Source organism: Copadichromis virginalis, linkage group LG8 (genome assembly GCF_057382275.1).
Source record: "Copadichromis virginalis isolate Kocher_CV1m ecotype Utaka linkage group LG8, C_Virginalis_male_GT1.1, whole genome shotgun sequence".
Lineage (NCBI taxonomy): Eukaryota > Metazoa > Chordata > Actinopteri > Cichliformes > Cichlidae > Copadichromis > Copadichromis virginalis.
The window spans coordinates 15526362-15593820 of NC_140625.1; the positions used below are offsets into that span (position 1 = coordinate 15526362).

The 67459-nt window shown below is 40.9% G+C and overlaps 1 protein-coding gene, 1 long non-coding RNA gene and 1 pseudogene across 4 annotated transcripts; 2 read left to right on the forward strand and 1 right to left on the reverse strand.

Moving 5' to 3' along the window:
* The first annotated feature begins 23158 nt into the window (after positions 1-23158).
* LOC146703033 (integrin alpha-M-like) lies at positions 23159-46129 on the forward strand. 3 transcript variants are annotated; one of them, XM_085466141.1, is made up of 27 exons: positions 23159-24027; positions 30648-30750; positions 30927-31030; positions 32022-32092; positions 32321-32435; positions 33199-33326; positions 33443-33585; positions 33958-34108; positions 34708-34858; positions 35096-35169; positions 35336-35456; positions 35622-35761; positions 35891-36037; positions 36130-36342; positions 36436-36569; positions 37242-37384; positions 37487-37641; positions 37755-37880; positions 40429-40502; positions 40872-41013; positions 41103-41201; positions 41316-41395; positions 41480-41566; positions 41689-41749; positions 41843-41941; positions 42027-42079; positions 42176-42959. In XM_085466141.1, exons 1-27 carry the CDS (start codon positions 23994-23996, stop codon positions 42303-42305), a joined length of 3078 nt encoding a protein of 1025 aa, XP_085322267.1. In that variant the 5' UTR covers positions 23159-23993; the 3' UTR covers positions 42306-42959. The 3 variants fall into 3 exon arrangements, with proteins under 3 accessions (XP_085322267.1, XP_085322266.1, XP_085322265.1); XM_085466140.1 differs by lacking the exon at positions 23159-24027 and adding an exon at positions 45989-46129 and having other exon boundaries at positions 30157-30750; positions 42176-42251; XM_085466139.1 differs by lacking the exon at positions 23159-24027 and having other exon boundaries at positions 30157-30750.
* On the reverse strand, positions 25056-26027 carry LOC146703034 (uncharacterized; annotated as a pseudogene).
* Positions 46130-46808: 679 nt separating the features above from the next.
* Positions 46809-48783, forward strand: LOC146703035 (uncharacterized). The gene is made up of 3 exons (XR_014921941.1): positions 46809-46892; positions 47045-47097; positions 48319-48783. It is a non-coding gene; the product is annotated as an uncharacterized LOC146703035 (long non-coding RNA).
* The last annotated feature ends 18676 nt before the right edge of the window (positions 48784-67459 follow it).

Here is a 67459-nt window from a genome sequence, read left to right on the forward strand (position 1 = left end):
CTACCATAGGGTAAGTGCTCACCTCATGGATTGGATCAGGAGAAAAACTTTCTTCATCTTCACACTCTGGGGCTGAAACACCATGTGTTTTTTTGTGTTGTGTCAGGGATGGATATGTGGTTGTAACATTCGTGTTCACTTTCTTTCCTTTCTGTCTCCTCTCTTGCCTAGTCTGTCTTGGACTCAATGCTGCTCCTAATGCCTCTCCATATTCATCCTTTAATCTGTCCTCCACTTCTGCCTCTGCTCTCTCACGTTCATCTCTGGCTCTTCTTTCTGCTAACATTCTTGCTCTTTCTAATGCTTTTCTACGGTGTTGTTCTAAAGTAGTTGCAGTGGATTGAGCTGTAGTTTCATCCTCTGGTTTCACAACTACTGCTTGCAATATTGCTCTTTTAACATTCTGTGCTTCTCTCCTCCTCTGAGCCTGCTCCAGCCACAACTTAGCAACTGCTAACTGCAATTCCTTCCTCCGCTTCGCTTTCCCTGTTTTACCTGCTACACTTACAGCTATTCTTTCTACCAGCATTTTACACTGAACTTCCACTAATGTCCCTTCAAATCCATATTTCTTACGCCAACAACCTACATACTGCGTGCTGCCTGGTGAAAATTTCTCCATAAATTTTACATCCCCTTCTAAGGCAGACTTACACATTTTATTCCCCATTATGACAATTTTCTCAAGTTTGCGGTAGGCAACGCCTTACTCCAAAACCCAGGCTATGTGTACACAACAGGTCACAGAATTACGTTAACACCACTTTAGGTTTCCTTCTGTGTTGCTGCGTTCACTTTACTGGCACTCATACACACGTACGTTCATTCACACTGTTTATAGGCCTGTAACTTCTGTTGAAAGCTCTCAAACGCCCCAAATGGCGGAGAATTCAACCTTCGGACACTCTCCAACGCCCCAAATGGCGGAGATTCCGGACTCCGAACCTAGGTTCTCTCCACGCCCCCAAACGGCGGAGAACTCTCTACGCCCCAAACGGCGGAGAAGCCTGCGTCTCTCTCACGCGGCTAGCGCGCTCCCGGACTCACGTTTAACGCACAGCCCGTAGCCGCTCTCTATTGTTTTGGGTCACGTGCGCTCTCGTGACCAGCGCTCCCCCGGACTCAAACGTTTCACGCAGAATCACGGTGACGCGTATCTAGGATCCCACATTCATTCACACGGTTATAGAGACGCTCTCTGATTGCTTACCGTTGTGTTGCGTTTCGTTCACAGGAGAGTCCTAGAATCCCGTCAGTCGCCGTCCACGAGGGGAGTTCAGACGCTATTCCACCGGCCTGGTCGCGAATTTAACACTCCAGGGCTTTGTCAGGCGTCCTAACGGCCTGGTTGTCGACAGTCTGCGGCGTGTCCTCTCTCTCCTCAGTGTGCGGCGAAATTCTCGGAATCCGGCTCGAAGGACCAAAAAATGTTGGGTCTAAACTCAGACCCCGCTGTATCCAAGACTTATTCCCATGAAAGAAAAACAAGGCAACAGTGTTCGATCGATTTCTTGCGCAAGGGAGGCCCCCTCATCTGTGTCCAGCACGACAATGAACCCCGATGATGGCCTCCTCTCGCTGCCTTTTATTGACAAACTTCAAACAATAGTTTACAAAACACCTCCCCCTGCAACCCCCTTTGGTTACAAAGACAAGGCACTGTATGTAAGTGTGTGTGTGTGGGTGTTATGTGAGAATGTGTGTGTGTGTGTGTGTGTGTGTGTGTGTGTGTGTGTGTGTGTGTGTGTTGATCAAAGGGTCATAAAACCTAAAAGCAGGAACAACATCCTTGGTCATAAAGAGGGTAGTCTTCCCCCACACCCAATGTATGGTTTACCAAAGATAACACAGTGAAACCATACAAAGGGTAGGAAGCTCTACCAAACATCAAACAGATCTTCAAAAGGACGTTCCTGTGATAAAACACTTCAACCTCCCACCCAGAACCTCGAGAATCTGGGGATGGGAGGAAAGAAAGAATTCCTTTCACAGAGTTAAAAACAATGGACAAATGGTACATATAAAAATGACAAATGTTTAACTATTTAATCTAACATTTTCATCTGTAATAAAATGATCACCGCTGCTGCTCTATCAGGTGTAACAATTCAGTTTAACATCCAGGCATCCATGAAAACCAAATTTATGAAATTTAATGGCGTTAGAAGTTATCAGGGAGTTAGCTTGCTAGTTTCCATATATAATATGGTATGGTATGGTATATAATATACCATGTTCTGATTTGGGGATTTCCAAAACAAATTAAGACGTACAGCTCTGCTATCACTTCCAACATAAATGAAGACAGGAAAGCAAACAGCAGTGACATTTGTAGGGTCACTGAAGGTTGGCTAGCTGGTATATAATGATGTGCTACGTGATCGCTAGCGACACAACTATGTTAGCATAATATAAACAGTGAAGCTGGAAAATGAATGCTAACTTTTTTCCACTCTATAAAAGTTAACATGAGGGTTCCCAAACGTTAGGGACAAATGCAATCACATGGCAAAATGCTGTAAACGGACCAAACTTCAGTCAGGAGAACAAATGAGATAACCCATCCACAATACAAGGTTAGTCATTAATATACTGCCACATGGGCTGAGCTGTAGTTACATTGTAAGGTTTTAAAAACTGAGTTTTAAAATGATTAGCGGCAATAAAAACCCACAGAGGCCAACAGTGATCACTGACTGTTTTTAGGGGCTTGTTGAGATTAAATAGAACAAGATAAAAGCATTAAAACATGTTAAATACAAAACAGCCTTATTAAACGCAGAGTAGTTTGGGCCTGATAGCAGGATTCATCACGTCATCACTTAAAGACCGGATAGGTCCACTTCCTGCAATGTGTGTTGGAAAGACTAAAGCCAAAGGCTTTGGCAGACCAATCCCTGTATATCAAGGGTGGTGATTTGGACATGGACGTCATCTCTCTGGTAGGGAAGTACTTTGAGCTAGTGCAGGAGGTTTAGAGATACCAGCTAGATATAGTTGGGCTCATCTTAATGCGTGACTTTGGATCTGGAGCCAGTCTTCTGGAGAGGGCTTGAATTCTTTTTGAGTCTGGAGTTTCCCTTGATGAGAGGAGGTGGGCTGGGATGGCAATAATTGTATGCCTGCTGTCTATACTGTATGGTGGAGCTTGCACATGTTTATTTTTCCCTGCACCTTCAGGCCAGAGAACAGGTCCTTACTGTCCTGTGTACTTATGCCCCAAATGACAGTTCTGAGTACTCTTCTTGGTGTCACTCCGAGGGGTGTTTGAGGGAACTCTATCTTGTGACTCAGTCATTGTTGGAGTCAAATTGTTAAATGTCATTGTGTTACTTAAATTTGTAAGTCTTAGTTCAAGCAGCAGGATCAAAGACATTCCTTTGTCTCTGACCACCTCTCCAGCCAGTTTGTTGGTGGGGGAGGCTGAAGTGTTTTATTAGGCACATCCTATCTAAAGATTCTGTTTGTTGCTTAGTAAACTTCCTGCATTTATGATCCTTTTGTGGGCAGGAGGTCACACAAACGCACCCCCAAACACAAACACACATACTCACATACATACACACACACACACACACACATTCTTGCACATGCATACACATGCACATACGTGCTTACACGTGCACACACATACATACATAGTGCCTTGTCTTTTGTAACCATTGGAGGGGTTTTACAATGGGAGGTGCTTGTGTGTACTGTAACTGTTTTCAATAAAAGGTGACAAGCGGAGGCCTATGGTGGGGTCAGTCTGTGGTTGGATTCAGAGTGCTTTTCTGAGAAACCGACCGGGGCCTCCCTTGCTAGCAAGTAAAAGATGTTCGTCTTGTTTTTGTTGTTAACGAGAATAAGTTTCTAAACCAGCGGGGCCTGTGGAAGCCCAGACCCAACAGTCATCCTTCTGGTAGACTTCAGTGCTTATGTGGGTAATGACAGTCAGACCCTGAGGAGTATGACTGTGAGGCCTGCATGATTTGAACTCAAGTGTTCTGTTATTGGACTTCTGTGCAAATCACAGTCTATCCATAATGAACACCATGTTTGAACATATGGATGTCCATAAGAGCAAGTAGCACCAGAACACCCTAGGCTGCATGTCAATGATCGATTTTGCAATTGTATCATCAGATTTAAGGCTTTATGTTTTGGACACTCTGGTGAAGAGAGGAGCTGAGCTGTCAATAGATAACCACCTGTTTTGCTGAGGTGGCACAGGAGGATACTGGCAGAGACCCCTGTCTGTGAGATCTTCAACTCACACCTCAGCCACAACTTCAGCAGCATAACAAGACTTCTCACCTTCGCTGGAAACGCCTGGGTGTTCCCCTGTGATAATGAGAATCTTAAACAGCATTCCCTATATGCCTATATACAACACAGGCAATAAGAAGCATATGTTTAAAATAGCTCTATATATCATTAATATCACTTTGACTTTCAGATTAATCTATTGATCTTGAAGTAGAGGTCAGAGGTCAAACACGACATCATATTGTAAATCTTCTGTTATACCTCTCTGACCTGTCTTCCCCATGTGATGTTTTTGTGTAATGTATGTATGGTCGGAGGGTAAGATGGCGCCACCATTGCGTGCAATAGGTCGGCAGCCTTAACATGAAGTTTCCCCTTGTGGGACTAATAAAGGTATCTATCTAATAAAGGTATTTATCTTAATAGTACATTCTATGTGTTGACATTGCACACCACACTTGTAAGAATCCCATTTATAAGGCTTTTTGTCAGTTTTTGACAGATCAATCATTAAGTTGACCTTCAAGACCTTGATGAATGTAAGCCAAATTTTAATGGATCATTGGCATGACCCAACTTTACATCCCTGCAAAGTTTTATTGGAATTAATTTTAAAAGTTTTGAGCTATTTTGTTTACAGACAGAATGACGTGCATGCATGAACATGCACACATATGCTACAAAAAACATAACCTTCTTGGCACTAATTAAAATAGTCAATAGCCTATAAAACCTTTTGTCTAGCTTAAGTTCTTATATGCAGATGTGAAACAAAATTATTTGCTAAAATATTGTTATACTCAGAAAAAACATTTTCACTTGAACTTTTCACTTCAAATTGTAAAAAGGAAAAAAAGGCTTATTTTATATATAGTGTCAATTTGTTTTCATACTAATGGATTGACATTGTCAAAAACATTTAACCTCATTATGGACAGAAAGTGAAACCTCTGCGTAAAAAAGCAGAAAAATCTAAAAATACAGTGTGCATTTCTGCTTTTCGCCTGACTTCCTGTGAAATGTCTCAACTGTCTGAGACATTTGTGCCAGTTTTGTAAAAGGGAGTCAGCATGAGTTGGTTAAACGGGCCTGTATTTAATATGCACCTACTTCATGTCTATGTATGGCTGTTTATACAGTCAGGGAAAAATTATCATGTTTGGCCACTAACAAAGAAATGTTCAGTCTATAAGTTCAATGGTAGGTTTATTTGAATAGTGAGAGACTGAACAAAAACCAAAAAAATTTAAAAAAAAATCATTTAAAAAAGTTATTAATTAATTTTCATTTTCATGAGTGAAGTACTTTTTCGATCCCCTATCAATCAGCAAGATATCTGGTGTCTTTTATACAGGTAATGAGCTGACATTGGAAGCCTTCTCAACTTGTTACCTGTATAAAAGACATCTGTCCATAGACGCACTCAGTCTATCCATATTCCAAACTTTGCACCATGGCCAAGACCAAAGAGCTTTCCAGGACAAGATTGTGGACATACACAAGGCTGGAATGGGCTCCAAGACCATCGCGTTTAGCTGGGTGAAAAGGTGACAACAGTTGGCGTGATTATTCGCAAATAGATGAACCATAATATAACTGCCAATCTCCCTCAGCCTGGAGCACCACGCATAATCTCACCTCGTGGAGCTTCAATGATAATGAGAAAAGTGAGATCAGTGTGGAATGAGAACAGTGTGGAACACTGGCTTACATTACTCGGGAAGAATTTATCAATGATCTCAAAGCAGCTGTGACCATAGTCACCCGCAAGGTCCCCCTGCTCAAGAACATACATGTAAGGGCTCATTTGAAGTTTGCCACTGAACATCTCTATGATTCAGAGGAGGACAGAGCGTTCTCACTCCCGAGGCGTAACATGTCGACGTTTTGTCTCGTCCCGCGGCGTTCCTGAGGAACGCGAAAGGAGACCTTCGGCGTTCTTAGGGTACGCGGCGGGTTATGGCTGGAATCCAGTGCAATGACGCTCCCGCGGTAATAGACGTTCCAGCCCTGTATTCCAGCCCTAAACCTAACCTTATCCCTAGCCCTGACCATAACCTTATTCCTGACCTCAACCAGGACTTTAATGATGTTAAATAGCGTGTTTCTAAGCGATTTGAAGAAAAAGAGCGAACATGTGTAGGTTCAGTCCAGACGGTTCTCATATTTCGTCTTTTTCCGAGGTCGTCATTTAGGAACGTGGTGGGTAGCCGAAAACGTAATATGGTGACGATTTGTCACCTAGCGTAAAATGTTACGCTTTGGGAGTGAGAACGGGTTGGCCAGGGAATCTACATACACATTGGGGGTCTCAGTGGAGCTACCAAAAACCATCACCTCTGTCTTTTTATCATTGAATTTTAAAAAGTTAACAGACATCCAAGCCTTAATGTCATCGAGACACTGAAGTAATGGCTGTGTAAAGTATCTGCCTTTTTTCTTTAGAGGGACATAGATCTGACAGTCATCAGCATAAAAGTGGAAAGCAATGCCGTGCATGCTTTCTCAGTACAGAACCAAGAGGAAGCAGATATAAAGAGAAGAGGAGGGGGTCTAGAACTGAGCCCTGTAGGACACCACACAAGAGGGGAGCCGAGGACGACACAAAAAGTTCGCCCCGCCAAGTAGGACCTGAACCACTCCAGTGCTGTGCCCCTAATGCCCACCCAGTGCTCCAAACGAGAGAATAAAATGGCATGATCCACGGTATCAAATGCAGCTGTCAAATCTAAAAGCACAAGAACAACACAGTCCCCAGCATCAGTCGCTAAAAATATGTCATTAAAAACTTTTAAAAGGGCTGATTCAGTGCTATGAAAGGGTTTAAAACCAGATTGGAAAACCTCTAACACATTTTGCTTTTCCAGGAAGGCCATTATTTGGCTGTAAACTACCTTTTGAAGAATTTTGGAAATAAAAGGTAGTTTGGAGATAGGCCTGTAATTTGCAAGAACCGTAGGATCAAGAGCAGGTTTTTTAATCAGGGGTTTGACTACTGCATGTTTAAAATCTTTAGGGACAACACCTGACATCAGACTATGGTTTACCAGCTCAAGAACCAAAGGACCAACTGTAGGTAACACCTCTTTTAAAAGTCGAGGAGGGACAGCATTATTTGGAGACCCTGCAGGCTTAAGATGACCAACAGTCTCCTTTAAAAAGGACAGAGTCACAGGCTCAAACCTGTCAAAGACAGCAGAGCAGGAAACAGACTGAGAGGTCATGAGCACAAGGATAGATTTGAGCCCTTGTGGAGGAGACCTTCTCAATAAAAAAGTGTAAAAAATTTTCACAGTCTTCTGATGAGGGCTCGATACAGTCAGTATATGGTGCACTAAGAACAGAGTTAATAGTTTTAAATAAAACACGTGGGTTGTGGCAGTTTGACAAAATAATGTCAGATAAGTGTTTTCTTTTGGCATCTTTTACAGCATCTGGAATGACACTTGTAGTTTGTCCTTTTTCCACTTGCGCTCAGCTCGACGACAGTCGTGTCTGACAGCTCGAGTCATGTCGTTCAGCCAGGGCTCAGATTTACTTTTAGGCAGTCTGGTTTTTAATGGAGCCACAGTGTCCAAAGCAGTCCGACAGGTGGAATAAAACCATGAGCTCAGTTCCTCAGTCTGGCTGGATAAAAAATCCGGGATCTTACAGATCTGGTCAAAGACTCTTGAAAAGTGCTCAGCAGTGGAGGAGTTAAAAACACGACAGAGCTGAGCAGCAGCGCGAGGTTTAACTGAGGCACAGGCAAGAGGAACTTCAAACATCACAGGACTGTGGTCAGAAAACACAGCATCACAAATCTCTATGTTAAAAACAGAAAAGCCATGAGATAAAACAAGATCAAGTGTGTGTCCACGTTCATGTGTGGGACCTGTCACACATTGCACCAGATTAAACGAATCAATAAGGTTTAAAAAGCCCTTCGCCATGGGCATATCAGGACAACACACTTGAATATTAAAATCCCCAACAATAAGAACACGATCATATTTTGGCATGAATTCAGCCAAGAAGTCAGCAAAATCACTCACAAAATCCTTATTGCATTTTGGAGGCCGATAAACCACCGCACACAACACTGTGTGAGAGCAGCCCAGCTCAAACACAGACAGTTCAAAGCTGGTAAACGACGGGGTTGATAGCTGCTTACATTTAAAATGACATTTAAAGATCGTAGCTATTCCTCCTCCTCGGCCCAACATACATGGGGAATTAAAATAGCAGCAATCGCCAGGTAGAAGATCTGAGAAGATGGTACACTCACCGACGCTCAGCCACGTCTCGCACACACAGAGAAAATCCAGTCCTCGGGATGTGAAAAAATCCTTCAGGATAAACGTTTTGTTCGGTAGGGACCTAGCATTTACCAGGCCAATCCTGGCGGTAAGCGGCGGATTCCCGTCGCTAGCCGTCCTAGAAGCCCGACACAGAGGCCGCAGGTTCCGCAGATTCACACCACGCTGGCGGGGGCGAGGATAGCAGAGTTTTCGGGACTGGAACATCCCATCCGGGCCGATGACAGGTACCAGCCAGGTACCAACAGGTTCCAACGATTGCCGAGAGAAACAGAAGTTTGGCACCGCTCCTTGTTTTCTGGATAAGGGCTTAAGAGAATACCTTAAAGAAGCTTTCACCTTCACCAGGAAGCCAGCCCTTCGACCCCGGCGACGGCACTTATGCCGGAGTGGTGGATCTGGAACACGGCACAGGTGAGCCGGGATCTCCGATATTAGCGGGGGCAAAGTTTTATGTCCAGTTTGGTTCCACTTTGCCCAGCCTTTGGCCGAAGGTCCGAGATCGAGTAGGGTTAGGCGATCATACACCAAGAGAGAGTTGGCATTTATTACAATAGTCAATAAAATCAAAACAAACAAACATAACACTGGCAGTGATAGACGGCAAGCCACACGCACCGGCGCCATCTTCTCCACATGTCATGATCTAACATGCGATAAGTATGTCCCATTTGACCTCTTCAGCCTCAGCTGACTTCAGGTTTCCCAACCTTATAAATCGTACCTTTGCTCAATGACTGAAACTTAGCATCACTGGTGAACAATGGACAGGGAGGTCAGTTAAAAAACTTGCTAACCACACAGTAGTCTCAAATTGAGTCTCAATGGCATAAAAAGGTACCCCACAGTGTTTCTATGAATACTTTTTCTCATCTGAAACATATTGCTACCCTTTTGTATTGGATTACACAGAGCCAACGTCAAGAAAGCAATGACATTTAACACCACAAACCAGCACACAGGCTACTTACTCATAATGAGGTCTTTTTTAACTGTCTTAATTTTGGATGATGGTCAATCAAACACACTTAACAGCATGTTATTTATATTTCTGAAAATATACATTTATGGTTTTATCTTTGTGCCTTTTCTTATATTTCAAGAATATATAGCGCACAAGCAGATCTCGACTTTTTTAAAAATTAGTTTTTTTACACATTTACATACAAGCATTTGTTTTCTTTCCATTTATGTTAATTGCTGTCATTTTAGAACTTTTAAATGTTTTATGTTTAAATTTTAGTTTTTAAGCTGAACTTTTTGAATAAGACTGTGATGTGTCACTAAGATGCCGAAGCTGCTGCATTGAGCTGCGGCCGCAAGGTGGTTGGTGCTAGCAAACCGTCAGGCGTCTCAGGAGGGGACAGCGGTGCTCTACTTGCACTGTGTATAGTGCTGGCGGAGCGCTGCTGACTTTGACTGAGAAAATTGTCAGGCGGTGGAAGGAATACTTCGTCTTCTGAGGAGGAAGCAGAGTCTGGAGATGAGGGGAATAACCCGCCAATTTCCGCAGGCGAGGCCATTGAGTAAGTTAAACAACTCCTTGGTGGCAGAGCCCCTGCTGTTGATGAGGTCCGCCCCGAGTTCCTGAAGGCTCTGGACGTTGTGGGGCTGTCCTGGTTGACACGCCTCTACAATGTTACGTGGAGATCAGGGGCAGTACCCCTGGACTGGCAGACTGGGGTGGTGGTCCCCATCTTTAAGAAGGAGGACCAGAGGGTGTGTTCCAACTACAGGGGGGATCACAATCACAAGTGGCAGAGGGCTTTCACTTCAGTGGCCTCAGAATCTCATCTCTGCTTTTTGCACATGATGTGGTTCATCGGGTGAAGGCCTCCAGCGCCCACTGGAACGGTTCGCAGCCGAGTGTGAAGCAGCGGGAATGAGGATCAGCACCTTCAAATCTGAGGCCATGGTTCTCAGCCGGAAAAGGGTGGAGTGCCCACTCCGAGTCGGGGATGAGTTCCTGCCCCAAGTGGAGGAGTTCAAGTATCTCGGGGTCTTGTTCACGAGTGATGGGAGAAGGGAGTCGGAGATCGACAGACGGATTGGGGCTGCAGCTGCCGTGATGCAGACGCTGCACCGGTCCGTCTTGGTGAAGAGGGAGGTGAGTGTAAAAGCGAAGCTCTCAATTTACCGGTCGATCTACGTCCCTACCCTCACCTATGGCCAATAGCTCTGTGTAGTGACCAAAAGAACGATACAAGCAGCGGAAATGAGCTTCCTCCGGAGGGTGGCTGGCCTCTCCCTTAAAGATAGGGTGAGAGGTTCGGCCATCCGGGAGGGGCTCAGAGTAGAGCCGCTGCTCCTCCACATCGAAAGGAGCCAGCTGAGGTGTTTTGGGCATCTGACAAGGATGCACCCTGGGTGAGGTGTTCCGGATATGTCCCAGCAGGAGGAGGCCTCGGGGCAGAACCAGGACACACTGGAGAGATTATATCTCTCGGCTGGCCTGGGAATGCCTTGGTGTTCCCCCGGATAAGCTGGAGGAGGTGGCTGGGGAGATGGAGGTCTGGGCTTCTCTGCTTAGACTGCTGTCCCCGCGACCCGGCCCCAGATAAAGCGGATGAAGATGGATGGATGGATGTGTCACTAAGATGCTTAACTTTGCAGATGGTTTTAAACACTTAAGTCAGATAGACTTACTGTAAAATGACAATCTAAACTTCCTAAAATCTGTAAGAAATGCATCTCAGATGGAAACTTTTATAAGTGATGAGAAAAGATTAAAATATCCATGTTGAATGTATTTACCTTTGGTTTCAGTTATCTCAATACCATCAAATAGCTTTGTTACAAAAGCAGGAACAGCATCGTGAGAATGGTGCGTGTTGTTTGGCCTGATATTTCAACATTTCATTGATGATATAGCTCGTTAACCACTACACATTCGTACATTTGTAAGGTTAAAACGAGAGTGGGAAAAACAATGGCAGCTTCACAGCTTTTAAACCAACTGGGAATAAAACTGCACACTTTTTTCTGAAGGTACATGGTTTAAGCACTTTTTGTGAACTAGAACAGCAAGCTCTTAAAATATTAAACAACTTGGCCTGGTTAAGGAAACCAAATGCGGCTATGAAAGAGTCCAGCCAGCAATGTATCATTTTAAAATGGCCGAAACTTCCAAGAGGGAAAACTGCAGAAACAGTCACAAATAGTTTTCATTGTCATTTAATAAGATGAAGTCACAGTTTTCTTCATGTTCAAGCAATACAGGAAAGAATTAAGGAAATAAACAATGTGCATCAATAATAAATGAACTTCATTTTTTGTCATGTGCAGCGAAGGTTGGACCCCTTCCGACCATACATCCATGGCTCGTTGGGAGGACAGGTTGGAGAGAGGTAAAATGATAAGAATAACAATGAAATTAAACAACATCAGGGTCATGGGGAGAAAAGAGAACTATCCTCAGACTGAGCTCCTAACTGGGAGAGCAGCTTGAGGACGGTAAAAAAGCACTGCAGCACATAAAAAAAAATATGAATCTTCACATCTTACACCATGTCAAAAGGACGTCGTAACCACTATTGTTTTATAAAGCTTTAAGCCTAGTTATCACTGGTGTCACCAGTGTTTTCTATGAATGTCATCGTAAAGGTCTCAATATAGTTGCCAATTTCCATCAGGTTGTTAATATTCAGAATGCCATGAATACAAATAAAATTTCTGAGATTATACAACATCTCAGAAACAAAGCTCATGAATGAATACACATGTGATTCCTGCTTGCAGGAAATGGTGGGCACAAAGATGCACACAGCAAAGGCAGCTACTACAAATCACTTCATGTGAAACGAGTGAAAAGCCAAATTGTTTATAACAATAATATTGTTAATAATAATAATAATAATAATAACCATCATCATCATCAACTAAAATGAATTAATAATACACTAGTGTTTGAAATAGCTAATTTACTTAAAAATAAACTTTGAACATTAACTTGAATATTAAATAAAGCTAAACTTTTATTTGTTACAGTCAGCTTCCATTTTAGACTTTGACCTCATTCCATCCAGAGCAACATAGACTAGAATAAATCCTCATGAAGACTGGATGGATTAATGCCAAAAGTACAGTTTTATTTATGAGTGATGACACATAAGTAGACTTTCAGGAACTAAATTTACTGAAGTACTTAAAGCAGTTTAGGTGCTTTCGGTTTTGGAACTGCTTCTGTCAGTTGTGTCTAATGTTTTTGTGTGAGAATTTTCATTTTAATTATGTAAAATATGCAGTTAAGCAGAATGCTATGTGCAAAGTCACATGAAACAGGTTTCTGAGATGTCTGTGCTCCAGTTTCTCAGAAACTCTGTACTGTTTAAAGGACATATGGGCATTATTAGCAGGTATCTGTGCAATGTAGTCAGTACAATCTATGTACACACCTGCAGGCCTGATAGCATTTTTGTCCAAGTATAACTTTAGGAGTGGCTCTTTTGAAGTCAGAATAAATTAGCAGTTAGGTATATTTTTAACATAGCAAAGTTGCAAAGGCTTTACTGAAAAAATAATTTCACCTTTGATTTTCACTTCATGGTAAAGGTTGTTATCTGAAGATGAAGAAAAAAACAGACAAACAAACAAATGTTCTGATCATGTATTGGGCGTATTATGGCACATGCAATTGTATTCCATGTGATTAAAGCTAAAATAATTTCCACCTACTCTCAGCCTACTCTTTCTAATGGTGCCCATTTTGAAGGGGAAGATTAAAAATCTGTCACTCAGTAGTGTCAGATCTATGAATTAATCACACAACAAATTAAATCTTTTTTTAAAATATGCAAATTATCCAATAATATTAATCTGTCCAAATAAGATCTAAAAGATACAATTAACCATAGCTAGTAAGTTAATAGATAACTTGGAAGAATTTGGGTCAATTTGGACATAGGTTTTGTGTTAAAATAGTAAATTAAAACACCACTTAATATTAAGAGAAAACATTGCATTTCCTTTCATTGGCCTCCTCAATCCGCGCTTCCCAGGACACTGTGAGTTCCAGCATGATCTGCTGTTTTGAGGCCTCAGAAATAATGATCATGCCTGGCCGGAGGGATGTTTTTGCAATGTGCTGTGGGAACTTTAGCAGTTTAGCCAGGTCAGCCTGTAGCTTCCAATCCGAGGCTGTGTTAAGGAGGCCGGTTGTTAAATGTGGGCGCACCTGGGGTTTCTCTCCAGCCTTAACGAAAGAGATTGCCCTCCTCGGAGCATGATGGTGCTTGCTGGTGCTGATTGCTGAGTCAGTCTTTTCAGCAACTACTCTGAGCACCTTGTCATGCTGCCAACGATACCGACCATCGGCCAAGGCCTTTGGGCAGCTGCTAAGGAGGTGTTTTAGGGTCCCTCTTCCAGGGACAGAAGGGTCGCTCGCTCTTCCCCCACAGATGGAGGTTTGCTGGGCTTGGCAGAGTGTCATATACTGCCTGCACTAGGAAATGGATCCGGTGGAAGTCTGCCCGCATGATGTTTGCCCATGTGACCTTACGCTGCAAGGTGCTCTCCCACCTTGTCCATGCTCCCTGCCGCTTCACAGTAGTTATTGGAACTGTATAGACAAGCAGAGGCACAGGATTCGGGGCAGGATGGAATGCTGGTAGATCCAGGCTTTAAATCTTCCAGGCAGGCTGGACTTGTCCACCTTAGTGAGCCACGCTCCCAGCTCCTCATTTGCCTTCTGAATGGCAGCAGATTTTTTCAGGCTGGAGTCAGAGTTTCATGTCATAGCTGTTCTATTCAGAACATAAAATCATCAGTAAACATGAGCAGAACATACAGGGAGTGCAGAATTATTAGGCAAGTTGTATTTTTGAGGAATAATTTTATTATTGAACAACAACCATGTTCTCAATGAACCCAAAAAACTCATTAATATCAAAGCTGAATGTTTGTGGAAGTAGTTTTTAGTTTGTTTTTAGTTTTAGTTATTTTAGGGGGATATCTGTGTGTGCAGGTGACTATTACTGTGCATAATTATTAGGCAACTTAACAAAAGACAAATATATACCCATTTCAATTATTTATTTTTACCAGTGAAACCAATATAACATCTCCACATTCACAAATATACATTTCTGACATTCAAAAACAAAACAAAAACAAATCAGCAACCAATATAGCCACCTTTCTTTGCAAGGACACTCAAAAGCCTGCCATCCATGGATTCTGTCAGTGTCTTGATCTGTTCACCATCAACATTGCGTGCAGCAGCAACCACAGCCTCCCAGACACTGTTCAGAGAGGTGTACTGTTTTCCCTCCTTGTAAATCTCACATTTGATGATGGACCACAGGTTCTCAATGGGGTTCAGATCAGGTGAACAAGGTGGCCATGTCATTAGTTTTTCTTCTTTTATACCCTTTCTTGCCAGCCACGCTGTGGAGTACTTGGACACGTGTGATGGAGCATTGTCCTGCATGAAAATCATGTTTGTTTGTTTTGTTTTTTATGTTTTGTTTTTTGCCTGTCCCATTTGGTTCTTTAGCCATCAGAATTGTTGTCTGAAGACCAACAAGGATACCCAATGGATTTACTTTGCCAAATGGATCATCGTGGCATTGCCGTATTGGTCCATTTGATCGACCTTTGTTTTTATTATTTATTATATTTTATTTTCAGATGTTACAGACGGGACAGAAATGAGTGAGGGATAGGAAAGGGAGAAAGAAAGAGGAAGGAAAAGAAAAACAGAAGGGGAGAGGGACAGTGAGAAAGGGGGGGAGAAGAAAAAAAAATCTCCTGGATCACCTGTTGAGAGAAGAAGAATAGAAAACAGGCAAAGAAAAAAACCAAAGCAACATACTAAACACAACACCATCGCATTAATCTAGCTAAGTGTAGACAACAGTAAATACTAAATATTCAATGTTGTTGTGCAGCACGCAGGACAGACAGCGCACAATGTGCTTTGAAGTAGCAGCCAAGAAAGGTGTAATTTAAGTCTACGAGCAGTGAACACCCGTGTGCATACCTGTGTGGATCGGCGCGCTTGTATTTAAATGGTTTCCACATGTAATGGTCTGCAAGAGCATGTAGCGAGCCATAGCCCGTCCCCCAGGGCATGAAGCAGGCATGGAGGAGATCCAGGCCCCAGACATCCAGAGGCCTCAGAGTGCGACCACCGGAGGGGCATCCGTGCCACCCTAATGGGAAGGGCTGAGGATCCCCAGACGAGGCGTCACCCAGTAGCCACCGAGCAGAAGCTAGAGGGGGCTGCACCGGCATGCCCGCCGGCTCTGCCGGCAGCCAGCTGTGCCAGAGTGAACCGAGCCGGAGGCCCAGAGGCCGGAGGCCCGAGAGGCCCCCCGCACCCCGGAGAAGGCCTGACCGAGCAACAGGCGCCAGGCCCCGCCAGGTAGCCACCGGGAGTGAGCTGGTACATACCTGAGTGCCCAGCCCCGGACACCAAGAACCACCAATGCACCGACCCCTGAGGGCATCAGTCACCGGCAGGGAGTGTGGTGAGGGGAGATAGGTACTAGTAAAGCGCTGTATAAATACAGGCCATTTACCATTTTTTACCATATACAAACACTCAGCACTCATCCAACGTAAGGATTGACATAAATGGACATGTACACACAATCACACTCCCCAAAAATACTCTATACCCCCAGAGGGGGAAACAGAACCCAGACCCAAGAGATGTTACCCTTCCCCCCGGGGTGGAGGCAAGCAGACCGTCCCAGGCCCCGAAGCAGCAGGGAGGCCAATCGGACAGCCAACATCTCCTCCCAGCACCCCCGCCCCAATGGCTAGCAGAGAACGGGGGTGTGTGAAGACCCCATACCTCCCTCCTCCCGCTCATGTGTAGTGTTGCTGCGTGTTGTTCTAAAGTGCATTTAAAACAAGGGAGAGCATGGTGCTGCTGCCAGAGAGCAGCAGGTGTTAGCACGGCCCCTCCCGAGAACCCTCAATGTCTACATGGATTTAAAATTGAGAGGTGGGCACCAGCACCAGAGGTAGGTTTGAGTACACAGACCGTCCACTGGACGCTGTTAACGTGCCCACCCTCAAGGCCCTATATATATATGTATGTTATGAGAGTGTAAGTAATGTGGATGTCTAAGTTGTGAGATAAAATTGAGGCACAGGTGGCCAGAAGGGGACAGAGGGGGGGGGGGGGGGGGGGATGTCTCCCCTGCACCCTTGTGACACACCCGCACCCCAAGGCCCTACCTGTGTGCGTGAGTGTGGTGAAGCGGGAAGAGGGAGGGGAGGATGCCCCTCCCTAGGGCCAGCCCCCCCACTGACCCCAGTAGGCACCCCCGTCCTCTGGTACCCACCAAGGCAAGGGAGCCCAGGTCCATCCAAACCGGGGCCTACGGTAGCACTGCCAAGCCCCACAGGACCTGGGGCAGCCCACCCTACCCCACCGCAGAGGAAACTGTACCCACCCCAACATTCAATCGTCTCCCAGACTACACAAGACAACAGACACCCAGGTTAAGTTTATTCTCCACCTCTCCTATGTCTCTCCCCCACCTGCAGAGTGGACTCCTGCAAGGATGGAACAACCTCCCTGCCAGTTGAAGAGCCCCCCAGTTAGGCCGATGCACAAGAGGCCCCCTGCGCCAGGGCTGAGCCCCCGTGCACCCACCCGCTTACAACCTCGGTGACACACCGACGAGGACCGAAGCCCCCAAGGCCCAGCCAGAGCCCCAGCACTGAGGCGAGGCACCCCCGAACCCCAAACCTCCACGCCTGCCCCGGATCCACTCAGGGGCAGCCAGACCACCAGGCCAGTAACCTATGTCCACCAGTACAGACCATCCTCCAGCCCCGCTGCACGCAGCCACGAGGAGAACAACCTCTAAGAGCGACCAGAGCCACTAACCAGGTTACCTTAGAAAAATCAGTCTTGAGATATTTCATGGCCCAGTCTTGACATTTCAGCTTGTGTGTCTTGTTCAGTGGTGGTCGTCTTTCAGCCTTTCTTACCTTGGCCATGTCTCTGAGTATTGCACACCTTGTGCTTTTGGGCACTCCAGTGATGTTGCAGCTCTGAAATATGGCCAAACTGGTGGCAAGTGGCATCTTGGCAGCTGCACGCTTGACTTTTCTCAGTTCATGGGCAGTTATTTTGCGCCTTGGTTTTTCCACACACTTCTTGCGACCCTGTTGACTATTTTGAATGAAACGCTTGATTGTTCGATGATCACGCTTCAGAAGCTTTGCAATTTTGAGACTGCTGCATCCCTCTGCAAGATATCTCACTATTTTTTACTTTTCTGAGCCTGTCAAGTCCTTCTTTTGACCCATTTTGCCAAAGGAAAGGAAGTTGCCTAATAATTATGCACACCTGATATAGGGTGTTGATGTCATTAGACCACACCCCTTCTCATTACAGAGATGCACATCACCTAATATGCTTAATTGGTAGTAGGCTTTCGAGCCTATACAGCTTGGAGTAAGACAACATACATGAAGAGGATGATGTGGACAAAATACTCATTTGCCTAATAATTCTGCACTCCCTGTAAGCTGCCTCAGTTTTATAACTACATGTCAACTCTTGGCCATTTCTTTTTGCTCTCTCTACCCTCTCCGTATTCCTCTCGCAGTCATTGTACTGTAACAACAAAGGTAAATGAAACAGCAAAATCATTTATTACCTAATAAAAGCCTGATGTATACTGCTTTTTGACAATATTTTAACTGAATAAGGGCTGCTTCTAGGCACTGACAAGTAACATCCTTCTGACTTTCTCTCTGGAGCTCTGTTGTGTTGTAAATAAGCTCTGAAGCCCAGTTCAGCCAGAATAAAAAACTAATAAGCTACCTCAGCTCCTTGGCTGACAACTAGTGATAGCAGACTTATAGCATGCAACTTATTGAAGCTGGAGAATTGATTTATGCCACTGAATTTTCTCTTCTTCTTCTTTCAGCTGCAGCAACACAAGTCTAATTTATTAACACACCATGCTACTAAAGCATGCAAAGCCTCTGCGTAAGTGCACTGTAACATTATAACATCAAGAACATTGGACATTTAAACTTGTTTTCATTGCAGCATGCACTGTCTCCAATAGACAAAATTTGAAAAATATAACATTAGGGCTGCTTTGATTAAATTAGAGGTGCTTGTGGTCCATCCTCCTGTTCTTATAAAGGGGAACCACTACAGTCTGTCAGTCCAAAGACACTGTCCCTAATTCCATCTGATTCCTGTCTTGCAGAAAGATTTCAGCCAAGACAGTTCAATAATATTTGCTTATCTTATCCACCCCACCACCACAAGCTTATTAACAGTGCTATCACCCACTCATCAACTGCAAGGCATATTTCCAGATACATAAAACAAATCAGACATTTTGGATGTTTTTTCATAGCATCAGGTGTCATCTGCAGAAAAAGGTGTGAATTCCTGATGATTGCAGTCTGAAGAAATCAGCTTAGATGTGATAAAGAGAAGATGTACATGAGTAGAGTTAATGGGTTATTCATCTACCAGCCAGGTGAGATTGAAAATCTAGTAGTAAATCATTTAACAAAGTATTTTCGCATGCTATGTTTTGTTTGTTTGTTTGTTTGTTGTTGTTGTTGTTTGTATCTTGAACTGATAGATAAAGTGAATTCAATTAAAGTTGATTAAAATAAAAAAAACAAAAAAAAAACATATTGATTAATCTTAGCTTGCCCAAAAAGAAAGGCTTGCTTTGTGTAACAAAAATAAATGAAAAATAAATTTGCTATGCACAGTTACAGCAGTTTGAGATTTTCAAAGTAATCATATCAGAAAACATAACTTAAAAATGTCTGACTTTGCTGCCCTCTAGTGGTAATGAAAGCAACACTATAGTTTCATTATTTATTATTAGTCCTTTATTTATCCAGGTAAAAATTCCAAGACAGACCTGGAATCATGACAGCAAAAGACAAAAAAACAAAAAACAAAAACACATGCACAACATAACTCCTTAACAATTAACCCTCTCAGGCTCAAATTTAACTTTTTGTAGCTAATGCACAATCAAGTCCTGCAGTGGTACTTCTGACTAAAAAATAATCATAAAATATGTATGTGAGGTAATCAGGTTGTTAGTTTTTAACTGTTGCAAATCGGCAACGCCTGCCTTGGGAGAGTTAAAAAAGTAACAGACTGCATCCAATTTACAGTCCCCCCTTTTTTAAACTGCTATTATTCATTCTTCTTTGATTCTAAGTGAGAAATGCTGCACTTTGTTTCAATATTGATCATTACTACTGCTATTTATTTATCTCTTTATTTGAATAGTAGTGCCCTTTTCACTGTGTAATATTTTCTTTATTCAACGGTGCAACAGACTCACAATAGTTGAAATGTGCAATTCCCTGGTATTCCTATCCTACTTGTCGCTATTATATACTCTGTATTTATGTCTCTGAATTTATATATGTGTATATATGGTATAATTCTATTTCTGCTTACATTCTTTTGCCATTTCTATCGGTGCTGTGCTACTGGAAACAGAATTTCCCGGAGGAACCCACCCGAGGTAATAATAAAGTTTTATCCAATCTCTCTAATCTGTCTAATCAGAACTATCATCTCTATCATGCCCCACAGCAATAAGTAAACAAGAATAAAATACGTTTTAATAGAAAACATATGTAGTTTATTTAATGACAGTTTGCTCATCTTACATCATTGTCTGGATTTCTATTTTTTATTGTGCTGGTCAGCGCTCCACTTGAATAATATTAACAAAATGGAATAGGGAACTGTGATGGTTTGCAGTTTGGTAAATGCATGAAGGTCAGTGTGCCTCCTACCTACCATAAAATCAGCTGATGTTTTTGGTACATTAACTCAAGCATATTTAATGAAGCCATGCAAAATATTGTCTATAAACTTTGAAATAACCTTCAAAATAAATTTGACTGGGTCTGAATTTTTTTCTTTTTAATTCAGGTTTAACACATTTAAGCTGTGTTAAAGACTAACTAGTGTAGATATATTGACCACTTAAGTTATGGTGGCACAAAAATGCAAGGTTTTATCAAGGTAAAAATTTGCTTCTTTAAATGGGGCTAATTTTTCCTTTCTTTTTTTTTAATGAGCAGATTCTGAGGGATCATGTAGGATTCTTCACATTTTTGAGTGGATTTCTGCTCAAATTTCTTTTTCTTTCATGAATATTAAAATAGATGAAAGAAAGACACCTGAACACTAAAACATGATTTCAGTGTTCAGGTGTCTTTCTTCTCACAGTGGACTTTATTTACTACACTCTATTTGTGTCAAAGAGGTCCAGAGGCCTGTACATGATTGCGGACTCCAGTGCAGAACCAAACACGGAGACAGCAGAGAACTTAAAGTATAAATAAAGGGGAAAACTCAACAAGGGATTCGTGGCTTGGTGATTTAACTTGGCGAGGTAAAACAGAGGAGTGATCTTACTGATACGTAGAGGGGGTAGGTGAAGGTCTGGTCAGCAAGCTGAGTATACTGACGATGGGCTGGCCTGAGTTCCAAGGTTCCCGTGAAACCGGAGGCAAGAGGGCAGGCAGGTGGTGAAATCCTTCCAGGGAGACAGAGTGTGGAGCTGAATGACAGAAAATCAGAAATATGTCATACTGTAATGATCATAGCATATGAATGCATTTCTGTATGTTTCTTGCAGATGAGTGGACAAATGTCAGTGATGCTTTTGATACTTGATGATACTTATAAAGTTTGACTGGTGCACTGTGAGTTTCAGCGTCTATATAATGTATACAAAAACTCACCCTGCCCTCTACTTCCTGAAGTATGGACACAGTTTGAAAATGTGAGTTGGTAAGTCCTGTTGTCCCCTACAAAGGACACTAAAGAGACTTAAAGAAGGGGGACAGAGTGCATTCCATCAGGTTTATGGCGCAGAGCAATATTTCCCTCTGTCATGGCTAACTTACAATTAAGTTATAGTTACCAAAAATGATCATTTTCAGCCACATGTTCTCAATAAATATTCTTATTAGCTATAGTTCTTCTAGCTCCAGTGCTTAATTTAAACTGTGTGACAAAGCTCTGTGTCGTCATTGTCCACATGGGCGAGCGGGAACAACACAATGTGCGACATCCAGCAGCATCCAGCCTCCACACAGATAACATTTTCCATGGCCCTTTTGGACTTTGTCATTTGTCTGTGCCTGGAGAGTCCAATTTTTGTTTAGGGCTTTTGCAGCACCCTGTGCAGAAGGAAGACACTCACGCTTGCAGGTGTAAGCCAATTTGCAGAGGTCACACATTAGCTCTTCCAACAAAGAAGTTTGGTTATGTTTGTTTATAGTTTAATGATGGAACCACATGCTCTGCATCTTCAAAGTTTCTTTGTTATTATTCATACACAGTAATGTGATGTATAGTTGTCAAGAGATTTTTGTTTTTATATAATTTGATCAGCTTCATGAAATGTGTTTTTCTGTTGTTTAAGCAATCTAAATGTCTATGTGACTTTGAACCATTTCCTGTTTTTGAGAACAGATGTAGAAAAGGCAAATAACCGGTTGCTTTTAGTACACTCTGTACAAAGTGCACACAGGAAACTGCAGGTTTGCAGAGCATGTTTTTTATAGAAGTGAAACTATAATCTTAAGTGTGTGCTGATCCACTTGTCACCTACTGATCATTATGATTATGAAGATGACAGTGAGTGCAATTAAGACTGTAAACAGCCACGACCGTGACTGTTTTGATGCATGTTTGTGCATTTTGTCTATTTCTTTTGCAGCTGTTTATTACTAACAAAGTGAAACCAAATTCTGTAGTTTATATTCTGTATGCATTTTCATCTTTACCAGCCACAATCTAACTACAATTAAGAATCCAGCATTCAGAAACTGTTGCCTCAGTGGCTTTATAAAATATGTAAGTAGTTCAGGTAATTTAGCCAGCTTTTGAATTACCACAAACACTTACAATATTCTACCTGCACAGCATGTTTTTGTATGAGATAGAAAAAGTAAGGTAAAAAAAAGTCTTCCTCTTAGTAAGGTTGAAGTTATATAATTGATGGTAATTCAGTGAATATACTCGGGTGCTTCCCTTTGTTCCTTGGCACGTTGCTTTTCAGTGTCCTGTTTGTAATCACTGCCTGTTTTTCACTTTGTACAACTTCTGCGTGTCCTATTCCTGTAAAATCTTTTACTGATACATGTGTTTTAATGTTAATAACACATCTTTCCTGTCAACATCATGTATTCACAGCATATTTGAGAAAGGAGATTCAGTTTAGTATAGTAGTGATTTAATAGTTACAGTGTGCCACTACCATTTAGGAGATTAGAATGAAAAAAGTACACAAGGAATAAGGAGTCACTTGCAGTTGAAGAACGATTTACATTTTTTTTAAACCTAGAGTATTATTTGTTGTTGTTTGCACTTCATAACACAAGTTTCAGGCAGCCCCCCTCGCAGAGATCCACAAATGTAAGATGCATTCAAGTCCCAGTGTAAAAATGGGACATCTGTTTTTTCTTTTGTTTTGTTTTGTTTTGCCAAAACATGTAAACTCCTTTTTCTAAATAAATTGAACAACTCGCAACCTCTTTATCAGAAAGCTCGGAGTTACCAATTACAGACACTTAGCAGTAGCCTATAAATGTTTAGTGCACAGCTGCAAGTGGGTGGGGCCGTCACTGTGGATCATCCTTTGCAGTCATTTTTACACTGGGACAATGCAACTGAAATACCACCTCGATCTTCGCGTTCCAGACGATTCGTCCGCACGTATTAAATGGGTTGTTGGTGAGCGAGAGAGATGTTACGTGTTTTTCGACATTTGTACGCACAGGTTTTCGTAAGGTAAAATAATCGGATTCGTGGGGCTGAACCTAAAGTAAGCTGTGCGTTAATGGTCGGTATTTAATTTTGTAAAATAGTTTTACGTGTGGCCAGGTTGCTTCGTATTTGGGTGTGGATTAAAGCTTGTGAGTCCTCAAATCATTGTACACATTTGTACATCTTAGTTTACACGTGTGGATCATATCGTACGCATTTGTTAGACTTTTGAAGCAAAATTCTCTCCATTACTTTGGTTCAGGACCGAAATCCGTTGCGAAGTGGCTGTACTGTGTCTTTAAGGGAGAGTTGACGGGACACAATTGCTTTAAATGATACAAGAGGAACAATTTAACAGTGTGTTAGGGAGACGCGGAGAAAAGCAAACAGGGGAAAATAAACAGGCTGTTATTTCTATTTGAAGGACTGGTAGAAACATATAAAAGATTTGCAGAAAAGCAGTTACTTTCTGAATTTACAGATCAATTTACAAGTACTGCTAACACAAAATGTTGTGGGAAGCATTTCCAACCCATAAAAATTAATTTAATTGATAGAAAATAAATTCAGCCTTACAGTTTTTCTGATATTGTCTACATGAATTTGTAATCTGACTCAAAACTTCCAGTACTAGTAGTGCTCTTTAAAAAAAGAAAAGAAATCACACTTTATCTTTTGTCGGGAGCAACACCATGGACTTGATATTCAGTGCTACGTTATTGTCAGGTAAGACAATTTTGTACCTTCTGATTTTGTTTTTCATTTTCTATTTGTGAATTACAGCAACCTATGAAAAATGGACTGACCTGGGCCGGTTCTAGACAGGCATATATGAGGGGGCAGACAGAAATGTAGCAATGTGCATATTGTGGCAATGGAGCAGGGAAAGGGGTGGGGTGCTGTGGATAACTGTTTTTGTCATGTAATTGGATTGGCTGTCCCACCTAAAGGCTAAGCTTCTCCTGGTCTAGTTCTTAGGGTCACTGAGGCATGCAAACCCCCTGACCATGTTAAGGTGGCTATCCCTCAGGGGGAAAACTGAAAAATAAAACAGCAAAAAATAAAATATTTCTCATCAGATTATAAAAGCTAAAAACATGACAGTTACCTTAATTGGATGGCCTGTATCAAATATATTCGAACCCAACAATAACACTTCTCACTATTGCCAATATTAACAAAACTAAAAGGGTAGGAAAATAGAATAAAAAAATAAAGAACACCAAATATCCATCAGGATCTTTACAACCAACAACATAAAATTTATCTTAATTGGATGGCCTAAATCTCAAATTAATTGGCAAGATTAAGTAAGAATAAAATGAGACCTCTCAATATAGCCAATATTTACAAAACTAAAAAGAGTTTGCATAGTAATAAAACACACACACACAATTCACCATGTCTCTTCCTACAACACTCAAACTAATTTGTAGAACACAACGGATTTAGAACAGAACATATTAACTTTTTTTGTCTTTTTTTTTTTTTTTAATTACAACAAACAGAACTCTGTGTTTGCAACTAAACACTCTCCTTTCTCCTCAATCCACTCTACAATAACAGTCTCCTGTTTCCCTTTCCAAAAACTTTCATCCATATCCAAGTTATTCATTATGAACTTCTATTGGGCCAAGATCACCAAATTTCTCTTTCTTTTATGTAACATGGTGTGACGATAGGGGTTAAGACCTATGACAAAGTGGAGAAGGAACTCTCATACGATGCTGAAGACACACCAATTAGCAGGACTGTTACAAACAATTTTCAATATTCTTATGTGAAAATCTAGTTTCCATTCTTGAAAGTCCCTGTCAAGGATGTTGAGGAGGGATCTTTTCAGAGACTGATGGGGAGAATCATAGGGTCACCAGAGTCTGTATGGTCCAAAGTTGAGAGCGCAACACTTTGTTTGTTCATTGTTTTCCTTCTCTTTGTTGGATGTGACTCCTCCTCAGCAGGAGATGACACCCCCCAGCAGTCATCCTCACAGATGTTTTTTAAGGAGTCAAGTGCTGCACTAACAACCTCAGAAGCACTGCACAGATCAATTCACTGACACTATAGAATAGCATTTGCTGGTTTTAAGTGCACCCACAGTAGGAACTTTCCAATCTCAAAGAATTGATGCCTCTTAATTTGGCATAACAGGCCTGATGCCTCGGTGCACAGCATTATCATCCTCTGTCATCTCAGACAGGATACTAAGGATTTCTTCTTGATTTTCCACAGTGCACCTTGTCACCACATAGTGGCTTGACCATCTGATCTCAAGCAGCCTTTTTAGACAAGGCGCATCATGTTTATTGAGCACATAGTGGTGGTGAAAAAAGTTGTAGAGTGAACTAGAAAGATTAAAAAATCTTTTTGCACATGGCTCACTCTAATGGCATGCACAACCACTAAGTGCAGTTGGTTGTTGTAGCAGTGGATGTATGGGACATATTTGTCAATCCTCTCAAAGCGTGTACACCACATTTAATCCTACTCATTACAGAAGCCCCATCATAAAACTGGCAAAGTATACTGTCAGCATTGTAGCCAGCATCAGAAAGATGTAACAGTATCTCAGAGGTGATGTACTTTGCATTAAGTTGTTGCAAGTCAAGCAACCCAGTAAGATGCTTCTCTGGCATGGAATTCCCGATGAACCGTATTATCACAGACACATTTTCCACATTGCACCTATCCCTGGTCCCATCACTTTTGAGGCAAAAGCTTCTCATCCTTCTCTAAGGTATATTCCATCAGTTGTAGAAAAATACCTGAAGCAATGTCATCATCATTACCCGCTGCATCATGTCTCAAGGTTGGGTGGCTGTAGCTCAGGTGGCAGAGCAGGTCAGCCACTAATCAGAAGATCGGTGGTTCGATCCCAGGTTGCCTCCTGTCAAGTATCCTTGGGCAAGATACTAACCCAATGTCTGCCTACTGGTGGTGGTCAGAAGGCCCGGTGGCGCCAGTGTCCGGCAGCCTCGCCTCTGTCAGCGCGCCCCAGGGCAGCTGTGGCTACAACGTAGCTTGCCATTGCCAGTGTGTGAATGACTGAATGTAGTGTAAAGCGCTTTGGGGTCCTTAGGGACTGAGTAAAGCACCATACAAATGCAGGCCATTTACCATTCAGGAGGCCCCAACTCCTTTACACAGAGAAATATATAGCACTACCAATACTCTTGACATAGCAATGTTTTTTTTCACATTGTGTTTTACCAAACAACATTGAATCCACAGTCACCCCTGTGACCTCTCTGTTTCTATGCTCAGTCCAGATAGCTAGGTACAATTAATCGTGCAGCCCTATGTGAAACCATCTCATTTGTGCCTTTTCTAGTGGATTTTTCAGCTACTGTAGTAAATCTTGTCCATATTCATGTTTGTGGGTAATCTATTTTATTTCTTATTTTGTTATTTATTAAGTTTGATTTAAGGGGTAGGAAATTTGTTTAAGGGAGCATATAGCCAGCCACGGGACTGATTGGTACTTTCTGCAATAAAAACTGCAGACTTCCTTCTAAATACAGAAAGTGCAATAATCTTTTTAATTATGTTTTTCTTAATGTTGTGATATAATGTACATTCACAACTGTGTAAAAATAAATAAAAATGGTATATTCTTTAACCCTTTAAGACCTACCATAGAACCAAGTTCGCCAGAGCTTAAATTATATTTTTACACGCTGTAGTGCCATTTTTGGGAGCATTTCAAGTTGCTATACATCAATACAACCATTATAACTCAGATTTTAATAATATGTATGCATTAAGTGCATAGTAATTACATAAATTGCAAAAAAGTGCAATAAACTACAAAAAAATGTTTAAATCATTTTTGTTTTTTTAACATATATTTCTAGTTAGAGAAATTTAAGAGGCTTATCCCTCAAAACTGTAAATACAAAAAAGTTGCACAAAATAGTTTCCTACCACAGGAAATTTATTTTGAGTGTCTTCATAGTTTTATTTTTGAAATACACCAATTTTTTATATACTGCAGGAAAAACGAAAATAAATATTATAGTGCAAATTTGCAAAAAAGCACCATATGCATCAAAATAAACTATTTCCAGCAGTGCAATATGAGTCCTAAGCATCCCAGAAACGACACAGAAAGTCATAAAGTCAAAGATAACTTTTAAAAACACCAGTATAGGCTCATGAGGCCCTGATGGTATAAAACTACATTTCTGCGAAAACGACGTCACTTCCGGTTTCGGGCAGGTAATGGTGGACATGTGAAAGTTCGCGCTGACGTCTATTCCAACATAGGAAGTGTTATGAACAGCTGATCGGATCGGCAAAGCGTGTTTCTGGAATATTTTGTTTGTGTTGCTGCAAGCGCTTTTTATGCAGTTTTTGCAAAGCTATATGTGGAAGGAAACCGTGACCTAGGACAAGCTGATGACATAAGATGTAAGTACAACTCCTCCGGTTTCATATGCAAAAAACATTTTTGCGCTAGCTTACGTGGTTGCAGTGCTACGGGATTTAAAAATAGTTATGCAAAACAGAGCGTGCCCGCTCCGATCGGTTTTAAAGGGTTAAAAGCCACAACAACACAATTGCGGTTGTGTCGAGAAGAAAAAGAACATTTGCATTTCAATGTAGTTACAGAACATTTTGACATGAAAAAAATAGCATCGTTTGATATCATATTAACTTTTTTTTAGGAAGCTGTGTTATATCATGTCATAGCATGACTTGTGTGGCAGGCATCAAGTCTGTCAATTAAAGCTGGTCTTGGCCAACTAAATGCAATAGTTGGCCAACTAACTACAACTAATAACTGAATCATTCTTGAAATTATAAAGCTATCGGGGAAGCAGAACATATTTGCAATAAATATCGATTGAATCAGAATCAGAATACTTTATTAATCCCTAGGGAAATTATGTTATGTTATTATTGAAATAGTTAGTATTGGATTTACTAATGAGATATAAACATGTCCATTGGAATTTTTTGATTGCTTACATTTTTGGATAACTTGGCATGCCTCAAGTCAAATTGACCCAGGAACATCATTGCTGTGCTAACTAACATAACAGGAGGGTTAAGTACAAGTGGTAACTGCCTGAATTAACCATGAATGACAGTATAAAATAAATATTTATAAAACGTCAATGTCACTTGCAAACAATGAGCTCATATTCAATCATATATGTAAATCCACATCTAAATACTTGGTTATTCACTTATCTAGACTTTATAAAGATCTAAAGTTATCTTTATACTGAATATAAGATTATCAATCAAGAGCAAACATTTAATAAACAAATCTGTATTTACAAATTACATACTAAGCAGGATTAAAGCTTTATAAATGATGAATTTAGCACTTATTAATACATTACTAACTCTTTACAGTGTGGCATTATTATAAAGTGTTATTATGTAATATGGTACCATCACATAGCTTTATCAAACAAAAGGCTCTCAGAAACTGGGGAAAACTCTGACAGGAAGAGGTCTGGCAGACCCAAAGCCACAACTGAATCAGAGGACAAGTTTCTGAGAATTAACAGCTTGTGTGATAGGTGGCTCACAGGACAACAGCTTTAAGCACAGCTTAGTAGTGGGCGTAGTAAGCAAGTCCCAGTTTCAGCTGTGAAGAGAAGACTTTAAGCTGCAGGTTAGACAGGACGAGTTGCAGCAAGAAAGCCATTGCTACGATGCCACAATAAGACAAAGAGGCTTGTCTGGGCAATGAAACACCAGCCTTTGATTACTAAAGACTGGAAGAAGGTATTATGGACTGATAAATTGAAATTTGAAATCACGCAGGATTTTTGTATGCCTTGAAGTACTGTAGGTGAAAGGATGTTTCCACAGTGTGTGGCATCAACTATCAAACATGGAGGAGAAAGTGTGATGATCTGCAGCTGTTTTGCTGGATTCAGGGTCAGTGACTTGTACAGACTGAGAGGCACCCTGAACTAAAATGGCTACCACAGCATTCTGCTTACAATACCCTCTGGTATGTGCCTAGTTGGTCAGGGGTTCATCCTACAGCAGGATAATGACCCAAAACATAAGTCTAAGCTGTGCCAGAACTACCTTAGGAGGAAAGAACAAGATGGTAAGCTTGAAGACATGGAGTGGTCATTACAATCTCCAGACTTGAACCCCATCGAGCTGGTTTGGGATGAATTGGACAGAATAGTGAAAGCAAAGCAACCTACAGTGCCTACATTTATGACAACTTCAGCAACAGACATTGGAAAAACTTTCTGAAGAATACTTGATTTCTATTCTCTGTGCAGTGTTAAGGTTCACATAATTGAGGAAGGAGAGTACAAACAACCAGGTCCAGAAGATCTTGGTCAAACAATTGATTTTAATGAATACACGCGTGGGAAGACCACTGTACGCAGACAGGAATTAATCTTCGACTTAATCGAGCTGGGGCTCTGGCAGGGCCTTGGGGACTTGGGTCCTTTCACACTCTGGAAGACCTCTGGATGTCTGGGGGCTGGATCTCCTCCATGTCTGCTTCATGCCCTGGGGGACGGGGCTATGGCTCCCCACACCTTCTAGCAGATCATTACATGGAGAGACCTTTTGAAAACAAGTGTGTTCACGCACACAGTTGTCCACACAGGTGTTCAAAGACACAAACTACCCTTCCTTGGCTCTGGCCTCAAAGCATACTGCGCACTGTCAGTCTTACGTGCCCCTCAATACCATCCAGTATTTACTATTTATTGTTACACTACTCATCTAGGTTGTTGCTGTGGTCTCCCTACTGTGTTGTTGTCTTTTTGCTTGTTTTCTTTTTTCTTTTTTATTCCAACAGGTGATCCAGCTGATTTTTTTTTTTTTTTTTTTTTTTTGTGTCTTCTCTCAGTGTCCCTCTTCCCCTCTGTTTTTCTTTCCCTCCCATTCTTTCTTTTTCCCTTTCTTAGCCTCCATTCATCTCTGTCCAGTCTATAATAACTTAAAATAAAATAAATAAATAAATAATAATGTTAATAATAAAGATCAATCAAGTGGACCAATATGGCAAAGCCATACTGACCCACTTGGAAAAATAAATCCATTGACCTTCAGACAATAATTCTGATTGCTAAAGTACTGAACGGGACAGGCAAAAAAAAAAAGGAAAGCAAACAAACAAAATGGGCTCCACATTAAAGTTTTATAAGTGAAAAGTTACTACCTTTAAATTGTCTTACTCTAGTGCACTCTAGTGGTAATGAAAGAAACACTCTGGTACTTGAGAGGTAGAATGAAATTAGACTAACACAGCGTAAACAGTTTCCGAAATGTCATTATGATTAGTAGTGCTATAATAATAATGTTATCTTTTTTTACAGTGATTTTAAAGATTTGTATTCATTATTCCTCAGTGTTAAAAGCTGCACTTGGTTGCAATATTGATCCCGTGGCTTGGAAGACCCTGAGTAACTCTGCTGCTGGTTTTGGCTACCAGGTGGTGCAGAGACAATCAGAGTAAGTCCGGACATGCATTGTTATGTTGAAAGCGGGTTTACAGCTGCATGTTTAACATTACTGCTATTTCTATTTTATTTATTTACCGTCTCTGTTATGCTATATGGACATATGGAGTTTATTTAATTAGAGTTTGCTTTCTAGACTTACATGATTGACTGGATTTATTTTGTTAGTTTGCTCGTCAGTGCTCCACTGGAACAGCATTCACAAAATGGAAGAGGGAAAATATACAGCTGCACCACTTCTCCCCCAAACTGCCAAGATTTACAATTTCAAGGTAGGTAACCATTCATTTCTAAATGTGCTAAAACTCGGATAGTATTTTGCCATAAAAATAGATATCCATAGATCCTGTCGCATACATTTGTTTAAATCAAATCACAGTTACAGTAGATTTCCATATTAGATATCTTAGTATGTAACGTTCAGCCTTAAAAATGAAATAAACTTTCCAACTGATGATAAAAACAAGAAAACATTTCTTAAATTTTGACAATAGTGACGAAGAAAAGTAAAACTGAGTTTTGTTTTGCATTCCTTCATTTTGAAAATATACCAGATGAAAACTACTGTTTATCTCAGTTTCCAGTCTAGACGATACCACTTCTTATAGTTATCATGAATTGTGGCACTTTGTAGTTCTCAATTTGAATATTGTTTTCTTCCTTACACAAAGTGTATTTTTTTTCTTTCAAGGTTCTTTATTTGTCACATGCATAGTTATACAAGTATAACACACAGTGAAATGTAGCCTGACACGCTCCTTGACATGTGCAAAAATTGGGGGGGTGTAGAGGAAGAACATTATATATATATATATATATATATATATATATATATATATATATATATATATATATATATATATATATATATATATATATATATATATATATATATATATATATATATATATATATATATATATGTGTGTGTGTATGTGTGTGTGTGTATATATATGTATATACACACACACTGGGTGAATGTGCAGTAGTAGCAGCAAGCAGGTGAATTCTGTACATTAATATGAATAGACATCTGACTATTTTACAGGATAGACAATATAAACCTATTTAAAATTAAAGGAATTTGAAATGTACATTGTGCATTGGTTTAGTGTCTGGAAGAGTCCTGACTCAGTCAATTATAGATGATGTGAGAAGGCGGGTGTGTGTGTTTAGGGCACGGATGGCTTGGGGATAGAAGCTCCTCTTGAGTCTCTCTGTCCTTAGGAGTGTTTTAACACATTTGTAATGCTTTCAATACAGCACCAGAGTTTGCAGTCAACATGTCGCTTGGTTTGACAATGAAAAGTGATCCGACAGCACAAAACACTGTGGTGAGTTACTTAACTCTCTCTCTCTCTCTCTCTCTCTCTCTCTCTCTCTCTCTCTCTCTCTCTCTCTCTCCTTTAAACAGACTAAAAGTCAGCAGAGAGTTGTGTCGGAATTTCTCTCCCCCCCCCCCCCCCCGATTTGTTTGATTTTATATAGAATTAATAATTGTTTAAGTTACAAAAAATACTCAACCGGCTGAATTATGGCATCTTGGCTTTGTCTCCTCTCAGGTGTGTGGTCCAACCATCCCAAAGGACTGCAAAAGTATCACCATGTACAACGGTGTGTGCTTCCACATGGACCGTTCTAATATATTTGGACTACCCATACCTTCTTCTCTTCAAGGTAACAGTAAATAAAATTTGTGATGATATACCCATAATGCTTAGAGTCCTGGGGCCTCACTAATTAAAAAAAGAGCTTTTGGATTTTATACTTGAACGTAGAGTTCTAATGACTTATTTTGGTGCTTGTACAATCTCTAAATCTCAGATCAAACTATATTGAGACTTCTGTTTATACATGTCAGCAAAAAATAAGGTTTAGTCAAAACAGAAGTGGAGTAAATAAAAAAAAAGGGATTGATGCCAGGTTTTGTGTATGACTTGTATGATTTGGTGGTCTAAGATTACAGATGAGACCAAACCTCAAGATCTAAGCTTGGATGGATAGATGCATCCAAAACTGCCATACCACAAAATAACCAATAGGAAGTTGTCACCTTAAAAAAAAAACAAAAAAACAATAAAATTGTTTTAAGTTGTCAATTTACTTCTATTGGTAAGTAAGTTTTAACCTTAGGCTAAAATCCCACACACTGACACAAACCCCTATCCTAGTTAGGACACAGTCTCTTTTTTAGTGTGCTGATTGTGGCCAGAGGTAGATTCTTTTTACATGAACCTCTAAAATTAGTTTTAGATCAAACTAATTTAATCTTTTATTCTTAATGTTTTGTCTGTCAAATCAGATTACATTTAGTATTTACTATGTAAATGAACTCAAAGGGCCATTAACGAGAAGTTTATTTCAGCATGTGGTACTGTGTGGTACTGTTAACTTTAACCCTTTGAAATTAAATTCATTTTGAAATTAATCTCTTTGATAGCATGCCCGCCGCAAGTAGACATTGCTTTTCTGTTGGATGGTTCAGGCAGCATATCTACTACAGACTTTCAAACAATGAAGACATTTGTGAAAACGCTAATTCAGTCATTTCTCTCAAATGATGCACAGGTAAGGCCCTGCAGTCCCTCTGTAATTTAAATCATGGCACATAAAATTGTTTTATCTTTATTTCTATTTATTTTCATAAAGCATGACAATTTCTTTTTCTTTTCTTTTTTTTGCAGTTTTCTGTTTCCCAGTTCTCCACGGACCCTCAAATTCATTTTTATTTTAAGAAATTTACCTCATCTGGACCATGGAATGACATAGATGGAATTAGTCAGCTGAGGGCATGGACTTACACAGCTAAGGCCATCAGACATGTTGTGTCAGTGATGCAATAATATTACTAAAGCACTACAGTGAACTTATTGCCTAGACTTACTGTCCAGATTATTTTCTTCTGGTGCATCTCACCACACTAAGTACTGTGTGTTTGATGAAAACCTGTAAAAAGACAGACTTGGGTTTTGAAGAATTATTTCCCACAGATTTGATGAGATGAGCATAACCAAGGCTAAATTCAAATACTTGCATTAGCTGGATTTGCAAAGTGCAAAAATATCTGCAATACTAAAAGATAATACAGAAAATGATGCATATCGAGACAATAATAACACATGCAATTTAGTCATGACCATAAGATGCACTTTGAAAAGTTGTTTTGTGTTAAAAATAGATTTTTTTTTTCACTTGGCAGGAACTATGTTTTCACACCACAGACAGCTTCTAGACCAAATGTGAAGAAGGTCTTGATAGTAATTACTGATGGACAATCCCAAGATCGTTCTGATCTGGGAGGTGCAGCACAGCTGGCAGAGAGTAAAAACATTATTCGATTTGCTATTGGGGTAAGTACTTCCATTATTATTATTATTATTATTATTATTATTTTTATTACTCACGATGTGTTTCAGTCAACTATCAGACAAAACTCACAAAATATAACACTATATACACAACTATAACAGTAGATGATGGAGTACACAGGAGGCAAGAAATTTCACAAATTGACAGTACCACACTCAAATTCAGTGAGCTCTTTAGAACAACCCATTCTTTCATAAATGTTTGTAAAGAAGGCCTACACTGGTAGTTGTTTGTTTATTTATATCTGTGACAATGGGATGCAAAAAACACCTGAAGGCTAAGACTAACGTAGTGAAATCAAAGCCCATTTCACTGACCACATAAACTTAAAATAGAATTTCTTAAATTAATGAAAAGGCAGAATTTTTGATGGGAACATAAACTGTTCATAATCAAATTTATGTGAAAAAATATTTTGCAGAATTACGTAACTGTTATCATGAATGTGGGTCATATTCAGTGAGTGCACAATAACTGTCTATAAACTGGGTGAAAGTCCGTAAAGTTATGGACCATAATCTGTACTGAGCAAATCCTGCTGCATAGTATAACAACTCAAACATATATTTTATAACACCAGGTGGGGAGTGCATTTACTAACAGTGCAGCAAAACAAGAACTGGACACCATTGCATCTTCTCCCTCAGTCAAATATGTGTTTCAAGTGCAGAACTTCAACGCACTTGAATTAATAAGACAGAGTCTGCAGGACAAAATCTTCTCCATTGAAGGTACAAAGATAAATGTATTGTAATAGCTTTTTTACAATTAAAATGACATACATGGTATTACTTTTCATTTAGTTTTTAACAATCAATCTCATTTCAATCTCGCTTTTGTAATCAAGAGAAAAAAAAATTATTTGGAGCTACTACTTAACTTAGAATAATTAAAAAAAAAACAACTTCTTTTAAAGTGAAATTTGTTGTAGTGTGTCTTTTACCTTCTCATTTATTTTTCTGTTACAGGATCTCAAAGCAGTGGAGAGTCACTGACAATGGAAATGTCTCAAGAGGGATTCAGTGCAGTTTATGTGCCCGAGGTAATTAAAACTACCTGAAACTCACCAGACAGTCTAGTCATAGAAAGAGAGATTCACACATTTATAATAACCCAAAAGCAAGCAGACAGTTATCTAGTTAAACATACTCCAGGTTTGAAATGAAAAATAAATTGTATATAAAATGTATTTCCTGTCTGCACTGTAGGGAATTCAGATGTCTATTGTTGGTGCAAACCAGTGGAAGGGAGGCTACGTGCAATACACAACAGGAGGCCAGAAGCTGAAAACATATGAGGACGTGTCTTTGGAGCCTGACAGTTATCTTGGTAAGAATATTACAGCTTTAACAATCTAACTCATACACATGTAATCATGTATTACACAGCTCTGCTGTAATTCTTTCACCCAAACACACTAATGTGTTTGCAAAATGAACACATTTTAAAAGAAGGAATAAGGAATCTTCCTCTCTTTGAATACCTAACCTCTAGGTTACTCCATGGCAACTGCTAAAACCCGAAGTGGCTCACTAACAATTGTTGGTGCTCCAAGATACAAACACAGAGGAGTTGTGGTCGCTGTTAACAGACAAAGCTTTGAAAACCAAAAGATCGAGCCCTTTTCATCACAGGTATGAATTTACAGCAAGACAGATCTGAATGGAATTGTAAACTATATATGAATTATTTTCTTAAATAAAAGCTGTTGTTTTTTTCCCCTAAACATGAATCCTTTCATTACGAATTTGTTCCTTACACAGTATCAGACTGGTGCATATTTCGGGGCAGAGGTGTGTACCATGGACACAAATAATGATGACATCACTGATCTGATCTTCATATCAGCCCCAATGTACATGGAGCCTGATAGAGAGGGAAGAGTTTATGTTTGCACATTAACTGGTTTGGTAAATCACAGTTTTATCTACTGCAGTTAAATTATTCGGTTTATTTGTCAACTTTCTTAATGTTCATAAAATATTAACTCTCTTCCTTTCAGATTGTGGAGTGTAATTTTGATGATCCGTTAATACTAAGAGGACATGCAGCTGTCAAAGGAAGGTTCGGCTCTTCTCTTGCTGTGCTGCCTGATCTAAACTCAGATGGATTCATGGATTTGGCAGTTGGAGCACCTTTGGAGAATAATGGTGAAGGCAGCATCTACATATTTAATGGCGAAGGAGGAGGAAGAATCAGTCCTACTTACTCACAGGTACACAACATCAAAGTACTCACAAAGATGTCTAAACTCATCTATCAAGTAAAGTCAATATTTTATGAAATCTGATTAATTAAAATATTTCAGAGAATTACTGGCTCTGAGGTCCAGTCAGGACTGAAGTTCTTTGGCATGTCAATCAGTCAGTCGTCTTTTGACCAGAGTGGTGATGAACTGCCTGACTTAGCGGTGGGTTCAAAGGGTAGAGTTGTCTTACTGAGGTAAGTCCAGGTAATGGTCAAATATTTAGGTACATTCTAAAGTTCATTATTATAAGAATGGCACATTTACAAATATATTTTATTAAAAGCTTTAATGATTTATGTTAAATTATTACACAAATCATTAACAATAATTTACAGCATTTCTGTTTTTTGGGGTTTGGGGTATGATTTAGACCTTCAATTTTTATTAAGTTTTTAGTTTCTGACTTTCTAGTGCGCCCCAGTGTTTCCCTTTATTCTCATACTTACCTCTCTGAATTATTAGTTTATTATTTTCAGTTGTGTTTTGTTTCATTGTTTCCTATCTCCATCATTATCTGATGTTTTATACTGTCTGAGTCTCCCTCTGTTCCGTGTTGCATATTCCCTCTAAATAAGTCCTGTGATTTCTGGTTTGAATCCCTTGCTTTTTTTCTTTTCTTTTGTTTTGAAAGTATTCAGCATTAAAGCTGCCTTTTCAGTTTAGATATCATTTCTCAGGTCCATATTTTCTCTTCCACACAGCTTAACCCAGACAATTAGATAAAATCAAAAGTTCTCTTTCCCAAAGGAAATTCTCCCCTTTAACAGGAAGAAACCTCTGTCTGAACACGGCTCAGGCAGGGGCAGCCATCTGCCATGTCCTTCACACGTGTGTTTTTTTTTTTTTTTTTTTTTTTTACTTTCCAGATCAAGACCCATAGTAATGGTGAAAGCTGAGGTATCGTTTAGCCCAAACAAAATCCCTACACAGAATGTAGACTGCTCAAAACCGTCAGAGAATACAGCTGAAATCTGCTTTAATATGAGCAGAGTGTCTGCAGTCGGCACAGGTTAATCATCCTTCTCTCTTTTTCTCAATCACTGCACATCATTTTATTTTTAATGTATTTAAACTTGCAACATTAAAATCAAATTATATTTCTCTATTTTAGCTCGAGCAAGGATTGATTACACTATAACACTGGATGCCACTCGCAAGACTCCAAACAACCGAGCTTACACCAGTGGGAAACAACGAGAGCAGTCTGGATCAGTTACTGTTGACTTGGGAATAAAAAAATGTTCAACTGTAAAATTCCTCATTGAGGTAAGATCTAATAGTAATCTTAAAATCCTTCAAAGTCATTAAACTTAAGATTTTGTTTAATTAATTTTACTTTTAAGACTCCTCCAACATTGAATCTAAACCTCTTCTTGCAGGCTTGCCCCAAAGATGCTCTCAACCAACTTTCTAATGAGCTCAAATTCACGTTTAATGGTTTGCCCTCAAACACAAACCTCAGACCAAGTCTCGCCCCGCAGGCCCAAACAACAACCATTCATCCTGTAAGTAAACCTTTAAAAACCCTATTAGCTGACCAACTGAGGCTAGTCTTTATGAAGTTATGAGAAACTTTTAGGTTTGCCCTTAACTTTACTGAATCAATTTTATTGTAGGCATGCAACTGACTGATACTTCTTTGAGCGACTTCTGTGCAAGTACTTGAAGTAAATGAGTCACCATTAGTGCAGTGACGACATGTTTTAAGCTGAGCCCATGAAGGCCTTCTGCCTGTTCAGAAATAAATATCAAATAGAAAAAAAAATGTGTTTTTAAGTCACACATAAGATAAGAGATAAGATAAGATAGAACTTTATTAATCCCTCGGGTGGATTCCTCTGGGAAATTCGACTTCTTTATTTATTTATTTATTTATTTATTCATTTATTTATTTATTTATTTTTTTTAAGATAAGTATGACATATGACCTTCCTCTTAGTATTTATGTATGAATACAAAGCTGATAGCAAAAAGCAAATATGAAACCCTACAAAAAGAGACTTTCAAGCGATCGCCACAGTGATTCTACTTTAGAAACATGAACAGGTAGAAGCAGAGGCCGTATGTTGTCTGTGCAGCTGATTGCAAAGAGCTGAAGTTGTGTCAGCAGCATAATGCAGTTGTTTCTGTTCCTGATTCACTTTATACTTTACCATCATGCTCTCATTCTTTATGAATAAAAGTACTGTCCATATCCATGCTGTATACCACACTAGGGATGCACCGATACCGATATCTGGTATCGGCCTCGATACCACATTTTCTAAAGTACTCGTACTCGTTAAAAGTCCCCCAATACCGGGGACCGATACCACAGTCTGAGAAATGTCTATGTTTGAGCGGTGTGTAAGGGGTTAATCACAGGCGCCGAGTGCCCGCCCCCAGGCCCCGGCTGCAGCTCAGAGTGGGGGAGAAGGGGAGGCGAGACATGTCAGCCATGTGGAACTATTTCAAAGTGAACGAACATGACAAAACAAAGGCGGACTTCAAATTGTGCTCAGCGAAATTGTCCAGAGGAGGCTCAAAAGGTAGTGCATTTAACACAAGCAATTTAATCAAGCACCTAAAATCCCAACACGACAATGAGTACAAGGAGTTTACCCACGCTTCTAATCCAACACAACCCACGCTGCAGCAAACTCTTGCAAGACGAGAGAAAATGTCCAGAGACAATCTACATGCTGTGAAAATAACACAGGCAATTATCAAGTACATTGCATTGAGTGACCAGCCACTCTCGGAGGTAGAAAATGTTGGATTCCTGCGTCTCCTCCATGTTCTGGAGCCCAGATACGATGTCCCAAGCCGCCACTACATGACTGACACAGAGCTGCCTAAACTACACGAGTCCATGAAAAAACATATCCACAGCCTACTGCAAGCCTCCTCTGCGTTTAGTTTCACCACGGATATTTGGACAAGCAGGGTTAGCCCCGTGTGGCTGATTAGCCTAACCTCCCAGTGGATAGACGAGTTTCACGCCGCAACGAGCCATTACATGCCAAACAATTCCGCGGCTCGCACACCAGCCAGGCTATAGCGCATGTGTTTGAGGAAATGCTCCAGACATGGGGTATACCTAAGACATCAGTACATGTTGTGCCTTGTGACAATGCCAAAAACATGATTAAAGCCATGAATGACGCAGGGCTCCCAAGTCTGCCATATGTCGCGCACACGCTCCAACTGGTTGTTCACGAGGGCTTATTAGCACAGAGGAGCATAGCTGATGCTATAGCAGTGGGGCGGAAAATAGTTGGACATTTTAAACATTCCGCCTTAGCCTACTCCCGCCTCGAGGACATTCAGGGACAGCTCAACCAGCCAATAAAGAGACTGCAGCAGGACGTACTCCAGTCCCTCATTGAGCAAAAGCGAGTGCTGGGCGTGTATGTGTCCGAGCATGAACTCCCTGACTATCTCACCGCTAACCAATGGGCTCTTATGGAGACGACTGTTGCCATCCTCGCCCCTTTGAGGAACTAACTAAAAAAGTGAGCAGCTACGACGCACTAGCCTCTGATGTCATCCCAGCTGTGACTGTGCTAGTGTGACTTCTAAACAGAAAAACAGACGAACAAATTTAAAATTTTGTTTTTTTATAATTATTTATTCTGTAATATGTTGCAAACAACATGCTTTTCATTTTAAATAAATGTTCTTAATTCCAAACTAGTCCCTTGTTTGTTTGTTTGTTTTTTGTTAAATTACAGGACTAAAGCTGTTACCTGTAAATTTAAATCATGTTTTTATTAAGTACTCGGTATCGGCGAGTACTGAAATGCAAGTACTCGTACTCGTTTTCAAAAAAGTGGTATCGGTGCATCCCTAGACCACACCTTTATTTTCCTCCTCTATCAAACAACTGAAACCAGCTGATTGTTGTGTGAGTACAAGTGATCGTGGCTCAAGAGTTGGGAGTTCGCCTTGTAATCCGAAGGTTGCTGGTTCGAGCCCCAGCTTGGACAGTCTCGGTCGTTGTGTCCTTGGGCAAGACACTTCACCTTTAAATAATGTATAATATGTACTTTTCCATTATGCTCTCTTCCACAGTTAGGGTTTGAGATCAACTGTGGAACTGACAACAAATGCGTTGATAACCTGAAAGTGGATTTCAACTTCACCAGGTGAGGCACTGTTACAAAACTTAAGCTTTGCGTGTGAATCTTGTTTTCTTCAAATGTGTTGTTATTTGCAAGCTGAATTTAATGTCACTTAACTTGTCTTTACATGACCATCATTAATATTTTTGAAAGTGATGACACTCAGTTGTTTTGTTTGTGCTAACAACCAAATATTAGAATGTTAACTCAATAAAAAGGGATGAATTTAGCGCCAATATCTTAGCACAGCCATTTTTACCTTACTGTTTGAACTAAAAAAATAACATGGTTTATCAAAGCTCAAAGTACATCATATTTGATATACTCTGACATTGGTATGCCTGTAGTCTTGTCTTGTTTTGCCTTGTTCTCATCCTCCTTAATACTCCACAGATCCTCAGTGGTTAAACTGGGCATTGATGAGCTTTTAGATGTCACAGTCACAGTGGAGAACAGAGGAGAAAAATCCTACAACAGCCGTGTTATTCTCACGTACCCAGCTGGACTCTCCTACAGGAAGTTCACCATTCAGCAGGTAAAGCATCAGGATCAAGTCTGTATCAGTTCATCACTGATCTGCAGCTCTTCCAATGCATCCAGCAGTCATTTTGTTTTCTAATAAAGGGAAGAATTGAGTGCAACTCTGTGGACAGTGAAGATGACTTATCACGAGGAAGGACAGACTGCACTATTGACAAGCCAGTTTTCAAGAACAGAACTGAGGTTTGTGTTTTTGTTTTTTGTTTTTTTTTTTTTGACCAAATGATCCATTCTCCCTTCTGCACAGTTTAGTAAAAACAGGAGTCATTCCAATCTGTCTTCTTCATTTGAATTTAGGTTTCCTTCATTGTCTCCTATGGGATTGAAGCAGACAGTCGACTTGAGAGGAAGCTCTTTGTCACTGCAAATGCCACCAGGTACTGTTCATTTAGTCCAGGTGCACTTCATTTAGGCAATAACCTCACATATACGGTACAAATCATTTCACTTTTCCTTTTCAGTGGAAATCAGGAGCATGCCCCTACAAGTGAACTCTACAAAAAGAAATGGATTGATGTAAAATACAGCATTTCAATGACATTTGAAAGGTATGTGTTTTTCTGTTTTAACAAAAGCAAACCATTAAGAAATTAACAAATGATGATTTATTGATATTATTTATAATAATAGTTATTTAATGATTGAAATATTTTTGGTTAACTCCTCTCAGCTACAGAAGTTTCACTTTGGGGATAATTCATTTGCAAAAACCCATCCAACAATCAATCAAGGTACAAATCTGTATATATCAGTATTTTTTAAAGTTCATTGTATGATTTAGACCTAACTGCAATGATTGGTTGTCCTCTTCTTTTCTTGTTTAGGTTAAAAATGACATCAGATCGCTTAATTTCACTTTAGTGATCCGGGTTCCAGTGAAGCTTGGTGAAAAAGACATTTGGGTGGATTTGAGCAGCCTACAGGTAATTTATGTGCACTTCATCTATCAGATTGAGACAGTGGTGCAGGTGTATCCTAAACCAGATTTCATCAAACCAATTGTCATAGGATCCCTGGGAGGGTTGGCTTTTTTGGTTGTACTCACGGCTGGGCTGTATAAGGTGAAACACTCTTCTTACTTTTTTTTTGGTGGATTTCACAACTTCAAAAAGTTATAACAGTTATTGTACTGTTATTTCATTTTTTTTCACTGCTAGGCTGGATTTTTCAACAGTCATTATAAATGGACCCTCAATCAAGAAGAAGATGGCCCAGGTCCAGGAACTGATGAAGGTGCACCTACAACAAACACATATTTGTAGATGTGTATGCATCCTCCTGTTTTAGAAATGAACCTGCTAGATTCATATTAGAACAGACTGAATAAACAAAAAACAACCTAACATCACTTCCTCAGTCATTCATTCACTATCACCTCTAGCAGAGGTTCCCATCTGTTGTTCACGGTCCTGACAAAGGGGCACAAAGTGAACCTTACAACGTGAAAGTAAATTTCATTTTTGCAATAGACACACAAAAATTTCTTTTTCAGGACCCTAAAACTTTTCAAATCATACTGTGAGAGAAGGACAGCACAATTGTGTACAAACTGATTAAATCTCACGCTGGTACCTGATGACAAGGCATAAGGAGCAGACACTGTATGTTGAGGGACCACTGTAGAAAAAGTCAGGAATTACCATCCTACGATACAATACATTCAGTAATTTTGCTTCATTGTAAGACTTCTTGCATGTTATTCTGTTATTTGCGATTACCTGAGTGATTTTCTGGACACTCATCTCATGTATGAGCTTTAAGGTGTATTTTTAAAGTAACTATTATTACTATTAAGAATCAAACTGCTTGTCTACAGTTAGTTAAAAAGCTACTAAAGAATTGCTGTAATTGTGAAAACATTTACAATGTGAATGGATTTGTTAAGAAATGAATTATGAAATATGTAACATGTATAAAAATAAATTATATTATTCTTCTGTATTTATTATATGGAGGATGTGGGTAGAATTACATTTCATATGAAGTCTTATCATTCTATCATATTAATTAGAAAAATAACAGCAGACATACAGAGCAGATATATTATTTTATAATTAGTTTACAGAAGACTAGCATCATATTAGAAATTAATGCTTTATAACAGTGGTTCTCAAACTGTGGTACGAGTACTGCTGGTGATACTTAGGCTCCCTGTAGTGGTACACGGGAAATCTCCCCCCAAAAAATTTAAGATTAAATAATAAACCATTGTGGAGGTATGCAAAGACAACACAAGAGTTCCCAAGGCTCTTCTCGGAGCTGGAGTCAACCAGAAAACATCGTGAGTCCTCTATAAAGAGCAGCCTTTCCTTATCGCCAGCGGTCGCGGCCGCTACAGAGTGCTTTTTTCCACTAGATAAAAGTTAACATGAGGGTCCCCAATGAGTAGGGATAAATGTAACTTCATGGCAGGATGCTGTAAACCAGTGGTGTCCAAACTTTTTTCACTGAGGGCCACATACATAAAAATATAGGAGGGGCTGGACCACTTACTAGAAATTAGGTATATAACCTTAACTTTAGTGTATTAAAGTTAGAAAAATCACTTAAAAGTGGTCAAATATGTTATATTGTTGAATATAATTAAAGACAAAACTGCCTTCATCACAGCTTTCCATAAATGGATCTTTATTGATTTATTCAGAAAAAGCTTTGGTAGCTCATTCTCAGAACAGCAGCCTCAGATTTCTTCTTAGACGGAAGATTTACAGTACAGAGAAAAAAACAAAGGGGAAAATGGGACGGGTACATTTCAAGCTTGTTATTTAAGTTAATAGGTGTGTTGCTAAGCCTAATAACGTTCGTTTGAAACCGTTATCAACATTAACAGACTGAACTGGACTTAAAAACAGACTTAATAACTAATTTTAGTAAATTATTCTGGTGAGTATCAGCTGCGCCGGGTATGTAAATCGGGCCATCCAGCTGCGGTGCTGATCGTACGCCACTCGTGCCAAAAATCAGGACAAATGTCACTTGATCAAGGAGCAGATGTGCATCAGATGAGATCAGCTGATTTTGCGTGTGCCTGGGCTGTGCACAGTGGTGTGTACTCTGTGTGTTTACAAAATAAACGCATATAAGAAAGTGGTGCGCAAAAGCAGGGTAGTGACAGAATTGATGCGCATTATTGATATTTGAAGCATGTGTACCTGCACATTACTGTGGAATATATATACACTCAACAAAAATATAAACGCAACACCTTTGTTACTGCTCCCATTCCCCATGGGATGGACGTAGAGACCTAAAATTCATTCCAGATACACAATATAACCATCCCTCCCAAACAGTGGTCACAAATCAGTCCAAATGTGTGGTAGTGGGCACATCTGCTATATTGAGATAATCCATCCCACCTCACAGGTGTGCCACATCAGGATGCTGATCTGACATCATGAGTAGTGCACAGGTGTACCTCAGACTGCCCACAACAAAAGGCCACCCTGGAATGTGCAGTTTTTTGCGCTATTGGGGGTCTGGGGACCCAGAACCGGTCAGTATCTGGTGTGACCACCATTTGCCTCATGCAGTGCAACACATCGTCGCATGGAGTCTATCAGATTGCCAATTGTGGCCTGTGGAATGTTGGTCCACTCCACTTCAATGGCTGTGCGAGGTTGTTGGATATTCGTGGGAACTGGTACACGCTGTCAAGCACATCCCGAACATGCTCAATGGGTGACATGTCCGGTGAGTATGCTGGCCATGCAAGAACTGGGACATTCTCAGCTGCCATCTGCCCTGAACAATGTGAACCATGATTCATCCGTGAAGCGCACACCTCTCCAACGTGCCAGACGCCATCGAATGTGAGCATTTGCCCACACAAGTCTGTTACGGCGACGAGCTGGAGTCAGGTCAAGACCCCGATGAGGACGACGGGCATGCAGTTGAGCGTCCCTGAGACGGTTTCTGAAAGTTTGTGCAGAAATTGTTTGGTTGTGCAAACCAATTGTTCCAGCAACTGTCTGGGTGGCTGGTCTCAGACGATCTTGGAGGTGAACCTGCTGGATGTGGAGGTCCTGGGCTGGTGTGGTTACACGAGGTCTGTGGTTGTGAGGCCGGTTGGATGTGCTGCCATATTCTCTGAAACGCCTGTGGAGACGGCTTATGGTTGAGAAATGAACATTCAATGCACGGGTGACAGATCTGGTTGACATTCCTGCTGTCAGCATGCCAATTGCACGCTCCCTCATTGCTTGTGGCATCTGTGGCATTTTGCTGTGAGACAAAACTGCACATTCCAGGGTAGCCTTTTGTTGTGGGCAGTCTGAGGTACACCTGTGCACTACTCATGATGTCAGATCAGCATCCTGATGTGGCACACCTGTGAGGTGGGATGGATTATCTCAATATAGCAGATGTGCCCACTACCACACATTTGGACTGATTTGTGACCACTGTTTGGGAGGGATGGTTATATTGTGTATCTGGAATGAATTTTAGGTCTCTACGTTCATCCCATGGGGAATGGGAGCAGTAACAAAGGTGTTGCGTTTATATTTTTGTTGAGTATATATATATATACATATGGTCCAGGCAAGCTACAGTTGCAGCCACAGCTGCCCTGGGGCAGACTGACAGAACCGAGGCTGCCATATCGCGCCATCGGCCCCTCTGGCCAGCACCAGTAGGCAAGTAGGGTAAAGTGTCTTGCCCAAGGACACAACGACCAGGACAGAGAGCCCAGGGATCGAACCGGCGACCCTCCGGTTACAGATGCGATTCCCAAACCCCTGAGCCACGGTCGCCCCATATATATATATATATATATATATATATATATATATATGTGTGTGTGTGTGTGTGTGTGTGTGTGTGTGTGTGTGTGTATATAAGACTGTTAGTTTACCTCAGTTGTATTTACAGCAAGTTTCACAATTTAAAGAAAAATATAATGTCGCATGTACAGATCCAATATCTGATTTAAAAACACGAGAACTTACATGTGAGCTTTCCATTTCCAGTTTATCAAATACTACTGAGCACTCGTCTTCCTCGGACCCCCGTCTCTTACTCCGACTCGCACCTGCCTTCTCAGTTCCTCCATTCATGATGGTAAAGAACAACGCAGACGTGGCACCTTCGAAGGCCTCCATACTGATTGCTAAGTGTAAAGGAATGTCAAACAGGTGCTACAGTGATTTCATTCTGGTAGTTTTAAATAGTTAGGAATAGGTGATCCCTCAGCAACAGTCTGTGAGCAAAGGTTTTGTAACCCAAACTTTTCTAGTCTACTACTAACTTAGTAGTAAGTCTACTAACTTTTCTTAAATTAGTAGTCTTAATAGTTTTTGTTTGGTTTAAAATTATATTCAGATACAAGTCTTGTTGTGAAAGCCAAATTTATCACATCTATGAACCAGATTATGGGCCTGCTAAATGTTGAACATCTTGGTTGGTTTTAAAGATGGGGAAAAAAGTAATTATCTTGTGCTTCTAAATAAACAAGTTAAATTCTATATCCACAATCAGAATCAGAAACATTTTGGGGTAGTCTATGATAAACAATGCCACATGCTTTATCTGGTCAGTGCTTATTAGAAATTGTAATGCCAAATACAGAAATAAAAATGTCACAATACCACACATTTAGAAAACCATTTAGACATAGTGGTGGATTTTAAATCGCTAATTTTATTAACAAGTACTATATGTGTTAGTGTAATTTGGTTGTATGACAAGTATATTGACTTTCTGTGTTATAAGTTCAAATCAAAGGATCAAGTCAGCTAATAAACAATTTTCTGTTTTTTTTCTCCCTCTACTTGCTTTTTTAGTTTGTTTGATGCTCAGACCAGCACCCAAAATACATAAAACTCTTACATGTCTAGAAAAGGAGCTTTTGGAAAGAAAGACATCAACTAAGTGGTAAGTATTTTGATTTGCCAAAATATTAGTAATCTTCAGTGTCATTTATGTTAATCATGCTAAACTTTAATCATACTTTAGACCTTAACTTCTCGCTTTATTTGTGTGCTGGCTTTACTGATCTTTCCCTTTCTTCTGTTTTTGGACTTGAGATATGACTGCTCTATGCTGTTGCTGCTCCAGTACATTCTGCGAGACATGCTGTGTAAGTAAATACAAACAACAACAGTTTGGTCTGAAGTTTTTGAAAGATCATATCCCATATCCGCTGTTTTTGAACAGCAAAATTATTTTTTGTGCCCAAATTATTCAGCAGATCACCAGAAATAAAATTTAGTGGCGATTTTTGCGTAGCCCTTTTTAAAAATAAGCTTTCACGACATTAATGTGTGTTGGATGGTGGTCAGGGTTATCAAGACTCACAAGTGGGACACTGAATGTCATCTCTCCAGTGGGGAGTGAGTGCAGGAGGTTGAAAGATACTCATCTCAATGCACAGCTTGGCTATCTGCAGCTGTATGTTATTTACACTCAGTGAAGACAGGGGCTGAGCTGTCAACTGATCAAAACTCACAGGTCAGTTTGATCAGGTGGTGAAGGAGCATGCTGGACAGACCTGGCAAGCCCAATTGTATAGTGACGGTGCACTGAGGATGCCTGACAGAGACCCCAGTTCAGCAGATCATCAACTCCCAGTTTCACAGCATTCTGAGGGAGGCTAGGTAGTTCTGCACTTCCATAGCTGGTTGCTGCTGCAAGGAGCAGTGGCCACAAGGTGGTTGATGCCTGTCGTGGTCGTAATTACCATCAAGCTGACGAGGGGTCCTGTTGGGCTTGGATAACCATCAGGTGGTGGATCCGGCTATCTCTGGAGCAGTTCACAGCTGAGTATGGAGCGGTGGGAATATTAATCATCAACTCTGTGTTCATGGCCCTCAGCAGGAAAAGAATGAAGTGCCCAATCTACATCAGGGATGAGTTGCTGCCTCAAGTGGAGGACTTTATGTATGTCAGGCTGTTGTTCATGAGTGAGCAAAGAGGGGAACAAGCTATCGACAAATGGACTGTTGTGGTGGTACAGACATCTGACAAGAATGATTCCTGTGCGTCTGTTGGGTGAAGTCTTCTGGCCATGTGCTAACACGAAAGGCCCCGGAGCAGAACCAGGACCTGCTGGAATTTCACTGGAGGAGGGGAGAGGGAGGGGATTCTTTATTTAGGCTGCCAGCTTCCTTGCAGATAAGTGTAAGAAAATTGATGGGTGTATGGATGGCATAATTGTTTATGTCAAAGTTACAGTATTTCTTTGGTAATAGTGTAATAATGCAGATTGTCAAACTTAAGATCTGTTCTACAGCAGATGCAGAAACATTTTTTTATGGAAATATCACTTAATTTTCTAAAGAATATGATTGTTTCCTTGCAGGACACCAGGACAGATGAGCTCTCCATCTCAGATGGTGTTATCAGTGAAGATGGCCAAATGCAGGTTCACAGTCATTGCATCTCAAACCCACATCCACTTCCACTGTACTTAAGGGAAATTACAACAATGTTAAAGACTTTCATCATTGCATTTGTATCACCTAAATCCATGACAGCCATTTAGGCAGTAATGCCAGGACGGAGAAACAAAACACCATTACAAATGTTACAATGTAACAAGCATCTGTGTTTGATTGTTAAACAACTGTGTTGATTGAGCTAGAGACTGTACTTGTGGCTGAAAAATAAATACATTTTATATTGATTATATCAGTAATGTAACTTGCAATACAAAGTTTGAGAAGCCTAAACCTAGTTTCAGAATAATTAAATTTCAGACTTGTTTCATTTTAAGGTTTTTAAAGTTTAAATCGTTTAAAAAAATAAATATAAATCTGAAATTTGATCATGTTTAAAGTGTTATTAAATAACACCAGCTGCATTTGTGGCAATATACTTGTCATTGTTCAGCAGAAGGGTGTCCAGTGTGTTGGCAAATATACATTTTTATATTTGAAAATTAAAGTTGGGCTGATTTTAACTGCATTACAGGAAGTGTTAATTAATTATTTTTGAATCATATATGTATAAAGTGTTTATGTTAAGTGTTGTACCAGAAATCTCAAGTTCAACGATTATAAAACATAATGTAATTTAGTTGTATGGATTTTATCAACTGGTCCCTTAACGAAACTGACAACCCCCGGGGAATGGGAGAGCCTGATTTTCCTGCGGAAACGTTTTCTGCTGGATACTCAATGGTCGGTTGCGACGTGTGTCTGGCAACACTCTCGATGGAAGACATTGAACAACATCTACCAATTTGGAACCACGATAACAGAGTTCTGGCTGATTGAAGCTGGCTCGGACCTGATGAACAAGAAGCGGCTACAGCTGTTCAAAATCCCACAAGGCTGTAGCCGCCATGATAGACAATGGGCAAAGCTGTGAGTACTCTGTGTTTTTAAACGCAATATGAATGAGATCCAGGAGACGTTCATGGCCCTGCTATATGGATAACATCTTGAAGAAGAACAACGGGAATTGAGAGACCTGGTGACTAGTGACGGACATTAGACCAACTGTAAAATTAGAAACAGTTTGTTCACACTACCCAAAACAAGCACTAACCAAACACATGTGCTGTGTGCTCAGGTGTTTTTTTTTTTCTCTTCTCAAACTGATCTCCCTGTTGGAGCTCAGTCTGGGGGGAGTTATTATTTCTCCTCGTCTTTCCTCATGTTGTGCATTTTCCATTGTTATACCTCTCTGACCTGTCTTCCTCATGTGATGTTGTGTAATGTATGTATAGTCGGAAGGGTAAGATGGCGCTGGCAAAGGTCGGCTGTCAAGAAGCGCTGTGTGGCAGGCAGGAGTTGGACCCAAAATCCAGGCGCTGGACTGAAGGGATTAACTCAAAATAACAGCTTTATTGGCTGGCACGAATACAACACTAAACTACACTAGGGAAAATATAAACTACACTTTATAGAGAGGCACACAGGGAGATCCACACAGCAAGAGGGACGACGCAACATGGAACAAAGGGATACTCTGACATAAATGCACAGAAGGTAATGAGGGAAGTGGGAACACACGGGGAACACAGCTGAGGACAATTACTTATGATAGCACGGAGAGGACACGAAACTGAAAACACTGACACCAACACACAGACCTTAAACATAACACAGAGAGAGGCAGAGAGAGAGGCAGAGAACATGAAGGAATACATGAGGGGATGAGGAGAACACAAGGAGTGGGAACACGGTACCAGAACAAACACCACAATATAAGCACGGACACAGGGAGAATCCAAAGAAACCAAACCAAACAATCCTGGGAACATAAAGAACAAAATACAAAACGACAGGAAAACTAAGAACGCTGGGTCAAAATGACCCAGGACCATGGCATTGTCATTCTAACCCAAAAAATGTCCCACGCGTGGGACTAATAAAGGTTATCTTATTTATATGTAAACAAAATTTAAAAAGCAAGTTACCAAAAATAGTTTTTTAACACTGGTATTTGATGGCATTTAGATAAGTAGATCACTACAATTAGGGAGAGGTTTTCCTAATAAAGCTTAAACGGATCAGTAACCACTAAAACATTTACTGTGATGCTCAATCTGCAAAGTTGGGAATCTTAGTAACACATCGAAGTCATATTAACAAACCTCAGTCTTAAGAATATTCAAATATCAAATGTAAACATAAAACCTTTGTGACACAATGACAGCAATGAACATGAATGGAAAGGAAACACAGGTTTGCATTTAAATTGGTAAAGAACACACAAAAAAGTTTAATTTCCCAAATTCCAGATCTGATTGTTCTGATTGCTCACTACATACATGCATATACATACACATATATAAAAACAAAACAAAAAAAACACCCAGCACGCCCCTGCGGGCGGTTTATCCTTCAAGCTCGGGTCCTCTACCAGAGGCCTGGGAGCTTGAGGGTCCTGCGCAGTATCTTAGCTGTTCCCAGGACTGCGCTCTTCTGGACAGAGATCTCCGATGTTGTTCCCGGGATCTGCTGAAGCCACTCGCCTAGCTTGGGAGTCACCGCACCTAGTGCTCCGATTACCACGGGGACTACTGTTACCTTCACCCTCCACATCCTCTCGAGCTCTTCTCTGAGCCCTTGGTATTTCTCCAGCTTCTCATGTTCCTTCTTCCTGATATTGCTGTCATTCGGAACCGCTACATCGATCACTACGGCCGTCTTCTTCTGTTTGTCTACCACCACTATGTCCGGTTGGTTAGCCACCACCATTTTGTCCGTCTGTATCTGGAAGTCCCACAGGATTTTAGCTCGGTCATTCTCCACCACCCTTGGGGGCATCTCCCATAGGGTGGGAGAGGGTGTATATATATATATAGCCGGTGTATCAGAAAAACTCAGGAGAGTTTTCTCCAAGCATGACATCCCGGTGCATTTCAGACCCAGCAACACACTCAGACAAAAACTGGTTCACCCGAAAGACAAAACGCCAAAACACAGACTTAACAATGTGGTGTATGCTGTACAGTGCAGCGAGGAATACCCAGACCTCTACATTGGACAGACCAAACAGCCACTTCACAAGCGCATGGCACAACACAGAAGAGCCACCTCCACAGGAGAAGACTCAGCAGTCCATCTGCATCTTAAGGATAAAGGACACTCTTTCGAGGATGCCAATGTTCACATTTTGGACAGAGAGGACAGATGGTTTGAAAGAGGAGTGAAAGAAGCCATCTATGTCCACTGTGAGCGACCATCTTTGAACAGAGGCGGTGGTTTACGACACCAACTCTCTGCCATCTATAATCCAGTTTTGAGTTCCCTCACCAGACGCCTTAACGCCCACTCACATCCTGGGCCATCTGATCTTGGGAATTCGCATGATAAGGTGGGGCCAGGTTTCACAATGAACTCACCCGAAACTCTGGCTGATTGGGACCCACACCCATTTTCACACCTTGGCTCAGGCGATTAGAGGCTCATCAGGGGGTCCTTTTGTCCCTCTGTGGGGGGATACTCCCACTAGGCTTATATCTGGGACTCTCCACCATTTGACCTTAGAACTGAAGAAGCTTCTCGGATGAGAGGGGAAATGTCTTCAAGTAACTTAAAGAAGTCCAGACGCTTTTCTTTGCAAGCTCCTTTGACCACCCATAAGTGGCTTATTTTATGAGATGGTGACACTACAAGATCTTACACTACCAGTCAAAAGTTTGGACAGACTTTCTCATTTAATGATTTGTCTTTATTTGTACTACTTTCTACATTGTAGATACATATTGAAGACATCCAATATATCAAGCAAGATATATTGAATTATATAGTAAAGAAAATTTTGATAAATAACTCTCAATGTATTATATTTTAGATTTCTCAAAAGTAGCTACCTTTTGCATTGTTGTGAGCGCCGCAAACCCTTGGCCTTTTCTCAGTGAGCTTCATTGATGTAGTCACCAGTTAGTGAATCAGGTGTTCATTTGTGGAATTTCTTGCCGTAATAATGGGGTTGGGACCATTAATTGTGTTGTGCAGAAGTCTGGGTTGGTACACATCTGACAGCCCTTTTTGATAACTGTTAGAATTCATATTGTGGCAGTCCAGAACATTGCTTTATTTATTTATTTATTTATTTATTTTTGCCTGTCCCGTTTGGCTCTTTTGCCATCAGAATTATTGTCTAAAGGCGAAGAAAGATGCCCAACGGATTTACTTTACTAAATGGACCATCCCAGATTGCCGTAATGGTCTATTTGATTCACCTTTTATTGTTTATTTTATTTTATTTTATTTTCACTTGCTAAATACGGGACAGACTTGACTGGGGAAAAGAAAGGGGAGAAAGAAAGAGGGAAAGAAAAACAGCGGGGAAGAGGAACGATGATAAAGGGCAAAAAACAAAAACCAACAAAATAAGCAGACAAAAAATACATATATCAATCACCTGGATCACCTGTTGAGAAAGAAAAAAGAGAAAACAAGCAGAAAAAAAGAGCAATATAATAAACATCATCACGTTGATCTATGGGAATATAACAGTAAATACTAAATATTAAACATTACTGTAAGATCAACAGCGCACAGTATGCTTTGAGATAGGAGCCAAAAAGGTGAGCACCCGTGTGTACACCTGTGAGCATGAGCGCGCTTGTATTTAAAAGGTTCCTTCATGTAATGATCTGCTAGAGCAGGGGTGGGCAATTCCAGGCCCCGAGGGCCGGTGTCCCTGCAAGTTTTAGATGTGTCTTTGAACCAACACAGCTGATTTAAATGACTAAATTAGCTTCTCAACATGTCCTGAAGTTCTCCAGAGGCCTGGTAACGAACTCTTCATGTGATTCAGGTGTGTTGACCCAAGGTGAGATCTAAAACCTGCAGGACACCGGCCCTCGGGGCCTGGAATTGCCCACCCCTGTGCTAGAGGGTGTGGGGGGCCACAGCCCCGTCCTCCAGGGCATGAAGCAGGTATGGAGGAGATCAAAACTCCAGACATCCAGAGGCCCTCAGAACACAAGAGATCAAGGTAGACCAACAGAGGGGCAGCCGGGCCACTATCCCGGAAAGAGCTGAGGAGAGTCCCAGATGAGAGGTCACTCAGCAGCCGCGGAGCAGAAGCCAGGGGGGGTTGCAGTGACATGCCCGTGAGCTCCACCGGCAGCCAGCTGTGCCAGAGTGACCGAGCCCCAGGCAGAGAGGCCGAGGGCACCCCACTCCCAAAGTGGCCCGAGCAAGCCCCAGGCTCCAGGCCCTGACAAGCAGCCACAAGGAGTGAGCCGGTGTGTACCTGGACACCCATCCCTGGACACAAAGAACCACCAATGCACTGATGTCTGAGGGCGTCTGCCCATGGCAGGGTAAGTGGTGGGGGGAGCTAGGCCTCCGTACCTTGGAGGGCCTGAGATGTCCCTAGAGAGGTGGCGTCTGATACCCAACCTGACATATGGACACAGACAAACAGGCACACACAGATACAAACATCCATTCCCACCCTCATGCTCTCATATGCAATTACTCAACACTCACCCAACATAGAGACAGACATAAAGAGACACTGTACACACAATCACACTCCCAAAGCGTACTCTAAGCCCCAGGTCTAGGTACCCTTGGGAGGGGGAAACTGCACCCAGACCCAGGCAGCGTTACCTTTTTCCCTGGGGTGGAGAGAAGCAGACTGCCCCGACTTGGCAGCAGCAGGAAGGCCCCACATTCCAGACCCCAATCGGACGGCCAACTCCTCCTCTCAGCCCCCCCCCCCCCACTCCAACAGGCAGCACAGAATGGGGGTGTGTGAAGACTCCAAACCTCCCTCCGCCTGCTCATATGTAGTGTTGATGCATGTCTGTTCTAATGTGCATTTAAAACCCAAAATATTGCTAAAACTTTAACCCTTTACAGCCGATCGGAGCGGGCACGCTCTGTTTTGCGTAACTATTTTTAAATCCCGGTAGCTCTGCAACCAAGTAAGCTAGCGCAATAATTTTTTTTGCATATGAAACTGGAGGAGTTGTACTTACATCTTATGCCATCAGCTTGTCCTAGGTCACAGTTTCCTTCCACATATAGCTTTGCAAAAACTGCATAAAAATCACTTGCAGCAACAAAAACATGATATTCCAGAAACACGCTTCGCCGATCCATCAGCTGTTTGTAACACTTCCTACGTCCATCAGCGCGAACTATCACATGACCGCATGACCTGCCCGAAACCGGAAGTGACGTCATTTTGCGGAAATGTAGTTTTTTACGATCGGGGCCTTATGAGCTTGTGTTTTACTTGTTATGTGTTTTAAAAAGTTATGTTTGACTTTATGACTTTCTGTGTCGTTTCTGGGATGCTTAAGACTCATATTGCACTGCTGGAAATAGTTTATTTTGATGCATATGCTGTTATTTTGCAAATTTGCACTATAATATTTATTTTCGTTTTTCCTGCAGTATATAAAAATTGGTGTATTTCAAAAATAAAACTATGAAGACACTCAAAATAAATTTCCTGTGGTGGGAAACTAGTTTGTGTAACTTTTTTGTATTTAAAGTTTTGAGGGATAAGCCTCTTAAATTTCTCTAACTAGAAATATATGTTAAAAAAACAAAAACGATTTTCAATTTTTTTGTAGTTTATTGCACTTTTTTGCAATTTATGTAATTACTATGCACCTGCCATGTTTTCCCTCGTTTTGTACATCACTGTTTTTGGGCCAAATAAATTGCAAGTAGGGATTAAAACCGCAGAATTAATGATTACCGGTGCTGGAAATGCTAGCGCTTCAGATAAGATAAGATAAGATAACCTTTATTAGTCCCACACGTGGGAAATTTGTTTTCTCACAGCAGGAAGTGGACAGTGCAAGAGTTATGAGGCAAAAATTAGAATACAATAAGAATAAATACAGTACACAACTGTACAGAATAGAATAAAATAAAATACTATATACAGTAGAATAAAATAAAATAAATATACAATAAGATAAAAATAGAATACAAATACAAATACTATATACAACTGAGTAAAAATACAACGATGACAGAAAGGATTATTGCACTTAGTATTATTGCATATGTATGGATGTGTGTGCTTGATCAGTTAAAGTCTTTATTATGGAGTGTTGTATGGTGTTGTATGGAGTATAATGGAGTGTTTTGATTTTGTTGCCACTCGTACCTACAATGCAATGCGTGGAAGTCACGTGGTCTGTCAGTCTTGGAGCGTGATGTCATGGGGGTGGGCGTGGAAAGGATTTTGGCCTGATGCGCCATTTTCCATGTCCAAACAAAGCGCAAGCAAAAAAGGAGCGAAGGCACACACAACAGCCATGGTTCGTATTTGCTGTGTGGTCGGCTGCAATGCTCGATCGCACGACCGGCAAGAGAATAAGCTTCAAAATGGTTTATCTTTTCATTCTTTCCCAACCTGGAAGCAACATGAGGCAGCTCGTGTATCAGATGTTACCAAAGGAAGGCATCTAGCCTGGATAGCAGCTGTGAGATGAGCTGATATCCAGTTTTCTTCCATCTCCAAATATCTGTTGGTGCTCCAGACATTTTCATTCCAGTAAGTTCTAAATATGTTCATATCACTCTTTATAGCCTATTAGTTTTATTTTCAATGCGCTCTGAGGTCATAGCAAATTAGAACAAACATCCTACTCAGTGATTTTGCAGAACTACCTTCTATTTATAGAGTTGCTAATTATTTGGCATTATTGCAGCAAACCAGCCTATGAAATGGATGAAACATCATGACTGGGTTCCAGCGCTACACAAGGGACCTGCTTCAAACATACCATCATGCCAATCAGATTACTTCTTCCATGTGAGGGTGAAGAGGTGACCCTTCTGGATAAGATGGTGAAGGTTTTGCTGCGTTTGGTGTGGTAGTAAAACCAGGGAAAAATGAAACTTGCTCCTGTTAAATATTCTTAAGTCTTGTGCTGTATAAATAGCGGTATTTTTCAAAAGATACAGTAATTAAAGTAATGTTAGCAGTGGGCAGTGGTGGGTAAGTTACTTTAAATTAGTAACTTTGTTACATTACTAGTTACTTCTATCAAAAGTAACTCAGTTACTTCAAGTTACTCGTTACCTTCAGAGTAACTAGTTACTAAGGAAAGTAACTTTGGTTTTACTCAGAATTCTCTTATTAATGTGTTGCTTCTGTAGCCGGATGGGTTACTTGCCTTTCTTTTTCTCTCTCTCTCTCCCTCGCTCGCTCTACTGCTCTCGCTCTCCCCTGCGCTTGTTCTCTCGGCTGCGCAACTAGGTTAATTGGGAGCCCACCTGCATATTGATTGCAGGGTGGCGCCAGTCCATATAAAGTTAAGCCGGTGTTCTCCTGGTCCGTTTGGCAAAAAGCAGCAGTCAATGCTGGCACACCACAACGGATTGATCAGCAAGTGAGTAGATCATATGACAGCTACAGGTAGGCTCTCGCTTAACCTCCGATTCCCTCCGAGTACTAGAATCGGTAGTAATATAGTTTTTGTGGCTTGTTGTAGCGCAGCAGTTTCTGTTTTGTTCCGGCGTTGCAGAGAGAGGTGCTCGAGTTATCTCCACCAGTGAGAGTATAGCGCCTCCGGTCGTGATAACTACTTTTATTAGCATTCACAATTACCGGAGGCTAAGGTTATATTTATGTGGTTTTAGGGTTTGATTGCTGCCTTCACATCTCCGTGGCAAACTGCCCGACCTTAATTGGAAGAGCGAAACGCCTTCCCAGCCGCTGTTGTGAGGACTCCTCCTCGGTGGAGCCTGCTGTCTTGTCTTGTCTTGTCGTGAAACTGTTTTTATTAAGCAGGCTTACCTTTTTCTGGTTCGCCTGGTTTTATTTTATTTTATTCTGGATTGTTGCTTGTACCCACATCTGTGACCGGGCTGGAGTGATCCTCTGCCCGAGTGTCACGCTGGGAACCTTAAACTGCCTCAGTTGCCGATCTCAGCCTGTGGGGAGCCAGACCGGCTTGTGATCGAGGCCTGGACAATTACCACCAGCACGAGTTGCAGTTGACTTGTGGGGCGTAAGCCTTCCAGTGTGGTGTGTGTGCGCGCGTGTGTGACTTCTTTTATTAAAGTTGGTTTTAGTTTTTTTTATGATCTCTAGCCAGCCTGATGCTCAGTGTCCTTTTATTCTTTTAACGTATTTCTCTGTGTTTTATTTCAGTGAACGGAGGATGTGCCAGTAGCCCTGGGACCTCAGGTGGTGGGTCGTTTTCACACTTTCTTTTGTACAGCACAGGGTGGGCTGTAGTGATTTTCTTTTTGTGTGATTTTCTTTTGGGTCCACGGCTGCTGGTAAGTACAAGTTCCACGATTGTTTTATTTTCACTTTAGGACACTGTCAACAACGACGCTACATTTTGCTTTCTAATATTTTATTTATTTTAACGATAAATAAAACTATCTTAATAGTGGAGCCAACCTGCCTTGGTGTGCATCCTTGAATCTGTGCGGCCTCTTTTTATTCCTTTTATCTATTCTTAAATATATATTTCCTGGGGGTGAAATTCCCCTAGGTGGCGTTGTCATTTTATTACGATTTCTTTTATAACCCCGCCGACCACTTGGTCACACTTCCGTAATTGGATACCCAGCAAGACTGCCAGTCTTCTAGCTTGCTTAGTTGCCACAAGTGCACTGTGCCACCTACCAATAGAAGGGAAAAAATAATGTGCATATTTCCACGAGAGAAATCCCACTTCTGGACCGTCGTTGTTCACCGCCATGATTCTAGCCTACGTCACAGCGTCATGTGTGCTTTTTGTTGTAAGATTTAGATAATTATTTTTTAAAAGCTAGACATTTTAAATGACAATAAGAAAGAAAAGTATTTCTTTGTGCCCCCCTCTCCCTGTTAATGCCCTACCTGGCCCCATTGGCAAAACTTTGCTAGACCCGCCCCTGCACAGTTACCAGCTGTCAGCTACGTAAAAAAAAGGTGTTATTTGTCTCTCAGAAACAGTTCATAACTTCCCTTCAACTCATTCATGTCACCTAAAAGGTAAACCTGTTTCTCCATCACCTGCTCAGCTCTGATGATTCAGTAAGGACATCTCCTGGTTTCATCTTCATGTTTCTCTCTCACCACATATCCAAACTGATATCATGACCAGCAGCTTTTACAGCTGTGGCTCCAGCAAACATCAGCTGATGCTAGAAATGAATATTAAATAAATTCTAACAGCAGCTGATCAAGCTTAAACGTGTTGCTGTTGTTTAACGCGACATCCGCTGGTTTCTTCTTTCTGGCGCAAAGTGGGCGATAAACAAACAAAAGAGAAAAGCTGATCAGCTGATCATTGATCAGTTTCATGATTGAAGTAAGAAACAGGAGAGGGAGGGTGAGAGAAAGAGAGAAGAAGAGGCAGCTGTGCAGCATAGACACAGAATAACTCCAGCTTTGTGTCTTTTTCATTGTAGCTGAAGTCCGGGACAAACTGTGTTCCTTTTCACCTCAATACGAAAAAATATTTTCTCTGAATATGAGACTATTCTGTTTTTTAGGGGACGGTTGTCAACTCTAATAATTAACCTTATGAACAAAATAAAGTTCAACATCAGTAACATAGCACCCACCCAGCTGTATAGAAACGCCGTCATGCTAGCTAGTACCCAGTATGAAAAAGTCAGCATAACGAAAATAAACTCCACCTAAACTTGGTTTATATCTGACCCAGATAGACTGCAGGTCATAACTTCTTACCTGAAGTTCAGTTCACCTGACACTCGGACCGGCGGCCGCTTCGGGTCTCTGCTCCTGCCTCCGGTTTCTGATGTGATGTTCTACAAAGTGGTTTTAATTAAAGGAAAAAAAGAGGCAAAAATTTGTTTGTTTCTTTATTCAACTTTTGAACAGTGGTACTCAGTCAGTACATATTCAGCAAATTACATGGCAGTGCACTACAGGCATAAATCTAGACCCCTAGATAAATCATTATGGGTCATTCCCACGACCCACTTTACTGTGTTCCAGTGAAGTATCCAATAGCGGTGACAACTCCTCCACAGTAGCAAGTGGGATTTTTCTATTTTGAGGACGGCTCCTTTTACCTTTCAATACGGATGGTCCGTTTACGTTTTGATCAAGAGCCTTTTTTTGGGCAGCTGAAGAGGAGAAGTCTATCTTATGGCCAACCTCTGACTGTATCTTGGTCATATTACACAGCAAAACCCAGTCTACAGGTTCATCTGTAACAGTCCTTGTGCCACGATCAACACTGTTGCTTCTGCTTTAAACAGAAGAGCAGCGACATGGCTGCAGGTCTCCGCGACTCCAGCCATACAGGTGCAGTGTGCGGCTTCAACCTTCCCTGTGATGCTCACAATGACCCATGGCTGCAATGCTGGTTCATTCTGTCACGGTTCGGGGCAGCAGCCGTGTGAAGAGTGGAAGGAGGACTCAAATGCAGCACTTATTCAGACGTGAAGGGTGATTTATTGACAATACTGAACATAAAGTGGAGATGGCAAACAGAACTAAGGACGAACTAAACTGGGAGAAACTACACAAAGGAGTGGCAAACCTGAACATGAAGGGAGAACAGCAGGGAGAGCACGCAGGGAAATTCACCGGGTATGAACACAGACGACGCAACGAGGAACAGAGGCAAACACACACTATAAGTACACAGAGAGACACTGGGAAATCACACACAGGTGGGAGACACAGCTGGACCTGATTAACCTGACGAGACAGGGGAACACTAACACCAGGGACCAATAGAGGGAGCACAAACCCAAAACCCAGTATCTAAAATCCCAAAACACAAACCATCCCAAAACAGCCCAAGAATAATAAAGAGAATAATAACAATAAGGAACACAAACACAAAGTCACTGAGTCATGGCCGCAGGACCATGACACATTCAGTCTTTGAGAGTGCAGTACCTGAAACATACAAAGACAAAGTTAATTTAAGTACAAGAATTAATGAGCCAAGGCAGACACAAATGTGTTTAATCTACTTTATCATAAGTGTAACTAAGTGTTTAGAAAGTTAGCATATACATGTAATTTTTTATTTTTTTATGCATCCATCTATAGAACGCTGCATGTTATATTCTAAATCTGCCTGTTCTTTCTCAGACACCTGCCTGCAGAAAATGAACCTAAAGTATGTAATGCAAGGATGTAATCACTTTAAAGATGGAGAAAGCATAAAGTGACAATTATGAATCACTTAATATTATAAGGACATTCAATGTCCTTTTATACAATGACAATCAATGTATAAAACTAAAATAAAATGTATTTTTAGTGACACAGGGTACAAACATGGAAGCAAGATGTAGAATTGGAATTATTTATAATAAATCTGAATAAAGTATTGCAATTTCTTTAACCATAAAGAATAACTAAATCCTTCAGGACAATGTCACATCAATGCACTGAACTCACTATGTTATCCCTCTAACAGCCTCCACATGTTCTCACTGTAATATCCCCCTCATGAATGAATTTATGCTGCACTAATCTGAATGTTCGGAGGGAAATCCAACGCATTTCACTCACAGTACTCAAGCTGACTTACCTTTGTTTGAATGACGACTTGTACACGCTGACTCCACAGACAAAGTACGAAAATATGTCAGGCTACGTCAATAGCGGTAGGTCTTCAGGGTTTCTACTCCACGGCCATATTTCATATGGGTCCACATTTCCAATGCACGCTTTTTTTCTGCAAGTACCGCTCCTTCGCCTCTGGACGCAGTCGGTCTCAATACAGTCCATTCTCTTTTGAGCTGCTTTTAAGCATCTTTCTTGTAGTCGTTGTTCCAACACAGTGTGTTTGTTTTGATTTGTGGACACGGAAAATGGCGCAGCGCTCCCACAGTACATTGCAGCATGACGTCAACTCCAAAGCCCTATTACTAACTACCACATCAGACAGCGTGGCCCCCCCTGCCGTAGAAAACTGAGGCCTTTCTGACAGACAACCAGCAATCCAGGAGACAGTAGAAGTGGTGGCATGCATCCTGAGCAGCTTCCTACTCAGCAGAAGTGGTTGGATAGTATTAAAGTTTTCAGTGGCTTTATTAAAAATACTACAGTTATTATACCAACTAAATGAATAAGTAGTTAATTATTGGTCAGTTCGCAGGCATCCAAAGATTTTCATCACCTGTTAAATTAGTCATGTTTGAATTCTTATTCTTGTATGAAGTTTGCTTGGGATACTGTGTACATACTATATGTGAGTCATGTTGCATGTCAGTGTAAAGCGTTATTTAGATTTCAAAACCTTACCTCATCTCTTTCATGCCAGTTATTCACTGGAGTGTTTTTTGTGTGAGAGCTGACAAAAGCCATGCACCAAAATAACTACTCTGTCATTGTTATGTATTATGTAGAACGTTTTTCCACTTCTTGGGTGTGCCAACTGACAAAAGCCATTCCTCAAAATAACTTCCTTGTCATTGTCTATTCATCTATAACATTTACCCTTGAATTGAAACCGAAAGCTCAAGCTGGAGGGCTGTACCAACAAACTGACCTGCTTTTTATAACTATTGATGACAGTGTCACTTTCTCCCCAGCTATTGATGCCACTGAGAGTAAACCTTGACTGGTTCAGCCTGGTTTTATTTCTTGCCCTCTAACTCTCTGGTATACCTGGCTTGTCAGTTTCCATGGTATGGACAGCTAGGCCTTTCTTCATCACACCTTTCTGAAGGTTTCTCTAGGTGTTGCCATAATCCCACATTCATATCTTCTATTAGACCTTCAGAACACTTCTTGTAGTCATGGTAAGCTACCACGAAGGTTCCAGGTTTTCAGTTTAACTATCATTTCAGGTCAGTTGTTCTTACAGTCAGCACCTTCAACAAGCTGGTTGTACTTGGGGCTTGTTACCCAGTCTCAGGTGAGGATCAGCCTAATGGCGGTGGTGTCATCTGGAAACTTCAGGAGTTTCATGGATGGTTCTCCGAATGATGCTATGCCTGCTCCACGCTGCTATCTACTTGAGAAAAAGATTTAAATCCAGCATCTGCAGAATGCAGTCCTGGATGTGTTCACTGAGCAAGCTTTCAGTGAAGCAAAGGGAGGAGAATCTGTGAAAGTCGGTGTACAGGAACAGCAGTTCATCTGTTTTGCGTGCCAGTGATCACTGGTTGGCCAGATGGGAGCACGTAGGGTGTCATTGTGCCTCCAACCAGAATCAGGGTCGACAAAAACTGGGGGAGAAATACATAGAGAGGACTGTCCAATGATTAACAGTTCCTCTCTGAGGGTATTGGCAGAAAGCAGAATAATGCACAGAAGCATACAAAGCACAAGAAAGCAGTAGCTTCTGTATGGAGAAACGGGTCAAATTTTCTAAAGAAGCTCAGATTCTTTATTGTTGGCAGCAAAATGGCAGCAACCTCGCTGCCATAAAGAAGGCTTCTGGAAATCATTCCTGCTGTTCTATATAAAGCTGTATAACATGTAACATGTAAAACATAAGTAAAACTAACTGCCATTGCCTTGTGTCCCCCAGCTGCTGTATAATTTGGCCCAGTGAAAGCGAAGGTCAGTATCAAACAACTCTCATCCTTAAGGATTTCTTCAACTCCAGTGGTCGCCTCTGCATCATGGAGACCTGGGTGAATGCTGCTGAGTCTGGTGTTTTCTCTGAACTTTTACCATTAGATTTCTGCCATTTCAACTTTCATGTTGAGCCGAGGAGGAACAGCGACTGCTTAGAAGCATCTTCACAGATGTAAAACGGCTTTCATGACTATCCTTTCTCCCGCTTTGAACTTTAGCTGTTTGAACTTGGTTGGTCCTATCTTGTACTTTGCGCATTAATAAACAGATCACCCAAATACAGTAATGACTTTTTAAATACATTTTCTGAACGTTTGGCTGAAATCATGCCTAAATATGGTGTGTTGGTGATTGCAGTACATGTGTGCTGTCCTGGACAAGCATCAGCTAAGGACTTTAAAAGCCTTATTGACTCTTAATTTTATGCAGTGCATGTCTGCGCTCACACAGGAACGGGGAAACTCCCTTGACATTTTTAAAGTGTCTGTTTCTAATGTGAAGATTTGTGACGCTGTTTGGATTACATGCGTGTAATGACATTTGACATTTTCTCATCTGGGAACATTCTTGAACCTCATGCTCCTGTTCAGCAAGTTGTTCTTTGGTTTTCAACTTTCTTTGGAACAGTGTTGTTTGCGTTGAGGCTGTGTCATGATAGATGATTTCCGCTCTTGGTTTCACTCCACTGGTCATACAGTGTTAGATGCTATGTTTTTATTAAAACCCAGGTAGCCAATACCTATTCTAGCCTTGGCTGGATGAAACAACAAGTGCAATTAGGTGCGAGTGTACAAAAGTGGAAGAAAGCTCCATGTTTCATTTCAAATTTTAAGGAATTCTGTTATTGCCATCATACAGTTGTGAAAGATGTCAGAAGGAAATATCTGTCAAAGATAATTTGGTCAAACTGCAATAAGCCTCATATTGTTTAATACCACAGACACTCTTCTTGGTGTTCAACAGCCTGCCTGCATTGAACCTTCATTTAAGGCATGAGAAAACTTTCAATTTCTTTGTGGATAATGTGAGAGCGGCACTGTGTATTACCAGCCACACATGTTGCGGCAGCTCCCCTCTTGATCAGTCCTCTTGAAATATGACTGAATTTGTTGTGTGTAGACCAAAATGCAGACAAATGAAGGCGGGCCTGAACTAAAAAAAAAAAAGAAGCGAGCCTTTATTATGGCTGATGGAAAAACACAGGCAGAAGGAAACAAGGCTAGCAGTAAACTACATTGGGAAAACTAAAAGTAAACCTTGGACATGGGGAACATGGAACATGACACAAGACAAACATACAACCTGACAATAAACAAAGGAAAACTCTCACAAGAAATCCACATGGGGTGACGAAGGAAGTGGAAACACACAGGGAAAACAGCTGGGGAGAATATAAATATAATGGCATAGGGGTAAGCAAAACTGAACACTGGCTGTAAGACTGTCAAAATAAAACAGAGAACATGCAGACTAAGGCACAGTTGACTCTGGGACCGGGGGGAGAAACAGACATCGAAACAGAAGACATGACTAGGACCTGGGAGATAAGGGAACGAGGGACACGGAGGGGAGAGAGGGAGCAAGTGAGAGCAAGGGACAGGGTTCCTACCTTTAAATATAGCCCCCCTTTTTCCTCTCCTGGCTTTATCTTTCTCCATCTCTGGGTGAGTTTAGCTCTCATTCTTTTCTCTCCCTGTGAAATATAGCAGCTGGACCTTTAGCTAGCAACACGCTGTGTGACGAACTGCACACAAACAGTTTGCGTGCTTTCTATAGTCATGTGTAATACCACTGCTTTCCTTTCTGATAAAAAGTACAATTCAAGCAGCTATCGATGATACTGATCTGATAATAAACCATTTTAAATGTTCCACCTGCTAACTCTAGGCCAGCTGAATTTATATGAGGTGATCTCAGGAACACACATTACTCCAAGTTAAACTCATACAGCCATTTATGTGGGGGTGACCTAAAAGCTGGACACAAATGCAGCCTTCCAATGATCCAATGAATTTATTTACAGTAAATTTAAACAAGAGCTCAGAAAGCTCCAAAAAACAAATGCTGTCCCAAACTGCTTCCAGAATCAGAATCAGACACTTTATTGTCATTGTCACAGGTACAACGAAATTAAGAATGGTCCCCGATCATTGCATCATCCCTAGCAATCCCAAGGTCTTTCCTCCACATTCACACAGATCCCGAACAGGATTCAGAAAAGGAATCCAGCAGGCAAAGTACAAACAGTGCATTGAGGAGAACTTCCACAATAACTACCCACAAAATATGTGGAGATTCATCGGGAGCACAGCACACTGCAAACACAGCAACAGGTCAGCCATGATCCAACTTTTCCCAACACCTTGAACAGTTTCTTTGCATGCCCTGACAGCAACAGTGAGACTGTACATCGCCCCCGACTGGAGGAGCAGGGGTAGCCTCTCATTCTGCAGCTACACCAAGCGAGTTCTACTTTGAGGAGAATTGATATCAAAGCTGCAGGACCAGATAAGGTGTCAGGCAGGACTCTGAAGATATGCACTGAACAACTGGCAGGGGTTTTTCTGGACATCTGCAACCTGTCCCTTGCAGCATGCCACAGTCACTGGCATCCTGTCCCCTTATCAGTGTTGTAGGTGGCCTCGAGCTTATCCAAGCTAACAAAGAGCAAGAGGCAGGGTACACCCTGGACAGTTCACCAACCTGTCACTGGGCTAACACAGAGGCAGACAACCATTCACAGCTATGTGAAATTTAGAATCATCTATTAACCTGACCCCACTGACTGCATGTCTTTGGACTGTGAGAGGAAGCCAGAGTACCTGGGGAGAACACGCAAACTCCACACAAGACCCCGGCCAGATGATGTAGGCAACAGAAATTCTTCTGTAGCCAGTTCCATCAGTATGTGTTGCAACAACAAAGCTGCAAAGGTCTTGAGAGAGCGCTTTACCCATCATAAGATGTTTCTTGTGTGACACCTTGGTAATGAGACAACTTTTTATAAACCACCAATTAGGACTGAACTAGCTGAGATTAATTTGCACTAAGTAGCAGGATTGCTTTACAATTACTGATAGATTGCAGCTGGTGACATCATTTCCATGCCCTATTACACCTCCCTTTGTCCATGATTTCCCTTTTTTCAACTTTTTCCACTGTGTATTGTTTCATTATTACAAATTATATCAGAACAGAGGTTGTTGATTTCTCTGTCAAGCAGAAGTTCCTGATTTAAGCTTGTACATACTCACACCAAATGATCACTATCCACCTACTGTTGAAAATTAGACAAAAGATTAATGCTGCAGAAATTAATTACTCTGCATTTTTAGTGCATAGAGTGGAAACATAAACATTTCGATTCTCTTAGTTCCAGGTCTGTATTTCATGTTTTCCTGACACTTTTAGTGTTTTCTGGAATGAGGTTTAAGATCATTAGTTAATTTTGAGTGTATTATTTCATGCGTTTGAGTTTGCCCTATTCCAAGTTCTGTGTTTAGTTTAAGTTGGTTTCCTTTTGTGTAAAGTATCTCCCTGTCTCTCTTTGGCTCTCTCTCTCCCTGCATTTCTGTCTCCATTTGTTGTGACTCCTGTCTTATTTTTTATTTATTTATTTTTTTAACAGTACCTCGTCATATGTGAATTGTGCTCACTTTTCTTCTCCTGTCTCACAGTCTTATTTGCTCCAGCTGTGTTCCTGTGTATTTATTGTGTCCATCTCCCTTTGTTCCTGTTCTGACTTTCACCGTGTTTTGTACTTGTTCCTAGTGATCGGCAAAGCAAGGCTTCGTGGAACACCAAAATATTCGAAGCATTTGTGCTGGAATTGTTTCAAGGTGCGATACAATCTGAAATCCATCTCCACAGTGACACCTGCTGGCCAATTTGGCCATTGCCATATCTTGATAATGCTCTTCTGTGAAACTGTGATACAGAAAAGCTCTGCACAATTCCAAACAAAGTTACTTATTATGCCAGACTGTCAATAATTGTGATTAACACATGCTTGGGAGAAATCCCTGCATAAAGAAAGAAAAATATTGAGGCTGTTGTTGTCAGCAAAATTCTCCCTCTGTCAATGTTTGTGCTGGGCACAATAAATCAATTTATAAAGTAAAACATACAGAGAAAAGACTGCTGTGTTTCCTGTTATAACATCACAGTTTGGAGCATTTTTGGGCTCTGTTGGCTTTGTTTTTTTGTTCTGCTTTGGTCACAGCCCTCAAACCTTGCATGTGTTTTGTTAACTCTTAAGCTTTCTATGTTTTCATGTCATCAGGTTTGTTCCACACACTGGCTAGAAGCTGGCATAGCGTTAAAAAATATATTAAACGGAAAATTGACAAAATTTCAGTACAAAGTTCTGTGGATGCTGTATCTTGCAAGACTGACATGATGCTTTACTGAGTCTGAAGTCCTGGTTATAGTGAACCTGCAAGCCTCCTGTTTATAAGGGAAAAAAATAAACTTCTTTTGAAAATAGAAAAAAAAAACTAGAGATCACATGGAGGCGTGGTTTTTGTTTTCTTGTTGAA

Bases quoted from the DNA above. Each gene is read 5' to 3' on its own strand.
- LOC146703033 (XM_085466139.1), top strand. From the start codon at position 30,572: ATGATTAGTAGTGCTATAATAATAATGTTATCTTTTTTTACAGTGATT. The intron at 30,751-30,926 runs GTAAGTCCGGAC...TTATTTTGTTAG, and splicing joins GTGGTGCAGAGACAATCAGA to TTTGCTCGTCAGTGCTCCAC. The intron at 31,031-32,021 runs GTAGGTAACCAT...CTTTCAATACAG, and splicing joins CCAAGATTTACAATTTCAAG to CACCAGAGTTTGCAGTCAAC.